Genomic DNA, 72,089 nt, shown 5'->3' with positions numbered 1-72,089 from the left:
GGGTGAAGCATGCTATGATACCACTCAGTAACACCCTCCTCCCACACCTACATAAGTAACGAGCCAACTGAGGTAAACATGTGACGAGAGGCTTCTGTGGTTGGACTCAACCTCCTATGTGACCTTAAGGAAATGGAATCGATGTAAACATAACAAATAGACCTTCGACATCAGCTACAAGACCCCTCATAACCATGCCAACAGCTTAGGCAACTTTCCCCTGGGTCCCACTAAAACTTATGATCACTTGCCCTCTAGATTCTCTCATGCTATGGGAATGCCAGCATCCAAGGTCCTCTGGACGATCTCATAGGCCTGCATGCCAGCATCCCGAGACCAATTTGTCCAGTTCTGCACTAGCATCCCTGGGATTTGAGCAACTTTTTCTGGCCAAGAGCCCAATTCACTGCCAAGCATGGAATGATATCTCAAGAGCAGTAAAATAACATGGAAATAGTGAAGTAGAAACAATTAGTTAAACAAGCCCTTAACCAGACCCCTACTAGCCATGACAGGAAGTTTGTCAAACATATCACAAACATGTAATCTATAGGTGTTAAAAACATAATTAAGCATATGGATCTCATACTTATCTGAGAATCACTAAGAAATGTTTTCCCTCATTTCTTTTGCTGCATTATCATCTATTAGGTCATAGATACATTATCCATTCATTTACAAGTAAAAACATACTGAGATCCATACATATCTACCCTCATAAAAAAAACATATAATCAACATGTAACAAAAAAAATACCATAAATATATCAGCCATAAAATCCACATATAAACCAGTACATTTAGACATGAAAACCAAGGGAATGAATTTCTCATTAATGAAGGAAAAGACCAACTGGATATGGGACTACCACGTTCCACCCAACCATATATTGACTAAGCCAAGTCTCTCTTCAGCCAATCAACCTCGTGCCATATTCCGAGCATGAAGGTGGGACTTATAACCAATCGAAAAGAACCAAACAAGAATGGATGTTACCAAAGTTCTCCACCTACAGCGTGAGGAATTTGAGTGCCTCTTAGTCTCTTAGGATTTACCGTAATCCATAGTCCAACCCAGGGATCACTAGGTCCTACACCAAGACCCACTCTCTAGGCTTTACCGTACATCCCATTCCGGGACTACTAGGCCCAATAGAGAGAAATCCACTTCTTGGCTTTACCATATATCCCGCCATTCATCGGCAAGGATTCCTAGGCCCACTAAGGCACGCAATACCGACTTTACTGCAACCCACAATATGGCTCAGGGGTTACTATGCCAATGGATTTACCGTGATCCATAGTCTAGTTCATGGACCACTAGGCCATGTGTTTGTCATTTCGGGGATCCACCCCACTCAACTTCAAATCCATTCAACAATCCAGCTCAACCGAAGTATGAGAACCCATCTCATTAAGGCTATGAGGAAATGGCAAGGCTAGGCCGAAAACACTATTACACCTAGAAAAACCCATGCCATGAGAGAAAAAAACCACATGCAACACTATGCATGCCAAATGTAGCAAGGAAAATACAGATGCAAATCGATACCTGTAATGAATCCTGCTCTAGCTACTTGATCCTACCTTTCCCTACTTGACCTTTACTTCCTCTTACCTTCTTTTCCTTTCTTGCTCCAATGCCAAAGTGCTCCAAGAAAACTCCATGTCTAAGAGTGAGAGAGAGAGAGAGAGAGAATAATGAGAGAGCTCCAAAATTGAACTAACAAAAGGTTACCAACTGATCCTCATAAGCTTTTTTATGAACGAGACCTCTATTTTCTTCATTTTCCATTGTTTTCCTTCATTTTCCTCTTCACATGCAACCTGTGACCTTTCACCTCCATTTTCTCCTAATTTTCATTATTTTCATAAATAAATGTGCCAAAAATGCCATTTTTTCTTTCCAAAGCCTTAGTCATTGCCTTTGCCAATTCCCTTAGCCATAAACAACCAAATGAACATCCCCTAGGATGTTTTGCCCAAAATTCAGTTTGGAATAAGTGTCTCATCAACCGTGGTTATTATTTTTGCCTATATTAACTTTTGTTACATGGAAGTTTCACTAGGGATGTTACAAGGCCTAAGGGGTCATGAAATTTCCAAAGGGAAAGACATTTCCCTCTAATGTAATTTCTATAAAAAATAGGCAAATTTATTTAAATACAAGTGTCTAGACACTAAAAGGATATGGATTGTTAGGATATTATGTTTTTATGATGAGTTGGTGGTTATGGCCAAGTAGGCCTTTGTTAATTTAACAAGTGTCAAATTGAGTTGTTAGGTTGTTGAGACAAATGCCCCATTTGGTTTTTTTATGTTACGATATTTTCTAGCCATTAGGAGCTATACATGTATGTATAATTAGAGTCGATTTGGCTTAGAGTGGAGTAGAGGTCAAGGATAAGTGCTCAGGTAACAAAGAGAGCTCAGATAGAGAGCCCATGTAAACCCTTTGTAAACATTTTTGTTCTGAGTAATATAATGGAGGTTTTACGCTTATTCTAATATTTTGTGTATTATATGTTTTATTCTTTGAAATGTGTTCAATGCTGAATCAAACCCTAGGATTGGGTGTTAGTGATAACCCCTGCACTTGATCTTGTCTCTGGTGAATCCTTGGGTTTACATGCAACCCTTGCAATAGAACTCAAATTCAATAGTTTGAGGGATGATCCAATCTTAGTGGAAGTGCCCCCTTGCACACAAGAGTCTTGTAGAAAGGACATGAGCACATTAGAGAACATATATCGGGGATTAGGGAAAGATACCATGTGGAGAAATCAGGACCCAACCCTGGTACTGATCAATTTGTGCTTAATTCTTTGTGATGAAAATGTAACCAACAAAATGAGAGTGAAGGCACATAAATATCAGTGCAAAGTTTGAAGCCACAAAGCCATAGAGCCAGATGGCAGTCAAACAAACAATGCACAGAGAAGCCGCAGGGCTGCAGAGGGATGATTATACATAGAGAAATGGTTGGGGAAGCCGAAGAGCTAGAAAAGTACCTCAAAGGAGCCAGATAGCACGATTGAGGGCATAAGCAGGCAGTGCATAGAGCTGAGAGATTTTTTTGGAGTCACTTGGAGGTCGAGTGAACCAGAGAGCTCCATTGACAACAACGAGTTGTTGCTGAAGGTAGTTGAAGGTTACCGAAGAGCCAAAGGACTGAAAAAGGGTCACTGGAAGGTTTCCGAGGTTTGCTTGGAGGTCAAGAAAATTACAGAGGCACGTAGAGGCCGAGAGAGAGCTTAGAGAAGCCAGAGCTGAGAGCCAAGAGCCAGAGGGAGAGCCAGAGCCGTGAGCCAAAGCTAAGGGCTAGAGCCAAAGCCACAAGCCAGAGCCAAGAGCCAGAGCCAGAGCTAGAGCTAGAGCGAAGAGCCAAAGCGAGAGCGCAGAGCCAGAAAGCCGAGAGCTTTAGAGCCAGGGATAAGATGGTGTCTAAACCCATTGTGTTCTTGTAAACCAATGGAGTTGAGCGAGGAGATTGTAAAATGACTATTTCCATAATCGCAGAGAGCCTAATCGAGTTGACTAGAGCTAATGGAGATGTAGCCCAAGAGTTTTGGGTGAACTCCTAATTAAATTGTTATCTTATGTGTTGGTTATTTGCTGCACTGTTTTATTGTTATATGCATGTTATATTAGCATAAACAACAGAATTTTAAAGCACATAAATAGTCAAAAATAAGCACCAGCATACACCTTATTTTCAAGCACATTATTAATTCTGCATTGGTTAATCATAATATCTTGGGAATAATTAAGCTTTGGAAGTGGGAGAGGTTCTTGTAAGTTCACAAGAAGCCTTTAGCACCCCATTTTCAGATCAAATGGTATCGGAGCTTGAGATTGATTAACCCCACCTTCAAAAAATGTTATATCAGAATGCTTGATTGACAAGGCAAAGATTGCTTGTCTGAAAGGTGTTTGGGTAGTCAAGGATTGATTGTCCGATTGATTGTATGCTTGTGTTCAGACTGACTATTGTTTGAGTTTGCAGAGGTGAAGGGAAAGCTATTGATAGCTCAGTCCAGGAAGGACAATAAGGAAGAAGGGATGAAGGAATTCTTCTATCCCAAAGGACCTCAAGGCAATCCTTGAAGCACAAGAGGTTTGTTGCAAAAGGTTGTTGAATAAGCTCTTTTTTAATCTTGTTTGAAGTTCTTTTGTTCATTGGCATAATGACTAATTCTACAAGTGAATCCTCAAATTCTTCTTTCTTCACAAGAGTCTTTGATGAAGACATGAAGGAAGACTTGTCCACCATGATGGATATGGTGAGAGAAATGTATGAGGATGTAAGGAAGAGCAGCATACTTAAAGAGCAGTTAAATTCTGTGGAGGAAGAGAAGCAAATGCTTTCTGACAAATTGCAGGAAATGGAGAGGCAACTTCATATTGAAAATATGAACTTGAAAAGGATGCATGAGTTGGAGTCACAGCTCTTTGTTGCCAAAGAAGCCTTAGTCAAGTATCAACTTGAAGAAGAGGTAAATAGTTCCTGTTTGTCTTCAAACTCTTCTAAGAATGCTTATATTGGTTCTCTTGAAAAGCATACCAGAGGCATAGGTTTCAAGCTAATGTCCAAGATGGGCTATGAAGGAAAAGGCTTGGCTAAACATGCACAAGGTATTGTTGAGCCCATAATGGTTTAGGAAAGGCTTAAGTATTTGGGTCTCGGCTATGGACAAGCTTATGGAGAGAGTTCCAAAGCTGCCATGAAGACCATTGAAATAGCTCCAAGAAGGAGTTGCATTGTAGGTATTCCACCTCAAGAGTGTGAAGATTGTATTCAGGAGGAATGCAATAGCTTGAAACATCATTTGCAGGATGTAGGTGTTCAGAAGCACACACTTGAACCAAAGAGTTGTGGAAACTCTAACAGCCTTGAAGAGATTGATGGTGTTCCAAAGGGAGCCACTTCATTTAATTCACCTCTTCATGAAGGCCATAAAGGTGAAAAAGAAAGGTATAAATCTGGTTCTAATCATCTTCCTTTTGATTTTGCAAAGCATGATAAATTTCCACATAGATATGGGAAAATAATTGCTTGTTCCTTTTGTGGTTTGGATAACCATAATGTTTCTAGATGTTGGAAGAGAATGGCCACATACATGAAACTTTTGAAGGAAAGGAAGCAAAAAGCCAAAGCTCCATTGGACAAGGCAAATCATGCTGTCAATAGGATGCACATGCAATGCACTTACTGCCATAAGCAAGGGCATCTCGCTACAAAATGTTGGACCTTGAATCCAATAATGCTTCCACAAAAATGAAGAAAGTGGAAAGGGAAGACAACAGAAATGGAAAGGAAGATTCCATGAATGATGTGTCTTAGGATGATTCACATGTTGATGCTGATGTGCAGACAAAGGTAGTACCTTTGAAAGAGATTGGTGAGAAATGGTTAGAGTTCTTATCCAATTAAGATTGCATTTCTATTGATGCATCTATTTGCATTTCTTTGTTAATAAGATGCAAGTTGTATTTTTATACCAAGAAGGTGAATGGAAAAGTTGAGTAGGAGGCTCACTTTGTGGCTGCAACATTATATTTCATTTTAGCTTCGAAAGTATAGTGTGCTTAAGTGAAAGTTGAGGGATGAAATGAATGCATAAACTTGATGTGCATAACACAGGGATGTTGATGATTTCCTTGTTCTTGAACATGTATGTGTGATTAACTTGAAGGGTTGATTGCTTTGTTGTAACATGCATGTAATTTTGACTTGAGAGGAGTTAACTTGGTCTCCAAGATAGAGATAATAATGAAGTGTTTCATATTTTGGAAAAAGAGTCCTAATGGTCTTTTTCTACATTCTTGACTTGAAGGGTCATTTTTTTAAAGGCATGTTTTATGGGATTGTTATCTAGTCCATGATTTGTATGCAGATGTAAGACATGGAGGTGTTCACAAGATGTGGTATCTATTTCTTTTGTTGAAGCAAGAGTTTAAGCCATCTAGTTGTTGTCTGTATTTCTGTTGTTGTTAATAGTTGTTGTTAACAACTTTTCAAATAGGTACAAATGAAAGTTTTTGTGAAGCATATGTACTTCGCATTTGTTTGAGCCACCTTGGATCAATGATCATGGTAGATTAGTTCAAACTACCTTCTGTGACCATCTTAGTAGGAGTTCTGTAGGAAGGGAAGGAGGAAGACAGTTCTTCCCAGGAGGACCAACACATCCAGGAAGGAAAGTTGTCAGAGACCTTGGTTTAGAGGCACTATGCAAGGCAAGTGTATGGAGGATGAAAGAAGAGGGTGTTGTTACTCTCATTTACTGTTCAGATCAGTATATCAGTCTTTTGGAAACCAAAATTTCTTTGGTGGGAAGGCGTGATCCAAAATGGATTTTGGATAGACTCCTAAGTCTAAGTGTTCCTCACAGAGGAAAATGGAAGTCCAAGGATGTTTCTAGAAATAGCCCCATTACAGAGATCGTTTCATTCTAAATCTACTGCAACTTGAATGGGCTAAAATGGACTTCGGAGGCAGAAGTTATCATAGAAAGAAGTTGCCCTTTGTTCTTTGGAAAAAGAGGCAAAATCTTCAAAAATGGAAAAAAAAACCTTATAAAGGGAAATCACATCGGAGATGGGTCGAGAGGAGGACTTAACGTGGAGGCGGAAGGAACCTCTGACTGCGACCTCTAACTTATCGCATCAAAGGTAAGCCTTCACCCAATGATGGGACCTTGGGCTAATGCGATATGCGACTGCGATGATCGGCGGATCGGCATCGGCGATGCCACGAGGTAAGGGAAGGACCCCTAGGGCTGTGCGACATGCGATTGTGATATATCACATCGCATCATCGCATCGCAGCGATATAAAGGGGTGGTAACATGCGACATGTGATCGCCAATATCTGTGTCGGCGGATCGACATACCCAAAGGACAGACCCCCGGGCCATTGCGATTGTGATTAGCGATCAGGGCGGGACCTGATATGATTATAGGGCGGATGTGATAATATTTGAAGTCCGATAGAAAGCATTTTGACGTGTTTTTTAGTTTTTTCCCATGTATTCGGGGTTTCGCCCAATCCACCTATGTGATGCAATATGATGCCTAATGGTGAACCCGATACGGTTTTTAGGGACGATTTCAGGAATTTGAAGTCTGGGACTTCGCGCCCAATAGTGTATTTTTCGGAAAATCTCTGTGTATTGGAATTTTTGTCCATTTTCAGGTTTTGCCTGGAAAAAGGCCCCGATTCCTTTGTAATGGCCCCTAATCATTATGCCACGTTGCAAGTGAGCATTTTTGGCAGACAATGATGCATTTGAAGCCACAAAGCCACAAATCCAAATGGTAGTCGAACAGACAACGCGTAGAGAAGCCATAAGGCTACAAAGGGATGATTATACATAGAGAAATGACTGGGAGAAGCTCAGGAGCCAGAAATGTACCTCAAAGGAGCTAGAGAGCATGATTGAGGGCATGAGCAGGTAGCACAGAGAGCTGAGAGAGTTTTTTGGAGTCACTTGGAGGTCGAGTGAACCAAAGAGCTCCATTGACAGCAGCAAGTTGTTGCTGAAGGTAGCTGAAGGTTGCCAAAGAGCTAGAGGACTGAAAAAGGGTTGCTGGAAGGTTGCCAAAGAGCTAGAGGACTGAAAAAGGGTTACTGGAAGGTTGCCGAAGATCGCTTGGAGGTCAAGTGAACTACAGAGGCACGCAGAGGTCAAGAGAGAGCTCAAAGAAGCCAGAGCTGAGAGCCAAGGGCCAGAGCGAGAGGCAGAGCCACGAGCCAGAGCCAAGAGCCAGAGCCAAAGCCACGAGTTAGAGCCAAGAGCCAGAGCTAGAGCCAGAGCCAGAGCTAAGAGCTAGAGCGAGAGTGCAAAGACAGACAGTTGAGAGCTTCAAAGCCAGGGATAAGATGGTGTCTAAACCCATTGTGTTCTGTGTAAACCAATGGAGTTGAGTGAGGATCTTGTAAAAGGACTATTGCCATAATCCCAGAGAGCCTAGTCGAGTTGACTAGAGCTCACAGAGATGTAGCCCAAGAGTTTTGGGTGAAGTCCCAATTAAATTGCTGTCTTATGTGTTTATTATTTGTTGCACTGTTTTACTGTTATATGCGTGTTATAGTAGCATAAACAACATAATTTTAAAGCACATAAACAGTCAAAAATAAACACCAACATACACCTTATTTTCAAGCACATTATTAATTCTGCATTGGTTAATCATAATGTCTTGGGAATAATTAAGCTTTGGAAGTGGGAGAGGTTCTTGTAAGTTCACAAGAATCCTTTAACGCCTCATTTTCAGATCACCTTCAGTTGATCGAACAAGTCATCAATCCTTGGTAAAGGGTACCTTTTCTTGAGGTCACTTTGTTCAACTTCCTGTAGTCAATGCCTAATCTGAGATTTCCATCTTTTTTCTTCACAAAAAATACTAGTGCACCCCAAGATGATACACTTGGCCTAATGTATCCGTTTTCCAACATTTCGATCATTTGTAACTTTAACTTTACCAACTCAAGTGTGATCATCATGTAAGGTTCTTTTGATGTTGGAGCTTCCACTGGAACTAACTCAATAGAAAAATCTACCTTCCTGTGAGGTGGAAACTCTGTAATGTCCTCTGGAAAAACATCCTAAAACTACTATAGAACTTGGTACCTTCTCAACACATCTGCATCATATACCTCCTTACCTTTGTCACTAGAAATGTGAACTACAAATAGCATACACCCTTTCTTGGGACTATGCTTTGCCTGCCTAGCTGTCACCATCCTATCTGATGTGGGTTTCTTCTTACCCTGCAAAAGTCTTGGTTCCCATTGTCATCAACTCACTCAATGGCTTTGTCATAATAATCTACCTTGGTTCTATGAATATTCAACCAATCGATGCCCAACAACATAATGTATGTTCCCAACAGTAATACATTTAGATGTGTTTTGGTAGGCATACCATTCAAATAAAATGTACAAGCTCTTACCCAATGATGAATCACTTCTTTGTACCTATAGCCAACTACACTAACCAATATTTCGCATGCAATTACTTACTCAAACCACACTTATCCACCAATTCAAGAATAACATAGATATAATTAGATTCAGGGTCAATAAAAATAGAAATAACTTGATCAAAAAGCTTACCATCCATCTCAATGGTATATGCTTGGTGCTCTTCCTGTCTGTTGTCCATCGCTGCATAAATACGAGGAACACTCAGCCCCATATCCCCAATAGTTTGTGCCTCTTGTGCACTATATATCTTATGCCTACCACCCTGGTTATATGGACAATCTCTCCTAAGGTGTTCCTCACCACATGTCCAACACTCCAACCAACCAGTGCCCTCTCCTCTATCCTACTGCTGTGACACATGTCCCTATTTAGCTGCATTAAACTTCTTTTGTGGTGCCATATTTTCTTTCCCATATGCATTCTAAGGCCTTTCTCTCTTATGCTGCCATTTACCTTTACCTTTGTCTCTCCCTTTCCATCCTTGTTGAGATTCATTCTTACTCTTTCACTGTTCATATAAATGCTTCAATTTCCCAATGTCTTCCTCAATTGACCTAGGCTCATCATACTCAATTTGATCTCTAAATGCTAATGGAAAACCACTCACAAATCATTGGAATTTAGCCTTCTCATCTGTAAGATATGATACATACCTCAATAGCTCTAGAAACTTGGTCGTGTACTCTTCATATGTCATTGACCCCATCTTTAGCTCATAGAATTATTTGGCCTTACTATCATGGTACCTTTCTGAAAAGTACTTCTTCCTGAAAATCCTCTTTAACTCCCACCAACTCAAGTCATCTGTCCTAATTTTTCTGACCCACTTCACATCTTCCCACCAAATTTCTTCTTTACCTTTCAAGATGAAGATAGCTATTATGGCCTTTATGTTATCTGTGTACTCATGCAACTCAAATAATTTATTCATCCCAAGTATCCAAGCCTCCGCATCTTCCGTCTTCTTCACATATCCATCAAAAGTAGGTGGCTTTTCTTTCTTAAATTCATATGGTAGGTATCCCATATCACTCCTCCTATAAGGATGATAATGATGAAGATCATGATGTCAGCTAGAACCAGAACTAGAATAGTACCTATACTCATAACCCCTCCTATCCAGAGTGTCCAAAAACCTGCCATCTCTTACCGTGTCAACTCTGTCCGATATGTGTCTACCAAGAGACCTATTGCCATTTGCCCCATTAGTTTTGTCCTCCTAATCATGGTTGATCCAAAGTGGCCATTGTCACTGTAGTTCTGACAAACACTGAAGAAGTATAGCATTAACATCTACTTGTTTCTCTCATTCCTAAATGATCTTGTCATTATATGTCTTACAACTCCTTATTTCTTCCTTCAAGATAATCAACGTATCTGCAAAATCAGAAGAGTGCCCATCACGCTCATCTGATTCATAGGGAGAGTCCTTGTACTCTACCATCTTCCTATTCATTTTGACCTTCCTTCCTACAAGGCATAATATGTCAGATAAACCAAATCATAACAAAACAACATACCTTAGTATAATTTGGGGAGGTTACTTCATCTTCAAGATTATCCAAATCAATGTGATACATGTATAACATAATCATCACATCATATAGACATATACAAATAAATGCATCAACACATAAACATCATTCTAGTTAGAGTCCAATCATTAATGCATGACCATATTGACTACACATACCATGACCTCATTCATGACAACAACAACAATTACGCCACTGTACACATGGCCACGTGCAACCATTAACATGCAAAAGCAATGCATAAGCAACAACCACATGAATGGAAACATGTAATTAAGCATAATTGAACAATACTTGTAACCAAACCGACAAGATTGATACATGTCACCAAACATATAAGAATGCAACCTAACATATGAGAGTGTAACCAAGCAACATACAAACAACATGTAAGTGACATATAACAACATGTAACCAGTCATATACTCCTGACGATGCACTCCACAATAACAACATCAAGTTCCTCATGACAACATCACTACAACCATGATCAACACTATGCAATGAAACAAGCACATGGAATGCAAGTTTAAGAGACACACATGCAATTGACATGCATGCATGACCAACAAAGAACTCATCTAGTCTAAGGGGTCAACCATCCGTCGATACCACTCTGTAACACCCTCCTCCCACATATACCCAAGTAACCAGACAACCGAGGTAAACATGCGATTAGAGGCTACGATGGTTGGATTAGACCTCCTATGTGACCTTAAGGAAATGAAACTGATGTAAACACAACAAATAGATCTTCCAAATCAGATATAAGGCTCCTCATAACCATGCCAACACCTTAGAAAACTTTCCCCTGGGTCACACTAAAACTTATAATAACTTTCCCTCTAGATACTCTCATGCTATGGGCATGGTAGAGTCCAAGGTCCTCTAGACACTCTTACAGGCCTGCATGCCAACACCCAGGGACCAATTTGTCCAGTTCTATTCTAGTGTCCCTGAGATTTGAGCCACTTTTTCCGGCCCAGATCCCAGGTCACTGCCAAGAATGGAATGATATCTTAAGAGTAGTAAAATAACAGGGAAACAAGGAACTAGAAACAATTAGTTAAACAATCCCTTAACCAGACCCTTACTAGCCATGACAGGAATTTCGTCAAACATATCACAAACATGTAATCTACAGGTGTAAACAACATAATTAAGCATAGGGATCTCATACTTATCTGAGAATTGCTAAGAACCATTGTTCCCTAATGTCTTTTGTTGCATTATCATCTATTAGGTCATAGGTACATTACCATTCATTTACAAGTAAAATCATACTGAGATCCATACGTAGCTACTGTCATAAAACATACATATAACCAACATGGCAAAAATAGAAATACCATAAATATATCACCCATAAAATCCACATATAAACCAGCACCTTTACACATAATAAAAAAGGGAATGAATTTCTCATTAATGAATGCAAAAACAACTGGATATGGGGCTACCACATTCCACCTGACTATAGATTGGCTGAGCCAAGTATCTCTTCAGCTAATCACCCCCATGCCATATTCCAAGCATGAATGTGGGACTCATAACGAACTAAAAAGAACCAAACAAGCATGGATGCTACCGGAGTTGTCCACCTACACCATGAGGAATTTGAGTGCTTCCTAGTCTCTTAGGATTTACCGTAATCCACAGTCCAATCCAGGGATCACTAGGCCCTACACCAAGACCCACTCTCCAGGATTTACCATACATCCCATCTCGAGACTACTAGGCCCAATGGAGAGAAATCCACCTCTTGGCTTTACTGTATATCCCACCATTCACCAGCAAGAATGCCTAGGCCCACCGAGGCACACAATCCGGACTTTACTGCAACCCACAATATGGTTCAGGGGTTACTATGCCAGTGACTTTACCGTGATCCACAGTCTGGTTCAGGGACCACTAGGCCATGTGTTTGTCATTTTGGAGATCCACCCCACTCAACTTCAAATCCATTCTACAATCCAGCTCAATTGAAGCAAGATAACCCATCTCATCAAGGCTATGAGGAAATGGCAAGGTTAGGTTGAAAACATTATTATCCTTGGAAAATCACATGCCATGACAAAAAAAACCACAAGCAACACCATGCATGCCAAATCTAGCAAGGAAATACACTTGTAAATCAATACATGTAATGAATCCTGTTGTAGCTTATTGATCTTGCCTTCCTCTTGCCTTCTTTTCCTTTCTTTCTCCAATGCCAAATTTCTCCAAGAAAACTCCTTGTCCAAGAGAGAGAGAGAGAGAGAGAGAGAGAGAGAGAGAGAGAGAGAGAGAGAGTGAATAATGAGAGAGCTCCAAAACTGAACTAACAAAAGCTTACCAACTGATCCTCAAAAGCCTTTTTATGAATGGGACCTATATTTTCTTTATTTTCCATCATTTTCCTTCATTCTCATCCTCACATGCAACCTATGACCTTTTACCTCCATTTTCTCCTAATTTTCATTATTTTCATAAATAAATGTGGCAAAAATGCCATTTTTCCTTTCCAAAGCCTCAATCATTACCTTTACCAATTTCCTTAGCCATAAACAACCAAATAAACATGCCCTAGGACGTCTTTCCCAACATTCAGTTTGGAATAAGTGTCCCATCAACCGTGGTTATTATTTTTTCCATTATTAACTTTTATTACATGGAATTTTCAACCGGGCTGTTACAAGGCCTAAGGGGTCATGAAATTTCCAAAGGGAAAGAAATTTCACTCTAATGTAATTTGTATAAAAAATAGACAAATTGATGTAAATACAAGTGTCTAGACACTAGAAGGATATGGACTGTTCGGATATTATGTTTTTTTGATGAGCTGGTGGTTATGGCCAAGTAGGCCTTTGCTAATTTAACAAGTGTCAAGTTGAGGTGTTAGGTTGTTTGGACAAATGCCCAATTTGGTTTTCTTATGTTAGGATATGTTTTAGCCAGTAGGAGCTATACATGTGTGTAAAATTAGAGTTGATTTGGCTTAGAGTGGAGTAGAGGTCAAGGAGAAGAGCTCGGGTAACAAAGAGAGCTAAGATAGAGAGCCCATGTAAACCCTTTGTAAACATTTTTGTTCTAAGTAATATAATGGAGGTTTTATGAATATTCTATTCTTTTTTGTATTATATGTTTTATTCTTTGAAATATTTTCAATGTCGATGCAAACCCTAGGATTGGGTGTTAGTGATAGCCCTTGCATTTTATCTTGTCTCTAGTGAAGCCTAGGGTTTACATGCGACCCTTGCAATAAAACTCAATTGAAATAGTTTGAGGGATGATCCAATCTTAGTGGAAGTGGCCCCCTGAAGAAAAAAGTCTTGTAGAAAAGACATGAGCACATTAGAGAACATATATTGGGGATTGGGGAAAGACACCATGTGGAGAAATCAAGACCCAACCTTGGTATTGATCAATTTGTGCTTAATTCTTGGTAATGAAAACGTAACCAACAAAATGAGAGTGAAGGCACGCAAAGATCAGTGCAAAGTTCAATAGGATGGTACATCATGCAAGAGAGGAGCATAAGAGTCGTCGATTCAATTGATGGTCCATGGCGAGTGCGAGACCCACTTCTTGGCTAATGTCACAAGGGTACCCTCCTCACAAGCTGTTGATTTCCTCCTACAAGTTTCCATTTTTTGATCCATAAAGAAAACCTCTGAGTGGAATCACAAGTGTGGAGCCCCCGCCCCCCTGCCGACCAATCCCGTCTCTCCTCTTACATCATAGGGGGAGGCCCCCCACAATACATTGTGTCTGTTGATATGTTGACAAAATTAACACTATTAATAGGAGGGCTCATTCCAAATGGATGCCCAGGTTATTACCCATGGTCGCTTGGGTGGTCAAGTAAGGTTCAAGCGCCTTGGGGTCAAGCCCTTAGTCAAATTTTAGAGTAAGTGTGGCTGGGAGTGCCATATGAAAATTAGAAGGTTGGCCCATAAACACTGTTTTGTGCATTTGGTGTGAGAGATGGATATTGGCCTTAAGGGGTTTAAGAACATAACGTAGAGGAGCAACAGTTGAGGAAAGGCTTTTGGGGGAATTGAGAATAGTGTGGCTAGCTGCATTAAGTTTCTTCTTATACCAAAGGCAAAGTTCCATTTATTTATCACTATTTTCAAGTCCTCAATGATATTTTTGCCCTCCATTTATCCTTTCTCAATGCTATAGATCCAGTTGAGATATTTGTATGCAATTAATTTCTTTAAGCCATGATGAGCATACATGAAATTAATATAAATTAATTTTTTTGGACTTAATTATAATAACATATTTTTTTCATTGTTAACAATCATAACAATAAGAAAATATCCTTAGGACCTTTAATCGACTCTTGGGAGAATATGGACTCCTCATCATAAAAACATGATTGTTAGTGTAAAGAAGAAGAATGAATACTATGCTATCTAGATATGTGCTAATACATCCTACTTCTTTGGGAAAAACTCTAACTTGTCGAAGTATATTCCAAAAAGGGTGGGGACAAAAGACAACTTTTCTTAATTCCTTTGATACTAATAATTTATTTTTCAACCATGACTTAGTGTTCCTAAATTTTTCAATAACATTCACACAAGAGTGGTAAACTTAAGAATAACTAGAAATTTTTTTAATCATTACTTTCAAAAATAAGATGTATAATGGTTTAAGTTATAGGTTTAGAAAAACCTTACTAAAGAGCTAAATGAAGAGCTTGTAAATATAAGAGATAATAACCTACCTTCCAATTTAAATTCTTTAAAAACACATCAAATTTTTTTTTGTTAAAAATTAAATAATTTGATAATGAAAATTTTCTTTCTATGAAAATTTTGTATATAAAAAATTAAGCTTACAAATATATAATCAAAATGAAATTCATCGAGATGTATAAATTTCAAAATTTAATATTTAAATATAAATAAAAACATTGAATATCACATAATCTATAACTATATCACATAAGTCATCCATTTAAATCTTAACCGCTTCACTATATCTACAAATTATATTATATTATATTAACAGGTACACAATTTTATTGGTGAAAAACCATATTCTCAACCAAATCTTAAGAGTCTCACTTATATGTAATGACGAAAATAAGATCTACATATTCTCATAAAGAATGTGGTTTGAGATATTACTCAGAAATATAGCTTCAATAGTTCTTTTTAACATTAGTATTTTTAAAATTTCTCTTATATAGTGACTAAAATAGATCTACATATACTCAAAAAGGAATGGGTTTGGAGTATTACTTAGAAATATAGTTTAAATAGTTCTTTTAAGATTACTATTTCTAAAATAGCTTAATTAAATTTTTAAAAAGTATCGTTTCTTAGCGGTATATATAGTATTTGAAATTATTATATATATATATTTTATTTAAATTATTTAAAAGAAATATATTTATTAAATGTTTTTAATTTTAATTGTATGTGGATGAGAATTTATTGATTTTTGGTGGATGAAGATATGTTGACTTTTTCCTATTTTTATATTTGGTTTAGATTGATTCTTAAGGGAATATGCTTAGTTTAGACTGATTCTCAAGGGAATATATTCAGCATATACTTTGTCTGAATGCTTATCAACAGTTGTACTGTGTTACATAGTTTGTTAGGTTGCACTGACTTTTAATAAATTTAAAAATTTAGATTTGTACCAAGTAGTTCCAACCCACCAATTTCTTAGGGAGCTGAGATTATTCCAATTCTAATAAGTTCCTCGATGATAAATTCCACATTATTATTTATAACATTCATTTATATAAGCAAATTTGATTTAGCAAAATGGTCCATTAATTTTAACAAATTAAAAAAATTAGATTCGTGTGTCACATGGCTCCTTGCCCCAGTTTCCTAGGGATTTGAGATTATTCCAATTCTAATAAATTCCTCCATGATAATTTTCAGAAAATTATTTATACCATTAATTTATATAACAAAATTTTATATAGCAAAATGGTCCATTTTACAATAAGATGTGTCATTTTTTTTTCAAGTTAAAGTTGACCCATAACCTTTTTATACATGGTTAATTAGATAAATGTGTGCACTAGTAAAACATTCTTCCTTTTGTAATAGATAACCCTTCAGCTATATCAAACACATTAATATTTTTAATATAGTTGTATTAGTTAAAACTTATTTTTATATACTTAATTAAAAATCATTCCATCAAAAAACTATATCAAGAAATTTAGATTATACTTTTTAATATATTTTTTATAAAATATATCCGTTCAACTGTCACACGACAAAAATAACAACACAAGAGTCGGTAAACCAAAATCACTTCCTGTTTTTTTTAATGAGTTGTCATCCTTATCCTCATCATTTTTATTTTCCAAATTTTCTCTGCGTTGTCTAAAATATGAGTAGCTTCCTGCCATAACTGATCCTTCGCGCTCATTCTCTTTTGTCTGATCTCCAATCTCTCAACTCAAATAAGAGTATTAAATTTATTGTATTATCGAGACATCGAACGTTTGTTTGTTCGTGCGATTTGTGAGGCCATACCTTCGCTTTTAAGAGGTTCTGCTTTCAGTTTAATGCAGGAAATTGCAATATTCTCCAAAGAAAAGACCGATAACACTGTGCTGAATCGGCATATATGTGCTGGTTTATTACAACTAGTTCACCGCTATTTTACATGGGCTTTAGCTGAGCACGCCGGAAAACCAGAACGCTGAGTAGTTTCGATCCCGCTGGGGAGAAAAGCCGTAGTCTAACGAAGTCAGCCACAGTTTCAACACCATCAAAAAATGATTCAAGGCTCAAGTATTAGAATTTTTTGAAAAAATTCTAGCCAAATTCTGGCTAGAATTTTGTTGTCCTAGACAACATCGGGCAAAAATATTGCGATGGTTATGTTAAAAATATATTAGGTGGCCCAGGCAAGATGTTTTGGGAGAAACATGGTGTAAATCTGGACTTGGTGCTTGTTCCTACAGGGTTTCTTTTCTTGGTGGCCTACCATGTGTATCTCCTCTACAGAATCATGAAGTACCCCAATTCTACCGTTATAGGGTTCGAAAATGGTAACAGAATAGTCTGGGTACAGCAGATGATGAAGGTAATAATTACACTATTAAGTTTTTTTTTCTGAATTTTATCCCATTTTCTTTATTTTTCTAGGTTTTTGAATTCCTTATTTTTCTAGGGTTTTTAATTCCGCAATTGATTGTAGGATATGCCGAATAATACCGGACTGGCTCTTTCCGTGATATCAAGCAATTTATCATCTGCGACATTTCTGGCCAGTCTCTCCATAACTCTGTGCTCTTTCATCGGCACCATAGAGGGAATCGGCACAAGTGTCAGTAGCGGCCCCTCAAAAGGGCTGGTTGATGAAATAGTCTTTGGCCACAAGAGTGCCATAACGTCGTCTATCAAAAAAGGGAGCCTGCTGGTTTGTTTCATGGTTGCCTTCATATCGCATGTGCAAAGCATGCGGCATTACATTCATGTGAGCTTTCTCATCAGCACGCCAAATTCATGTGTTCCTGCAGATTACATAGAGAAGACTGTGATCAGAGCAAGTAATTTATGGTCTTTGGGGTTAAGGGCTTATTACTTTGTGTTTCCGCTTCTGCTGTGGATCGCTGGCCCCATAGCCATGTTTGTTTGCTCTCTGGGGATGATATCTTTTCTGTACTTTCTTGACTCTACAGAAAATCCTATTCCTCCTTTTGGGATCAAGTCTTCGTCTAAGCCTGTAGAAGGCCATAGATTGGATTATGGTCTCACGACCACATTCAACTTGAGAGAGAGAGTAATGGCAGGTTAGACAATCCAGAATAAAATTCTGGCCAGTTTTGATTTGTGACAATATAAATAAATTAAAGTTTTATATTTATATCGATTTAATTTTTATGAAACATTTTAAATATTATTAACAGTATACCTATACATAAATGCAGAAAAGTTGAGATTCAAATGGGGAAGCGCCAACTATTTTCAAACACATTTTATGCATAATCTAACATTTCTAGTTGATCCACTTAACATATATTCAACTACAATATTTGGAAATAATGTTGCTCTTACTTTCAAGCACACTTTAAGCATAATCTAATATTATTCTTTGGTCCACTTAACATATATTCAACTACTATATTATTGGAAGTATTGTTTCCATAATTTTCAAGCAGTGGTGACTTGCAATTGTGCCAGTTCTTAAGTTATTAGGTGTAATAGTTATTTTTTGAGTAGTTTAATTAACTATTGTATCATATATTTTTATATATTTTGGTTTTTCCATACCAATAAAATGTAATGTGATTTGTGTTTTTTCTCTATTAATAAAATGAAATGTAATTTGTGTATGACATTTCTCTTTATCATGGCATCAGATCTTCTTTGGGCTTGATTCTCTTGACGGAAAGCTAGAAAAATTTAAAATCTGTGAGAATTATTAATTCAATTAGCGGTAACTTAGATGTGTGTTTCTTTTTGTATTGTTCGTGTGGTTGTTCCCTTGTGTAGAGTTATAGATCGGTTCCGTGTAGATCTGTTTACAATTTGTAACTTCTTCAAGCGAAGAAAAAAACCCTTGTTAATATTGGAGTTGGAGGCTCAAAGACGAATCCTATGGACTCGCGTGTGGACCTACAGTAGTTGCGAGAAAGTGCTGATGCCTGTTGTTCAAATATCGTGTAGGGTACTGGCTACGCTCTTCAATTCTGCCCAGGACAAAATGGTCGCATGGATCTAAGAGCACGAAAAATTCTTTTAACGTGGATCAAATTGGTGGGAAAAAGAGCACGAAAATATTTTTTAACGTGGATCAAATTTGACAAGGAAAAAAGATCCAACGTGATTTGATACATTTGGTCTTAAACAAATTTGTAATGAAAACAATAAAAATTGAAGGCATCTTGCTACAAATTGGTGGGATTGGGTCTGTGTGGCGAGATTCCTCAAGACAATCCACTCAATTTTTTTTCCTGCTGCTACGTTTGCTCAAAACGACTATCTTTGTGGATCGCCTCTTCCTGTTTGTAGGAAAGGATGATTTAGTTCAGCCAAGAGATCCTGTCGCTGATCTACAGAATCTTTAGTAAAATCAACTTCTTTTAGGGTAGGTCACGAACTTGGTTATGGATTTTCTTTTCTAGTCACGTAGTGTCAATGTTGGGTGGGACAAGCCGCAATCTTTAAAATTGAGTTTTACATGCAAATGAATAAACATGCCCAACAAATACCTCAAACCAATATGATCACTCATCAGTACAAACCTCTTGCCAAGAGAATAATGCCTCCACATTTTTAATTAATGTATGATGGCTGCTAACTCAAGATCATGTGTCAGGTAGTCCTACTCATGCTTGTTTAATTTCCGTGACTCATAGCATGCCACCTATCCATCCTACATAAGGACTCCACCAAGTCCTTTCTTGTAAGCATTTGTGCATACTACAAACTCTTTGTCCGGGTTTGCATTCTATAGTATTGGTGCATGTGTCAACAACTTCTTAAGCTGCTCAAAACTAGCCTCGCACTCCTCTATCCATTCAAACTTCTTATCTTTCCTCTGCAATGTTGTGATAAGATAATCAATCTGCAAAAAGTTCCTAGTGAACCTCCTATAATAGCCTTCCAACCCCATGAAATATCTCACCTCATCCACACTCTTAGGAGCTACCCACTCCATGATGGCCCTTATCTTCTCTGGATCTAGTGCAAAGCCCCCCTTAGAGACAACATGCCCCAAGTAATGTATCTTAGTCTAAAAGAAACTACACTTGCTGTAGCATGTGCAAGGGGGTGGGGCATGTAAGGCAGGGCTTGGTTGCATGCGACCCATGCTTCAATCGAGGAAGGCTTGCTTTGCCGCGCTCTTACGGCTAGCTCAAGTGCTTGCTTTAGGGCTTTGATAATGAGATATATCTATTTGTATACGATATATAGGGTACGATCGATGCCCTAAGGCCCTATTTTTTGCGCCATTCCTAACCAGAGTCAGTTACCTACCGCTCCAATATAAGCTGCTAATTCACAAATCTACTAAAGGGTGAAAAGAGAATGGATCCTTTAGAGTTGCCCCTACATTGCGTGTCAAGTAGCCGTAAAACGCACGCAAATGGCCTTTCAGACAGGCATAGAGACAGAGATGTGCTTCAGAAGCTTCTCTTTCCTCTTCAATTTACTTATTGGGTGGGGGGGCTTTTGGTCGAGCACCATAGTCATTCAGCATTCACCGAGGGGATACATTGGGGGATAGAACCCTAAGTACTGTTATGAGGGTGAGGCGCTAAGCTTAGAATACAACAGATGCTCCCTCAACAACGTCAACACTTCTGCTAAATGATCAACATGCTCTTCCCCATTTTTAGATTATACCAATAATCGTCAATGAACACAATTAAAAACTTATCCAAATACAAACGCAACGCACTATTCATCAAGCACATAAATGTAGCTAGAGCATTAGTTAGGAAAAATGGAACTACAACAAACTCATAATGCCCATACCTAGTCTTGAAAGTTGTCTTGTAAATGTCCTCCTGTTACATGATGGTATCTAGATCTTAGATCAATCTTTAAGAACAATGTTGCTCCCATTAGCTGATTGAACAAGTCATCAATCCTTGGTAAAGGGTACCTTTTCTTGATGGTCAATTTCTTCAAATTCCTATAGTCAATGCATAATCTGAGAGTTCCATCTTTCTTCTTCACTAAAAATACCAGTGTGCCCTAAGGCGATACACTTGGCCTAATATATCCCTTTTCCAACATTTCCTACAGTTGTAACTTTAACTCTATCAACTCAAGTGTGCTCATATTGTAATGTGCTTTTGATGTTGGAGCTGCCCCTAGCACTAACTTAGTAGAAAATTCTATCTCCCTATGCGGTGGGAACTTTGTAATGTCTTAAGGAAATGCATCCTGAAACTGTTGTGGAACTAGGTACCTACTTAACAAATTTGCATCATATACCTCCTTATCTTTGCCACTAGAAATGCGAACTCCAAATAACATACACCCTTTCTTAGGACTACGCTTTGTCTACTTAGCTGTCACCATCCTAAATGGTGTGGCTTTCTTCTTACCCTGCAAAACTCTTGGTTCTCCATTGTCATCAACACACTCAATGGCTTTGTCATAAAAATCTACCTTGGTTCTATGAAGTTTCAACCAACACATGCACAACAAAATACTGTATGATCCCAACGGTAATACATTTAGATGTGCTGCAAGTAGGCATACATTCAAATCAAATGCACAAGCTTTTACCAAATGATGAACTCGCCTCTTTGTACCTGTTGCCAACTGCACTAACCAATATTTCACATGCAATTACTTACTCAAACCACACTTATCCAACAAGTTAGGACTAACATAGCTATAATTAGATTCAGGGTCAATCAAAATATAAATAACTTGATCACAAAGCTTACCATCCATCTCAATGATAGATGCCTGGTGCTCTGCCTGTCTATTATCCATGACTACATAAATACGAGGAATGGTCTGGCCCACATCCCCAATAGTTTGTGCCTCCCATTCATTGTATATATTAGGCCTACCACCCTGGTCCTACAAACAATATCTCCTAAGGTGTTCCTCACCACATGTCCAACACTCCAACTGACCAGTGCCCTCACCTCTATGATGCTACTATGACCCATGTCCCTATCTAGCTGCATTAAACTTCTTTTGCGGTGCCATATTTTCTTTCCCATCTGCATTTTGAGGCCTTTCTCTCTTAGGCTTTCATTTACCTTTACCTTTGTCTTTCCCTTTCCATCCTTGCTGAGATTCATTCTCGCTCATTGATTGTTCATAACAATTCTTCAATTCCCAATTACTTCCTCAAGTGACCTAGGCTCATCATACTCAATCCGATCTCTAAATGCTAATGGAAAACCACTAACAAATTGTTGAACTTTAGCCTTCTCATCTGTAAGATATGATACATACCTCAATAGCTCCAGAAACTTGGTCGTGTACTCTTCATCTATCATTGACCCCATCTTTAGCTCATAGAATTCTTTGGCCTTGCTGTTGTAGTACCTTTCTAACAAGTACTTCTTCCTAAAAAGCCTCTTGAACTCCCACCAACTCAAGTCATCCATCTTGATGTCTCTGACCTGCTTCACATCTTCCCACCAAATGTCTGCTTTACCTTTCAAGTTGAAGATAACTATTATGGCCTTCATATTATCTGTGTACTCATGCAACTCAAATAATTTGTTCATCCCAAGTATCCAAGCCTCTGCATCTTCTGGCTTCTTCACATATCCATCAAAAGTAGGTGGCTTTACTTTCTTTAATTTATCTGGAAAGTATCCCCTATCACTCCTCCTATAAGGATGAAAACGATGACGATGATGATGTCTGTGAGAACCAAAACTAAAATAGTACCTGTACTCATTACTCCTCCTATCCAGAGTGTCCAACAACCTACCATCTCTCACCGTGTCAACTCTATCTAACCTGTGTATACCAAGAGACCTACTGCCATATGCCCCATTAGTTCTTTCCTCATATCCATGTCTAATCTGAAGTGGCCCGTGTCGCTGCAATTCTAACAAACTCTGAAGAAGTATAGAATTAACCTCCACTTGTTTCTCTTGTTCCTGTATGATCCTGTCATCATATTCCTTACAACTCCTTATTTCTTCCTTCAAGCTTCTCAATGTATCTTCCAAATAAGAAGATTTCCTAACACGCTACTCATCTGATTCATAGGGAGAGTCCTTGTAGTCTACAATCATACTATTCATTTTGACCTTCCTTCTTGCAAGGCATAATATGTCAGATAAAAAATATCATAAAAAAATAGCGTACCTTAGTATAATTTGGGGAGGTTACCTCATCTTCAAGATCATCCAAATCATCATGATACATGTATAACATAATGATAACATCATATAGATATATACAAATAAATGCATCAACGCATAAACATCATTCTATTTAGAGTCCAATCATTAATGAGTGACCATATCGACTACACATACCATGACCTCATGCACGACAACAACAAAATTACGCCACTATACACATGGCCACATGTAACCATCAACAAGCATAAGCAATGCGTAAGCAACCACACACACAAATGGATGCATGTAATCAAGCATAAGCGAACAATACTTGTAACGAAACCTACAAGACTGATACATGTAACAAAACATACAAGAATGCAACCTAACATACATGAGTGTAACCAAGCAACATACAACAACATGTAAGCAACATATAACAACATGTAACTAGTCATATACTCCTAACGATGCACTCCACAATAACAAAATCAAGTTCTTCATGACAACATCACTACAACCATGATCAACATTATGAAATGCAACAAGCACATGGAATGAAAGTGTAAGAGACATGCAACTAACATGCATGCATGGATAATAAACAAACCATCTAGTCTGAGGGGTGAAGCATACTATGATACCTCTCTGTAACACCCTCCTACCACACCTACCTAAGTAACGATCCAATCGGGGTAAACATGTGACGAGAGGCTTCTATGGTTGGATTCAACCTCCTATGTGACCTTAAGGAAATGGAATCGATGTAAACACAACAAATAGACCTTCCACATTAGTTATGGGACCCTTGAGAACCATGCCAACAGCTCAGCAACCTTCCCTTGGGTCCCACAAAAACTTATGATCACTTTCCCTCTAGATGCTCTCATGCTATGGGATTGCTAGCATCCAAGGTCCTCTGGACGCTCTCATAGGCCTGCATGCCAGCATCCTGAGACCAATTTGTCCAATTCTGCACTAGCATCCCTGGGATTTGAGCAAATTTTTTCGGCTAAGTGCCCAGGTCACTGCCAAGCATGGAATGATATCTTAAGAGAAGTAAAATAACATGGAAATAATGAAATAGAAACAATTAGTTAAACAAGCCCTTAACCAAACCCCTACTAGCCATGATAGGAAGTTCGTCAAACATATCGTAAACATGTAATCTACAAGTGTAAACAACATAATTAAGCATATGGATCTCATACTTATATGAGAATTGCTAAGAAACATTTTCCCTCATGTCTTTTGCTGCATTATCATCTATTAGGTCATAGATACATTATACATTCATTTACAAGTAAAAACATACTAAGATCCATACATAGCTACTCTCATAAAAAAAACATATAATCAACATGGTAACAACAAAAATACCATAAATATACCAACCATAAAATCCACATATAAACCAATACATTTACACATGAAAACCAAGGGAATGAATTTCTTATTAATGAAGGAAAAAACTAATCGAATATGGGACTACCACGTTCCACCCAACCATAGATTGGCTAATCCAAGTCTCCCTTCAGCCAATCATCCCCGTGCCATATTCTGAGCATGAAGGTGGGACTCATAACCAACCGAAAAGAACCAAACACGAATGGATGCTACCGGAGTTCTCCACCTACACTGTGAGGAATTTGAGTGCCTCTTAGTCTCTTAGGATTTACCGTAATCCATAGTCCAATCCAGGGATCACTAGGTCCTACACCGAGACCCACTGTCTAGGCTCTACCATACATCCTATCCCGGGACAACGAAGCCCAATGGAGATAAATCCACCTTTTGGCTTTACCATATATCCCACCATTCACCAGAAAGGATTCCTAGGCCCACTGAGGCACATAATCCCAACTTTACTGCAACCCACAATATGGCTCAGGGGTTACTAGGCCAGTGGCTTTACCGTGATCCATAGTCTAGTTTAGGGACCACTAGGCCATGTGTTTGTCATTTTGGAGATCCACCTCACTCAACTTCAAATCCATTCGGCAATCCAGCTCAACTGAAGTATGAGAACCCATCTCATTAAGCTATGAGGAAATGGCAAGGCTAGGCTGAAAACACTATTACACCTAACAAAACCCATGCCATGAGAGAAAAAAGCCACTTGCAACACCATGCATGCCAAATCTAGCAAGGAAAATACATATGCAAATCGATCCCTGCAATGAATCCTACTCTAGCTACTTGATCCTGCCTTTCCCTACTTGATCTTTGCTTTCTCTTACCTTGTTTTCCTTTCTTGCTCCAATGCCAAAGTGCTCCAAGAAAACTCCATGTCTAAGAGTGAGAGAGAGATGGCTAGGCTGAAAACACTATTACACCTAGAAAAACCCATGCCATGAGAGAAAAAAGCCACATGCAACACCATGCATGCCAAATCTAGCAAGGAAAATATAGATGCAAATCAATGCCTACAATGAATCCTGCTCTAGCTACTTGATCCTACCTTTCCCTACTTGATCTTTGCTTCCTCTTACCTTGTTTTCCTTTCTTGCTCCGATGCCAAAGTGCCCCAAGAAAACTCCATGTCTAAGAGTGAGAGAGAGAGAGAGAATAATGAGAGAGCTCCAAAATTGAACTAACAAAAGGTTACCAACTTATCCTCATAAGCTTTTTTATTAATGAGACCTCTATTTTCTTCATTTTCCATTATTTTCCTTCATTTTTCTCTTCACATGCAACCTGTGACCTTTCACCTCCATTCTCTCCTAATTTTCATTATTTTCATAAATAAATGTGCCAAAAATGCCATTTTTCTTTTCCAAAGCCTTAGTCATTGCCTTTTCCAATTTCCTTAGCCATAAACAACCAAATGAACATCCCCTAGGATGTCTCGCCCAACATTCAGTTTGGAATAAGTGACCCATCAACCGTGGTTATTATTTTTTCCTCTATTAAGTTTTATTACATGGAATTTTCACTAGGGATGTTACAAGGCCTAAGGGGTCATGAAATTTCCAAAGGGAAAGATATTTCCCTCTAATGTAATTTGTATAAAAAATAGGCAAATTTATGTAAATACAAGTGTCTAGACACTAGAAATAAATGGACTATTAGGATATTATGTTTTTATGATGAGTGGGTGGTTATGGCCAAGTAGGCCTTTGTTAATTTAATAAGTGTCAGGTTGAGGTGTTAGGTTCTTCAAACAAATACCCCATTTGGTTTTTTTATGTTAGGATATTTTCTAGCCAGTAGGAGCTATACATGTATGTACAATTAGAGTCGATTTGGCTTATAGTGGAGTAGAGGTTAAGGAGCAGTTCTCAGGTAACAAAGAGAGCTTAGATAGAGAGCCCATGTAAACCCTTTGTAAGCATTTTTGTTCTGAGTAATATAATGGAGGTTTTATTCATATTCTAATGTTTTGTGTATTATATGTTTTATTCTTTGAAATATTTTCAATGTTGAATCAAACCCTAGGATTGGGTGTTAGTAATAACCCCTGCATTCGATCTTGTCTCTGGTGAATCTTAGGGTTTACATGCAACCCTTGCAATAGAAATCAAATTCAATAATTTGAGGGATGATCCAATCTTAGTGGAAGTGCCCCCTTTCACATAAGAGTCTTGTAGAAAGGACATGAGCACATTAGAGAACATATATTAGGGATTGGGGAAAGATGCCATGTGGAGAAATCAAGACCCAACCCTTGTTCTAATCAATTTGTGCTTAATTCTTGGTGATGAAAATGTAACCAAAAAAATGAGAGTGAAGGCACACAAATATCAGTGCAAAGTTCAAGAGGATGGTACATCATGCAGGAGAGGAGCACAAGAGTCGTCGATTCAACTAATGGTCCATAGCGACTGTGGGACCCCCTTCTCGGTTAATGTCCCAAGGGTACCCCCCTCACAAGCCATTGATTTCCTGATATAGGTTTCCATCGTTTGATCCATCGGGCAAAACTCTGAGTGGAATCACAAGTGCGGAGCCTCCGCCCCCCTCCCAACCGATCCCCCCTCTTTGCTTACATCATAGGGGGAGGCCCCTCATAATTCATTGTGTCCGTTGATATGTCGGAAAAATCAAGACTATTAATAGGAGGGCTCATTCCAAATGGAAGCCCAAGTTATTACCATGGTCGCTTGGGTGGTCGAGTAAGGTTCAAGCACATTGGGGTCAAGCCCTTAGTCAAATTTTAGAGTAACTATGGTTGGGAATGCCATATGAAAATTAGAAGGTTGGTCCATAAACACTGTTTTTCAGATTTGGTGTGAGCGTTGGATATTGTCCTTAAGGGGTTTAAGAACATAACATAGAGGAGCTAAATTTGAAGAAAGGGTTTTGGGGGAATAGAGAATAGCTTGGCTAGCTACATTAAGTTTCTTCTTATCCCAAAGGAAAAGTTCCATTTATTTATCACTATTTTCAAGTCCTTAATAATATTTCTGCATTCCATTTATCCTTTTTCAATGCTATAGATCAAGTTGAGATATTTGTATGCAGTTACTTTCTTTAAGCCATGATGAGCATACATGAAATTAATATAAATGATTTTTTTTTTTTACTTAATTATAATAACATAATTTTTTCATTGTTAACAATCATAACAATAAGAAAAAATCCTTAGGACCTTTAATCGATTCTTGGGAGAATATGGACTCCTCATCATAAAAAACATGATTGTTAGTGTAAAGAAGAAGAATGAATACTATGCTACCTAGAGATGTGCTAATAGTAAATACTCCTACTTCTTTGGGAAAAACTCTAACTTGTCGAAGTATATTCCAAAAAGAGTGGGGACAAAGGACAACTTTTCCTAATTCCTTTGATACTAATAATTTATTTTTTAACCATCACTTAGTGTTCCTAAAATTTTCAATAACATTCGCAAAAAAGTGGTAAACTTAAGAATAACGAGGAAATTTTTTAATCATTGCTTTAAAAAATAAGACGTATAATGGTTTAAATTCTAGGGCTAGAAAACTAAATTGAATAACTTGTGAATGTAAGAGATGTTTTTTGATTTAAATTCTTTAAAAACAAATCAAATTTATTTTTGTTAAAGGTTATGAAAATATTCTTCTATAATAGAAAATTAAACTTAAAAGTATATGATCGAAATGAAATTCAATTTAAAATATAAAATTTTCAAAATCTATTATTTAGATGTAAATAAAAATATGAAATATCACATAATCTATAATCTATATCACCTAAGTCATCCATTTAAATCTTAACCACTTCCCTATATCTAGAAATTATATTATATTTGAAAGAATAACTTTGGCGTAAATCACATTTAGACAGACATTTGTCCACGCCTTTCGAACAACAAGTGTGGTTCATCGTGAGGACAAGTTGAAGAAACAGATCCAGCTTAGCATGTTAAATAGTCGGAGGAGAGACTCCAATGGCTAAATCGACCAACGGCTAATTTTGACCTTAGGACCCAGGTCAAATTATTATTCATTAATTTATTATTATTATTATTTTTAATATTAATACATAAAATATTTTTAATGGTTAGTTTTAAAAACTAATTAATTAATTTATATATATATATATATATATATATATGAAAGTTATAATATTTGGTTATTAAGATAAAAGTTAGGATTAAAAAATAAATAAAATATTTTTAGTGGTTAGTTTAAGAAGATAGTTTAATAATTATTGTTAATAATATGATCATCATCATCATCATCATCATCATCATCATCATCATCATTGTTATATATATATATATATATATATATATATATATATGTTGTTAAGGAGGAGAATAATTTCAATGGTTAGCTTAAAAAGTAATTTATTTATTTATTTATTAATAATCATATATATATTAAAATCATAAAGTTAAGGTTAAAAATATAAATAATTTAAATGGTTAGTTAGAAAAGGTAATTTATTTAATTTAATTAAATTATTTATTATAATATATTAATAATATAGTCTTAATATAGGTATTTTTTTAATTAAATTATTTATTAAATATAGTTAATATTATATTAATAATATAGTCTTGATATTAATATATTAATAATATTAGTAGTCAAATTATTATTTATTAATTTAATATTATTATTATTATTTATGGAAATAAGTTAAATTAGGTAAAAATATATAGATAAATAAAATACTTTTAATGGTTAGGTTTAAAAACTTTAATTTAAGTTATTTATTTAAATTATATATATATATATATATATATATAAATATAAGAGTTATAATATTAGGTTATTAAGATAAAAGTTAGGATTAAAAATAATAAATAAAATACTTTTAGTGGTTAGTTTAAAAAGATAATTTACTTATTTATTTAAATTGTTTAATAGTCATTGTTAATATATATATATATATATATATATATACTAAAATTATAATAATAGGTTGTTAGGGACGAGAATAAAAGTAATTTATTAATTTATTTATTAATAAACTCTTATATATATATATATATATATATATATATATTAATTAAAACCATAAAGTTAGGGTTAAAAATATATAAATAAATAAAATAATTTAAATGGTTAGTTAGAAAAGGTAATTTATTTAATTTAATTTAATTATTTATTATTATATATTAATAATATAGTTTTAATATAGGTAATTTATTTATTTATTAAATATAATAGATATTAATAATATAGTGTTGATATTAGTATATTAATAATATTAGTAATATATTATATATATTAATAGAAATTAGTCTTAAAAAAAATACATAAATAAATAAATAAATTATATATATGTATATGTATATGTATATGTATATGTATATGTATATCTATATCTATATCTATATCTATATCTATATCTATATAAAAAATAAGAGTTCAAAAACAAGGAGGAGGCAGACAAACCGACTAAGAAGAGAGTGCTGGAATGCAGCACCTACTGATTTTCCAGCTACCATCTGAGATTGCTCGGCCTCTTTTCAATCTCTATAGCTTCCCTAAATTTACAATGATGGAACTGAGCAACTTTGGCAACAACCTTGGCCTCCTCAATACACACCTGATGCTTGGTCTTTTCCACATGCTCAGCCAATGCTGAAGACTTGGATCTCCCATGTCTTAGGTTGGCCGCATGTTCATAGATCCTTTGATGGATGGAGCATCCTGTTTCCCCAATATAGGGGGTCCCACATGAACAAGGGATCAAGTAGACACCCTTCATGTCCTTAGGATGTCCTTAGGGTTAAGGGGATCCTTCATCGATCGAAGGAATTGCAAATAGTGCTGAGGGGCCTAAAAATTAAGAGAATATCAAAAACCATATTCTCAACCTAATCTTAAGAGTTTCACTTATATGTAAAGACGAAAATAAGATCTACATATACTCATAAAGAACGAGGTTTGGAATATTACTTAGAAATATAGCTTAAATAATTCTTTTTAACATTAGTATTTTTAATTTTTTTCCTATATAGTGACTGAAATAAGATCTACGTATACTAAAAAAGAAATGGGGTTTAGAGTATTAGTTAGAAAGATAGTTTAAATAGTTCTTTTAATATTACTATTTTTAAAATTGCTTAATTAATTTTTCAAACATTACCATTTCCTAATAGTAGAACACGTCATTTATGTATACATAATATTTTAAGTTATTATATATATTATTTTTATTTAAATTATTTTAAAATATATATATATATATATATATATATATATTGAAATTTTTTATTTGAATTTAAGGTAGATAAAGATTTGTTGACTTTTTTTATTTTTAATTGACAGTTTAGATCGATTCTCAAGAAAATATGCTCATTTTACACTAATTCTCAAGGGAACATGCTCAGTATATGCTTAATCTAAATGCTTATCAACAGTTGTAGTGTGTTACAAAGTTTGTTACATTGCATTGGCTTTTAATAAATTTATAATTTTAGATTTGTGCCAAGTGGTTCCAATCCACCAATTTATTAGAGAGTTGAGATTATTCCAATTCTAATAAGTTCTTCCATGATAAATCCATCATTATAATTTATAACATTCATTTATATAAAAAAAATTATTTAGTAAAATGGCCCATTAATTTTAATAAATTTAAAAAATTAGATTCATGCCACATGGCTCTCGCCCACCAATTTCCTAGGAATTTGAGATTTTCCAATTCTAATAAATTCCTCCATGATAAGTTCCTCATTATTATTTATAACATTCATTTATATAACCAAAATTTTATTTAGCAAAATAGTCCATTTTACAATAAGATGTGTAATTTTTCTTTTTCAAATTAAAGTTGACCCATATCTATTTTATACATAGTTAATTAGCTAAATGTATGCACTAGTAATGTATTTTTAGTATTACAATAATTTTTTTTTATTATATTTATGAAACCTTAAACTATATTAAAAACATTAATATTTTTAATATAATTATATTAATTAATTTTTTTTATATACTTAATTAAAAAACATTTCATTAAAAAAACTATATCAAGAGAATTTAGACCTATACTTTTAATATATTTCTATATTCGTTCAATTGTCACACGACAAAGATAACAACACGAGAGTGGGTAAACCAAAATCACTTTTATTTGTTGTAATGAGTTGTCATCCTTACCCTCGTTATTTTTATTTTCCAATTTTTGTCTGCGTTGTCTAAAATATTAGTAGCTTCCTGCCATAACTGATCCTTCCTGCTCATCTCTTTTGTCTGATCTCTCAAATCAGAGTATTAAATTTATTGTATTATCGACACATCGAACGTTTGTTTGTTCGTGCGATTTGTGAGGCCATACCTTCGCTTTTAAGAGGTTCTGCTTTCAGTTTAATGCAGGAAATTGCAATATTCCCCAAAGAAAAGACAGATAACGGTATGCTGAATCGGCATATATATGGTGGTTGGTTACATCTAGTTCACCGTAATTTTACATGGGCTTTAGCTGAGCACCCCGGAAAACCAGAACGCTGAGTAGCTTCGATCCTGCTGGGGAGAAAAACCGTAGTCTAACGAAGTCAGCCACAGTTTCAACACCATCAAAAAATGATTCAAGGCTAAGTATTAGATTTTTTTGAAAAAATTCTAGCGAAATTCAGGCTAGAATTTTGGTGTCCTAGGCAACATCGGGCAAAAATATTGCGTTGGTTATGTTAAAAATATATTAGGTGGCTCAGGCAAGATGTTTTGGGAGAAACATGGTGTAAATCTGGACTTGGTGCTTGTTCCTACAGGGCTTCTTTCCTTGGTGGCCTACCATGTGTATCTCCTCTACAGAATCATGGAGTACCCCAATTCTACCGTTATAGGGTTCGAAAATGGTAACAGAATAGTCTGGGTACAGCAGATGATGAAGGTAATAATTACACTATTAAGTGTTTTTTCTGAATTTTATCCTATTTTCTTTATGTTTCTAGGTTTTAGAATTCCTTATTTTTCTAGGGTTTTGAATTCAGCAATTGACTGTAGGATATGCCGAATAATACCGGACTGGCTCTTTCCGTGTGTTGGAATGGTAATTCCAACTGCAGGCGGACAGGGACAGCGATGGCAGCCGACTCAGTCAGCACGCTGCATCCAAAAACCACCGAACGAAACCATAAAACCGTCCAGATCATATCGGCATATCGGCAAGTCGGCATATCGACGGGTTGGAGCATCGGAGGCAGGCAGTGGCAGCGATATGAATATCGCCGACGAGCGATCGCTGATATCGCATCGGCAAAGTCGAAGTGAAGGGATTATAAAGGAGCTTTTGTGTTTCCGACGAGCGATCGCCGATATCGCTATCGGCACATCGCTATCGGCAATGTCATAGGGTCGGGGTCTTTGACATGAGTAAAGTTGTGATGCGATGAAGGGCGGACCCGATGGCTTCCCAAAACCAAATTGTATAAGGTTTGTCTTTTCCGTTGACCGTCGTGGAGGAAACGCTGAGGCTTTTAATGCTGTTCGTATTGTTTGGTGGAGGCCTGTTTTAAATGGTTATGGGCATACGTCCCATTTATATTTTTTTATATATGCATTTACGTAAGTTTAGGTGTAGGCCATTTAATATGGTTATGGGCCACGTTAGTTTTTTTATTATGTTTTCATATATGGCTATGTGTGTAGTAGTTTTTAGTGTAGAGTGGCTGCGGGAGCATATAGTGTTGTGCGTGTTTCTTTTGGGTGAGGTGTATTGTGCCTGCGCACAATTTTTATGTAATTGTATTATGTTGTGGCTGCGCTCGGTGGAGCAAATTTTTGTTAACGCACAACAGTGCGAGATATGAATGAGGTGTGTATTCACAGCAGTGAAAAATGATGATGGTGTGGTAAAAGAAAAAGAAGAACCAGAGGATGTATGCACAGCAGTGCGAGAAAATATAGGAAGAACAGAGTTGTAATGTTTTTGTGATGTATTGCAAAACAGAGAAATAACAAAAACCATGTGTGGTTTTGTACAGAAGTGTATAAGGAAAATGGTGGAGCGCATTTGTATGCATATGTAAATTTTATTTTACAGCAGTAAAGTGTTTTTCACTGCAGTGAATGTAAAAGGGGATTTACAGCAGTAAACCCAGCTCAGTAATTTCTCAGGGTGAAAACAGAGTTTTTGTTTAATATTGTTTTTTGGTGAATTCCTCTCAGCAAAGAGGATGAATGTTTGTATGAGGCTTCATATTTTAAGCAATAGAAATGTTTTTATGCTGTGTAATGGACTGTTGTGAGTCATTTGGTTTTATTAGCTTCGCTGTGCAAAGGTCCTGGAAGAAATGAAACAGAGCATTGGCTCTGTGGTATTTGCTTGAATGGTTTTTGGTATTTTCCCATTGAAAAATACCCGACAGTGGTATCAGAGCTAGTCCAGGCTCTTTGAAGACTCAAAAAAGCTGAAGGAAGGTGTCGTTGCAGCAGTCAAACCTCTCCAGCAGTGTGAAGCCACAGCCAAAACAGTGAAGGTATTTTTCAAAGCTTTCCTTTCTGTTACTGTGAAAGAAACAGTCAGTGTTTTAAAAACACAGTCAAGTATTTTGGAATATAGTTAAGAATGGCAAGGTCAAAGAAGAAAGCCTCCAAGCCTGCTAAAAATGTGTCTCTCTCCTCTACTAAACTAGAAGGCAATCCATTAGAATACATTTTATTTGAAACCCCAAAGTTTCATGGAAACTTTGATGTATGGGAAATAATGATGAGGGCTTTCCTAATGTCTGAGGGGATTGAAGTCTGGGAGTCTGTGATTGATGATAGCAAGATGGATAAAGAATCCATGGAGTATGATGCACAAGCAACAAAACTAATCTTGGATGGACTCCCTGATTCTGTGAAGAGGAATCTAGGAAAATATACATCAGCAAAGGATATATGGGACAGACTGCATGACCTTCATGCAAAGGGAGCACTGACCATGACAATGAGTCAAGAAGAACCCATCATAGAAGCTGAAAATGAAAAGCTTGACCTCATCAAGCTTCAAGTAAAAGAAAGGGATGAAGAGCTTACCAAGCTGAAGAAGGAGCTTGACCAATGCAAGAAGAAACATCATGAAGAAGTCATATCTATGACAAATCAGCTGAATGAAGCAAAGAAGCAGGCAGATGCCTTGACAAGTCAACTTGAACAAAGACACAAGAGAGTGAATAAGCTTGTGGAAGAGATTGGACAGTACAAGGTAGAGGTCTCATCCCTTAAGTCCGAACTACAAGAAGCCAGGAAGCAGGCACAAGGAGCTGAAAAGAAAATGAAGAGCAGTCAAGCAAAAGATGAAGAAATCTCCAAAATGAAGACAGATATTATCTTCTTCAAAGTAGTAGCAGCTGAAGCTACTCGTAGCAAGGAAGAAACTGAGGGACAACTAGCAAAGAAAAATAATGAATGTGAAAAGTTAGAAGAAGAGATTGTCCTCCTCAGGAAGAAGGTTGAAGGGATGAACAAGATCATGAAGAGCTCTCAAGCTTTGGATGACATGCTCAGCTATCACAGATCTCCATTTGATAAATCAGGACTTGGGTATGTAGGTGAACCCTCAAACAAGGATGAGGATGCTTTAAGCAAAGGAGATGTGAAGAAGCCAGAAAGAGATGGTGATGCTCCTAGTTCCAACAAAGGCAAGGAGAAAAATGAAGGCTGCAATAGAAGAAATCCTGCTCCAAGAAGAAAACCAGCTCCAAGAAGCAATGTAGCTGATGTCAAAGAGGCAAGATGCAATGGTCATCAACAAAGAATCTCAAGGCAGCAAGGCTTCAGAAGTACATCAAGAAAACCTCCATCTCACAGGTACCAAAGTTCATTTTATGGTTATTGTTATGCTTGCTCAAACTTTGGTCATATGGCAAAAGATTGTAGAGCATTTCATGGAGATAGATGTTGTGGTCCCCGACAATCTCCAAGAAACAATTTTAGAAGAAATCATGAAATGTCATTCATGAAAAATGTTGAATGTTTCAAGTGTCATAACATTGGGCATATGGCACGTGACTGTAACTTGACATGGGCTCTTACACAAGCTAGACCCATGCAAAAAAAGAAAGTTACACAAGTATGGAGAAGAAAAGAAATACAGTGTGAAAGCCCCTTAAGCAATGCAGCTGATCTAAGTTTGTTTTGAGAAGAGTCTGCCAAAAGAAGACAAGCATACATTAGAGGGGAGCTTGTAATTTTTTTTTGTCGCTGAACTGTATTAACAGTCATTTGTTGATGGAGGATGTATTGCAGCGCAACAGTTGCAAATGAAATCTTTGTTAATCCCTCTGAAAGGTAATATGCAGCAGTGATGAAATCAACAATGCTTTTGCTTTGTGTTCATGCAATATGCACAGAAATGCATAAAGAAGAAAATATGCCAGCGCTGAAATGTAAAGAGCAGAAGCGAGATAAGAAGTGTGCAAAGCATGGAGACCCTCACAGCAGTGGGAAGATAGAGCATAAGACAGCAGTTTGGAATTTTTTCTTTTGGAGTACATGGATTAGAATGAACAACAGTTTTGAATTTTTGCATGGCAATGGAAGGTAGTTTCCTTCTATGTAATGTGAGAGAACATACTCATAGCAGAATGAGTGTAATGCACAACAGATGAAATGTTTTGTATTGGGAATGAAAATGCAAAGCAGTGAGAAGAAAATGAGAAGGCAAAACGCAGCAGAGCGTAAATGCCCAGTGGCTGAGAATGCAATGAAATTATTTCACACAACAGTAAAAAAAAAAAAATGTGTAATGTTTTTTTTATGCAATGCAGCATGCAAAGAAATGCATAAAGAAAAACAAGGACATCAGATTTTTAATGCACACTGGATGTATAAGAATGTGTGTGGCAGCAGAAAGCCAAAGGAATTGCACAGAAGTGCATTGTGTAAAAAAAATGAATTGAAGCAAGGGTGCATAAGAAAAGGTAGCAGCCTGTGTTATTTTTTGTGGAGAATGAAGTGCCAAAAGTATGGGCACACAGCAGTATGATGAAACAAAAGGCAGCGACAGTGAAAATTGCAGAGGCAATGCAGCAGCAAGAAGTTATGGACAGCAGCATGATGGCAAGAAGGAGAAGCACACAACAATACAAATAAAAAAAAATGCAGCAGCAAGAAGTTTTGAACAGCAGCACATGCAAAAGAAATTTTCCTTACAGCAGTAAAGGTAAATGTAATGAATTTGTTGTTCATTGAGTTGAAATGCAATATATGCAACAGCAGTGAATGCTTACACACAGCAGTGTAAATTTGTAAGGTGGGACAGAGTAATTGTTCCAGAAAAGACAGAGTATTTTGTCTTTGAAAAGTGCAGAAGCAGTGCAAGTGTAGACACAGCAGTGTGGGATAGACAAAGTAAAGAAGATGGCACAACAGTGCAGCAGAGAATATGCATCAACATAAGAGAACATTGTAATGAGTTTGCACACACAGCAGTGCAATGATTGTTTGTTTTGGAACTGCATTTGAAGCAGTCATTTGGTCAATCCCTCTATCAAGAGGATGATGCTTTTCAGCATAGTCATTGGTGAATCCCTCCGTGAGAGGAAGATGCTCTTTAGCATAGTTTGGTAAATCCCTCTGTCATGAGGAAGGTGCTCTTCAGCACATTGTAATGGTGAATCCCTCTGTCATGAGCAAGGTGCTCTTCAGCAAATTGTAATGGTGAATCCCTCTGTCATGAGGAAGGTGCTCTTAAGCACAGTTTCAGGTGAATCCCTCTATTAAGAGGAAGACAACTTTGCTTGTTTGTGAACTGCATCAGAAGCAGTTGGTGAATCCCTCTATGTGAGGAAGATGTCTTTGTAACAGAAGTTGGTGAATCCCTCGATGAGAGGAAGTGCTTGGGTAAGATTGAATGCCCAGCAGTTGAAATTAAAGGGGAGTGTTGGAATGGTAATTCCAACTGCAAGCGGACAGGGACAGCGATGGCAGCCGACTCAGTCAGCACGCTGCATCCAAAAACCACCGAACGAAACCATAAAACCGTCCAGATCATATCGGCATATCGGCAAGTCGACATATCGGCGGGTTGGAGCATCGGAGGCAGGCAGTGGCAGCGATATGAATATCGCCGACGAGCGATCGCCGATATCGCATCGGCAAAGTCAAAGTGAAGGAATTATAAAGGAGCTTTTGTGTTTCCGACGAGCGATCGCCGATATCGCTATCGGCACATCGCTATCGGCAATGTCATAGGGTCGGGGTCTTTGACATGAGTAAAGTTGTGATGCGATGAAGGGCGGACCCGATGGCTTTCCAAAACCAAATTGTATAAGGTTTGTCTTTTCCGTTGACCGCCGTGGAGGAAACGCTGAGGCTTTTAATGCTGTTCGTATTGTTTGGTGGAGGCCTGTTTTAAATGGTTATGGGCATACGTCCCATTTATATTTTTTTATATATGCATTTACGTAAGTTTAGGTGTAGGCCATTTAATATGGTTATGGGCCACGTTAGTTTTTTTATTATGTTTTCATATATGGCTATGTGTGTAGCAGTTTTTAGTGTAGAGTGGCTGCGGGAGCATATAGTGTTGTGCGTGTTTCTTTTGGGTGAGGTGTATTGTGCCTGCGCACAATTTTTATGTAATTGTATTATGTTGTGGCTGCGCTCGGTGGAGCAAATTTTTGTTAACGCACAACAATGCGAGATATGAATGAGGTGTGTATTCACAGCAGTGAAAAATGATGATGGTGCGGTAAAAGAAAAAGAAGAACTAGAGGATGTATGCACAGCAGTGCGAGAAAATATAGGAAGAACAGAGTTGTAATGTTTTTGTGATGTATTGCAAAACAGAGAAATAGCAAAAACCATGTGTGGTTTTGTACAGAAGTGTATAAGGAAAATGGTGGAGCGCATTTGTATGCATATGTAAATTTTATTTTACAGCAGTAAAGTGTTTTTCACTGCAGTGAATGTAAAAGGGGATTTACAGCAGTAAACCCAGCTCAGTAATTTCTCAGGGTGAAAACAGAGTTTTTGTTTAATATTGTTTTTTGGTGAATTCCTCTCAGCAAAGAGGATGAATGTTTGTATGAGGCTTCATATTTTAAGCAATAGAAATGTTTTTATGCTGTGTAATGGACTGTTGTGAGTCATTTGGTTTTATTAGCTTCGCTGTGCAAAGGTCATGGAAGAAATGAAACAGAGCATTGGCTCTGTGGTATTTGCTTGAATGGTTTTTGGTATTTTCCCATTGAAAAATACCCAACAAATATCAAGCAATTTATCATCTGCGACATTTCTGGCCAGCCTCTCCATAACTCTGTGCTCTTTCATCGGCACCATAGAGGGAATCGGCACAAGTTTCAGTAGCGGCCCCTCAAAAGGACCGGTTGATGAAATAATCTTTGGCCACAAGAGTGCCATAACGTCGTCTATCAAAAAAGGGAGCCTGCTGGTTTGTTTCATGGTTGCCTTCATATCGCATGTGCAAAGCATGCAGCATTACATTCATGTGAGCTTTCTCATCAGCACGCTCAAGTGTTCCAGCAGATTACATGGAGAAGACTGTGATCAGAGCAAGTAATTTACGGTCTTTGGGGTTAAGGGCTTATTACTTTGTGTTTCCGCTTCTGCTGTGGATCGCTGGACCCATAGCCATGTTCGTTTGCTCTCTGGGGATGATATCTTTTCTGTACTTTCTTGACTCTACGGAAAATCCTATCCCTCCTTTTGGGATCAAGTCTTCGTCTAAGCCTGTAGAAGGCCATAGATTGGATTATGGTCTCACGACCACATTCAACGTGAGAGAGAGTAATGGCAGGTTAGACAATCCAGAATAAAATTCTGGCCAGTTTTGATGTGTGACAATATAAATAAATTAAAGTTTTATATTTATATCAATTTAATTTTTATGAAATATTTTTAATATTATTAATAGTATACCTAAACATAAATGCAGAAAAGTTAAGATTCCAATGGAGAAGCACTCACTATTTTCAAACACATTTTATGAATGATCCAATATTACATATTTTCAACTACTATATATCCATTTAACATATTTTCAAATAATAAAGAAGTAATGTTTCCATGATTTTTAAGCACATTTTATGTATAATTTAATATTATTTTTTTGTCCATTTTACATATGTTCAACTATTATATATTATTGGAAGTAATGTTTCCATGACTTTCAAATAATAGTGACTTGCAATTATATCAATTCTTCAGTTATTAATTGTACCAGTGATTTTTAATAGTGTAATTCACTATTGTATCATGTATTCTTATATATTTTATTTTTTGAAATCAATAAAATGAAGTGTGATTTGTGTGTAACATTGTTCTCTATCAATAAAATAAAATGTGATTTGTGTGTGAAATTGCTCTCTATGGCAATCAGATCTTGTTCTCCCTTACCTGAAAGCCAAAAAGATGTAAGAGCTGTGAGAATTATTGATTCGATTAGCGATAAGTTAGATGTGTGGTTATTTTTGTATGGTTCGTGTGGTTATTCCTGTCTGTAGAGTTACAGATCGGTTCCTTATAGATCTGTTTACTGTTTGCAACTTCTTCAAGCGAGAAAAAACCTTGTTAAAAAAACCCTTGTTAATGTTGGAGTTGGAGGCTCATAAGACGAATCCTATGGACTCACGTGTGGACCTACAGTAGTTGCGAGCAAGTACTGATGCCTGTTGTTCGAATATCGTGTAGGGTACCTCGCTACGCTCTTCAATTCTGCCCAGGACACAATGGTCGCATGGATTAGAGAGCACGAAAATATTTCTCTAACAAATTGGTCCAGGGAAAACGATCCAACGTTTGATACATTTGGTCTTAGAAAAATTTAATAAAAACAGTAAAAGTTGAAGGCATCTTTCCATAAATTGGTGGGATTGCGGTCTGTGTGGCGAGATCCCTTAAGAGAATCCACTAATTTTTCTTTCCTGCTGCTACATTTGCTCAAAACGACTCTTTGTGGATCGCCTATCCGTGTTGGCAGGAAATGATGATTTAGTTCAGAAAAGAGATCCTGTTGCGGATCTACAGAATCTTTAATAAAATCTACTCGTTTAAGGGAAGGTCACGAACTTGGTTATGGATTTCTTGCTTATGGATTTTCTTTTCCAGTCACGTAGTGGCAATGTTGGGTGCGACAGGCTGCAATCTTTAAGATTGAGTTATGGCTCCAATTGGAATCGTTGTAAGAGAAACTCTGGATTAAATTCAGGCAAAAACAAATGCACAAGCACAGAGGTTTCGGTGGTTCTCTCCGATGTTCTAGTCTTGGGTCCCTTCCAACATCAAGTTTTTTTTCAAGTGCAGAATGCAAAGTTGAGAGATGTGGATCTCCCAACTGATTCGAGTTTTCTATGTTGTGTCCAAGTTGGTGGTGTAAGTTGTTGTTGTAAGAAATTTTAATGGTGTAGTTTTATTGTGCTATTATATTGTGCAAGAATTAAATATGCAAAACCATAAAGAAGAGGCTAATTATATAACAAAATAATATGATTTGTGGTGCTCCAGGAGTATTAGTCATCAGCATTAGTTTCAGGTAGTTTTTAATAAGGTTAAGTTAGTATGACTATTTTATGCAAGGTGAAGTTGTAGAATTGTTTGTCGAAGACATTCTGTGTCTAGAATGTTATCTTAGATAATTGATGAATATAGTGGAAGTCCACATATTTAACACATAGTGTCAATTCCATAGAATGGTTCAGTATCAAGACTTACCTGTTGTACCCCGGAAGGTTAAGAAGTGTCAATTCTGCAAAGTACATGGATGGTCGGAAGCGATTATGTCTTAAATGAATCAAGTGGGAAGCTCGAAAGTGTGGTGAAGAAAAGCGCTGAAACTATTATGTCTTAAATGAATCAAGTGGGAAGCTCGAAAGTGTGGTGAAGAAAAGAGCGGAAACCATAAGATTTCAGAGTGGATACTAGTAAGATTTCAGAGTAGATACGAGTGCTAGCGATGACCATATCACACAAATTTGACAGAAATTTATTTAAAGTTATAATGTCTATTTTCTATATTTTTCATGTTTAATATTGGAAGTAATGCTTCCATAACTTCCAAACCATCATGAATTGTAATTATGTGAGTTTCTAAATTATTAATTTTGCATCTAAATTCACTATTCTCAAATCTAAAAGTGTAATATATTCCTATATATTTTATCTTTATAAAATCAATAAAATGAAATGTAATATATATGCGCTCTCTATCTCAATTTCTATCTACCATACATGTAAGTGTTAATATAAAATACATGTACCGTTTCATAGATAGTCATTTACAATATTCCAAGAAAACGATTAACATATTCAATACGTTACATGTAAGTGTTAATATAAAATACATGTACCGTTTCATAGATAGTCATTTACAATATTCCAAGAAAAAGATTAACATATTCAATACGTTGAGTGCATAGGAACTAAATTCTTTGTGCCTATTAAGAGTTGGTTAAGAGTGGTTTATATGATGAATGTGTAGAAAATAATAGTCACCAATTCATCCGCTTGTCAATATTTGTGGTCTAAGACCTTAGCCACCTCCATCCATAATGAACAAACCCTTATAAGAGGATCAACTTACGGAATGTATTGACAAACTTTACCATCACAATCAATTAAAAATATCTTTAACTAAAAGGGAACTGATGGCACTCAAGTCCAATTCTACTAATATTGGATACACTAACAATAGGAGATCTTAGTACCTCCTTTAATCTAGGATTAATATATTTCTATTTATAGAAAAATTTATATTTCTATTTATAGAAAAATTAAAATATGTCAAGTATTAATATACCAACTTGTAATAAATATTTTTGTATTTATTCATAATAAGAACATGATCTTATCAATTATATCAATTAATATAGTAATCAAATGCATCACCACTAAGTTTAGAATTCATGTATAAACACGATAAAAAGATGACCATCAACTTAAAAATTAAATACTAATATGTAAGTGATATGAGCCTAATGGGTATATGGAGTTAAATAGAGAGAATTTTTCTGTCACCTCTACGTTAAAAAAATTGTAACTTTAATATCTTTTCTTCACTTCTATATGATGGATCTAGATATAGATCACTTGTAATCCTAACACTTCTATATTTATATTTGCTTCTATTGACTAGTTAATGAATTTGTAATTATTACAAATTCATCGTATAAAAAACTTTTGGTATGCACAAAGAGTTTAGGTCCTATCCATCTTATCTCATCAAATGTATTGAATATGTTAATCTTTTCTTGAAATATTGTCGAATAACTATCCATGAAAAGGTTCATGTATTTTATAGGTATATTAAGACTTGCATGTATAGTAGTTGAATGTATGTTAAGTGCTCTAATGTAAGTAGGGCTAGTAGTTTGGTCTATGCATAAAAGGTACTTGGAAATATTTAGTGGTTTTCTATGGTTTTTATGAGGTAGGATTTACTTTTTCTGTTGTGTTATAGATCATCATATTAAATGATTATTTTGTTTGATATGATTGTGAATGTTTTAGCATTATGTTAAATTTTGTTGGTGGGTGGTGAGATAATATACTTTTAGCTAAAGACTTTTTGTGATTTTCTTTTTTTTCCATTTATTTGATTTAAGTTAATGAATTGTGATCTAGTAGTCAATGTAGCCTCTACTTCAGTATAACACCATGCATGTATTTCTTTAAACTCATGAATTCCAAGCATTATGAATTCATTAGAATAGATATTTCCTAGGAGAAGACATGTTAATGATGCATGGCATTCATTCATCTGCAGGATGGGATGTGTGTTCATTTTGTTATCTTTATACTTATCTATTGATTAGGGGTGGATGTAGGAATGCCATCAACATGGCATTCACAATAGTTATCTATGCAATGATAATTCCTAACAACAAATTCTTTTGAAACATTTATCTTTACTGTGAAGGAATAAAAGGGTTTTGTTAGATGGAATTTCCTTCTATGGCTATTGTTTTTAACTCTACAGATATATATATTGAGATAAGATAGATCTAAATATAGATCACTTGCAATCCTAAGAGTTAGATCTATTCCATAATTCCCTTACATGAATGAAATGGAAGATAAGAGGTAAAAATCCATACCTCTTGTAGTGAAGATTGTGATGATCCTATTTGATGATGGATTATGGAGATCATATTTCTTCCTTTAAAGTCCTTGCTCCTCACTCCTACACCTACAACTTGCACACAAACAACAACACGAAGTTATCTTCTAAGAATACAAGGTTACATAAATAAATTATAATCTAAATCTTCCAATCCATTCTATATCCAACACAAACCAACAATAGTATGTGGGGAAGGAATCATATAATTTATAAATTAATCAAAACTGCAACATAAAAGACTTATACATTAGGATGCATGCACCCCCTTCCAATTCCTTGGCCCCAAATCAATCTTGGATATTAAGAAGGCTTTATAAACTATAAAAAGAGTCTCCTTTAATTTCAAAAACATTCATTGAGCTCTTGCTCTCACTATCCCTCCGGTTTGACATCTTCTTAGAGGAATTATAAGAGCATATAAATAGGCTTGATGGCATGTGAATTAGGTGGATACAATTCATGGATAAACTTGATGGCATGTGACCCAAGAAAATACAAGTCATTCACAAGTTTCATGCTCAATTATGAGATTCTGCCAACTCATTATGAGCATTCTTGTTAATTATGTGTTTTCCTCAATTATGAAATAATTCTTATTTCATAATTACTTCATTGTGACATAATCATAAAAAATTTCTCAATTACATAATCTCATCCTTGTATCATCTAATAAATTCCTTGTAAGTCCTATGGTTGTAAAGAAAACTATAACAGGTGCCCCCTAGTGTATGATGCGAGAATAGAAATTGATGGTTTAAATACATTACAATACGATGAATCGTGAGAGGTGGCACAAGGAAGGATCTAAGGACCTATTGATGGTGTTGGACCCACCAACATTCAGGGGATCTCCACAGTATGAAGTCCCAACTAGACCTCACACCATTTGGTGTAGGAGTCCCATCTAGTACGATCGTTTGGTTTCCATTATCTTAGAGATTTGCCTTAGCTCTTATTGTTAAGCACATGAGAGTGTTATGCTTGTAACTTCAAGAAAGTGAGGTGAGTATGCCTGGTGAGTGCGTAATGTAACTTTGTGTCCAAGTTCTCTTACTATAAGGGAAACAGTAAAAGTGAGCCTCTAGATGAGAGGTAGTAGTACCACCCAGGGAGAGACACACGCAAAAACAACAAGGGTCCATCCAACATCTAGCAGAATAGTCCACAACATATGCGACAGTCATTAAAACCAAAGTACAAGGGAAAACACATACACTGTCCAATAGAGTAGTCCACACGGGGGTGACGGTCGTTATAACCAAGAAAACATAAGAATGGTCTATCTAATGTTCAACAGAGTAGTACACAAGGACGAGACAACAATGATAAACAATACAACACATATTCAACAATGTAAGTACTAAAATAATCAAAGTAGTTCAACTATCTTAGTACAGGTTAAGCAAACATGCATTGCAAAAGTTTAAAGAATAGTCTTAGAAACGGATACAAAACATGCATGAAAATGTGTTGGCCTGAGATATGCTTCTGAAATAAGAAAAAGTTCTAAGACACATCTATACGCCATACATCACTAGCCCCAATAGTGGGACATTAGAGACACTCCTCGCTCCTCAAAGAACATGCTACATACTCTCAAGGCTATGAGGGAGGAGGCAAGGTGAAAATTTCTTTCCTCATACAACGAGGGGGTATATATAGCCAAGGGGGATCACTGACCCTTATGAATCTTTGTCTTCCCTCATGACTGTTTGACTTGCTATGAATTTTCAAGTGACATGACTCTTCAACTTCATATGTGTGTCTGTTGGACTTTCACATTACATTACATTTGAATACAACAAGTATGACCCACAATAGTGATGTGGAGGAGACAACTGATGGTTAACTATGGTGTCCGTGTCAAGTTTTTATGCTACTAAGTGATGAGTGTGCTCTTGGTGTATCATGTCTTCACCTTCGCATCGAAAAGTGCGCAAGGTCTTCGATGGTCTTAGTCTTTACTTGATGGTTCAGAAACATGTATCCCTTTCACTTGCTGCTCCATGTGCTTGGTACCTTCGTTCAACTGCAAGCAAGTCTTATAACATGCGCTCCTTCTTCATCCCATTCACTGTGGCGCCATGTCTCATCATTGTACTTCTTCCCGCAATCACTCATGATGAGACGACATCAAATCCAGAAATATCATAATCTAGCATGATGCATTTTTTTCTGTTTTGGGTGTAGGTGACTAGGAGAGAGGAAAAGGCATTGGAATTTCACAGAGCATAGCTCAGGCTGGGATGAGAGCTCCGAAGCACTGCCAGTAAAAACAACGCAGATGTCACTGGGAGGCAGATTTGCACAATTTGGGACAACATTGACAACTATAAGGTAGAACCCAACTAGGCGGAATTGTGCAGTTCTTGGGAGGAAGACAAGGAACCGTGTCTCGAGGAACTGCTGGGAAATTCTACGCAATTTTCAAGATGAGGACTCAGCGGATTAACTGTGGCTCTAGCTAGGAATCTGCGTAGTTTCTCCACGGAAGATAGAGCAGGGAACATGAGGCACTGACAGACATTTCTGCGTAGTTTTCCAGGGCAAGGCTGGATCAGGATGCAGGGAGCTACTGGCCATAACTACACATTTCTGAGAGACAGTGTTGGATATGCAGTTTTTGCATAGTTTTCTGGATGAGTGCGAAGTGGGGCAGTAGGGAGAGTGCCTGTCAAAACTACGCAATTTTCAGAGGGAGAGCAGGGCAAGCCAGTAGGGGGGCTTTCTAGTCAGATCTGCATAATTCCTTGGAACAATGAAGTGACAAGCAACAAAGGTCTAAATCACATGATTGTGCACTTTCTGTAGAAAGTGGAGGGTAGGCAGGTGGGCAACTTCTGTGCAGTTTTTGGGAGCAGTGAAGCCCCGGTTCATAGTGAAATTCAAGTTTTCCGGTAGACCAGAGTGAGGCTTGATGAGTGATCTTGTGGGAAGCATAGATTGGGTCGGACTTGGGGACAAGTTCGACGCAGTTCTGGGAGATAGTCGGTTTGCTCACTTCCAGAATTGCGGAGTGCGGGTGTTACATGTCAATTTGTCGCCATGACACTTGAACTGTTTACGGGTATTTTTACCATGCATGAACATTTTTTATTGAACTTTCTTAGAAGTCACAAAATGAAAAATGTCTTGAAGAAGATGAGAAATTTGGGAATAATAGCTATCATACCTTGTTAAGTTTCACCTATTGATTTTCCTAGCTTTTCCCACACATTCGTTGGAATTAACTCTGAGAACAACGTAGAGCTATGCTCTGTCTACCACTATAAACCTGCACAAGTGAATTCAAGAAAGTAAAAATAAAAAGTACATTCTAGAAACATAGTTGGTTGAATATTTCCCAACTAAAAGCTTCCAGGTGATGACTATTCAAACTATAACCCTCAGATGATGCATCTTAATCCCTTTCCTCATGGAAACCTAATCCCTCAATTAAGGGATATCACACTCCTCCTTTGGATCTGAAACTTCTTCCTCTTGGCCTATAAAATGACTAGAGGGTAGAGGGTTAGAGGAGGTAAGAACTCCAAGAAAATAAACTTATGCTGCTAGTTTGATATTGGAGAGCTTGTCATCTAAGGATGGTATTGAAGGAATTTGGGAGGAACCTCACAACATCAAGGTGGAGGTTGTAGGGCTCCTCTTTTGATCTAGGTTTATTCATCTTCCAAAATTAACCAAGACCTTTTACTTCGATGATGTTGTTAGAATTCAATTTTAAAGAGCATGAAATAACATATGTGCATGCTTAAACAAGAGGAAACATGATAACGATCAAAAAGTCAAAACACAAGACATTTGATAACTGAGTTCGTCCAGTGTGGACTACGTCTCTAGGCCCGGTGTTACGATGGTGTTGGCAACTTCCTATAATGCTGGAAAAAGATGATGATGTACAAAAAATATATTTTCCATCATACATGGACATATGATCTCAACATGAGTGGCTAGTCTCTCTATGAGACGTTATGATATAGGACCGCTCACTCACAATAGGCCTCCTATCAGCATGACAAATTAACATGATCTCACACAATGTGGTAATGAGTATCCCTTCAACATAGTTACACAGGAATCTCAACACCAATACATAGCATGAAAAGATAAATACATATCACACAATGTGGAAAAATAGATATCACAACATAACATCAAACAGGGATCTCAAAACATAATACATCATCTCAGCAATTATGAAGGAAAACATGACATGACTGATTCATGTACCTTCACCTCTGAAGTTGGCCGAAAAATGGAAGGCTCAACTGCAAAAACTAACTGCACCACTGAATTTCTGTTGGTGAGAGGTGTAAAATCAACTATCCATTTGTCGAATTCTAACACCATCAAAATCTGGGCCTGTAGGAATCTTTTAGATTCCCCGTGATTCTCCAAAGATTTTGTTCTTTGGGCTGACTGGAGATCTGCAACTCAGATCAAAAATCTGATCTCACCATCATGATCCTTGCGAGATTCTGAGACTTTTGAGTATAAATTTGGTTGCATTATGACTCTGGTGAATTTCAACCTCCAAGGAATCTGGAAGATTCCCTCAAGATTCTTCAAAGATTCTTCTCTGCTAGGAATCTACAAATCTGCTGCTCAGATGGTGATTCTGATTTCACCATTGGGTTCTGCGAAATTCTGGCTAAAATGACTATAAACTTCATATCATTTTAACAAAATGAAAATTTACCTCCCCGAAGAATCTTCAGGCATCAAGGAATATTCTCTAAGAATATATCTCGAAATGCATGCCAAGAAAGGTTCCACCTCGGTCATTGCATCAAGGTTTTTCTTTCGTCACATTTCTGGCCTCCATGCTTTGTCAACAACTCTCCATTGGTCCGTCGGTTCCTCTCAAAAACACCCGTCGGTTCTCAAATTCGCTCGACCTCCCATCGCACTCCGGAAAGACGGTTTAAGTATATAATGGTGGGTGGAGTTGTCAAAGTTCCACCCTATGGTGTATTGGTTCTATTGGTGGATGGTGTGGAGGCGGGTTGGGTTCAAACCTTGCCCGCTCCAAAATAGATCATATAGCATATATTTTTTAACGGTCAGGATATGGTCTAAGTCATTGGTGACTTTAGTGGGAGTGGTTCCATTTGTTGTTTGATATTTTTTGGATGTGAGGTTATCGTATTGCCGCATGGGGCTACCTGGTGGGGGCCGATACATGTGGGTTGGGCAGGTTCAATCCCCGCCGACTCCACTACATTAGTGCGATATGTGGCATGGCCTTTGTGCTTTGGAGTTTCAACAGGGCTGGGCCGGGTCTGCTGGGGGTGGCCCACTCACCCTAATAAATACATTTCTTTTATGTCATATATATATGACCATTGGAACAGGTCTACAGGGGTGGTGGGGCTAGCAACCTGTCACCCCTATTAATATTGTTTTGTTTTGATATTAACTATATATATCTATATATATATATATATATATATATATATATATATATATATATATATATATATATATATATATATATTTTTTTTTTTTTTGATGTTTGTCAAATTTAAGGGTCATTGGACAAACTAACCAACCCACAAATTCACCCACTCTCAGGAGCTAGGTTCCATGTCCCGGATTAAGTTAATTTGTAGGATCGTTAAACCTGGCACACATGGCAACTTTGACCAAAACGTTGACTAGATCTATCTCCCTCATACAATCTTGGATTTGAGTGTCGTTTTCACCTTTGGAATCAGGGCGACGAGCACTTCGATCTGGTGCTAGTTCGAGAGAAATTTGACCACTTTTAATTTTGATGATTTCGAAGCCCTCTTGGACGTTTGCATGTGTTTGGAGCCACTTGGATTAATCCTTCCCACTGAGGAGTTTTTTGGTCATCCAAAAGCATTGAAATAATCTGCAACTTCGTACATCGTCTGCACCCCAAGTGTCCTGGTAGGTCACCCTTCCTTATCCCTCACCTTTGTTCTTCGGAGCTATAAGTGATGAGCCGATACCTGCATCCTCTGCAAACCCATAGTACAATTCTGAAAATTACATGCTTAATTTACATGACCAACTAATGGCCCAAGCATCCCATATTTTCCACGAGTTTATAACACATACTCCATGGTCAAGTTTACATCAAAATGGAAATAATACCCCAGCTATGAAAATAAGGCCAAAATATCATTGTTGCTTCAAAAAGTGATGGAAAACACATCATCACTACAACACATTCTTTACAAAAATAAGGCTAAACACTATTGTTGCTTTAACAAGTGATGGAAACACATCATCACTTTCATAGTTTAAAATGAAACACAAAATAATGCCGGACATTATTGTTGCTGCAACAAGTGATGGAAAACACATAATCACTTTTATAGTTTAAAATGAAACAAATGATGGGCAAGAATAATACCATGACATTCTACCGCACCTAGAAGAACCATTTATCACTTATCAAAGTGAATGGGTCACCTCCTTGTGGCACATTCGCTGGTCGAACAACTGTTTCACCTGGTTCATGCACGAATGCTTTGTCCTTGCAATGCTATTCTGGATGGAGACTCCAACATGTGGCCCTTTGATGACCACCTCTATTGCAATGACTATAATAAGCCTTCTTCCTCCAGATCTGCTTTACCTTATTCTTTGCCTGCTATTGAGAGGGTCTTTCATGCTTCATATTTTTCCACGCTGATATTCTTTTCTAGCACTCAGCAAACATATGGTTATGCAATCCACAAAAATTGCAAGTTCTTTTATGCCATGATTTTCGTTCATTATTAACAATATGGTTGTAATCAAAATGAACATTAGAATACCGAGACTGGTTATACCTTTGTTGTTGGTCTCTGGTATGATCATGGGAACAAGAGATTGCCTCATCTTTTTATCAGGAATGCATACTTCCATGGGTTGTTGGTGATGTATTCCCATAATCCTCTTTCCTCAACTGTTTCAACAATGTCTTGGAAGCATGTAACACCCTTGAGCATTCTCCTTCGGTGTATCCCAAGACTCCAAATCGAGGTATTTGCACGACCTCTAATGGCTGAGTATGCCTTGGCTATTAACACCAAGTCCTTCTTCTTCCTTGTACCTAATCATGGTAAGTAGCATCATGTTTGTCCTTGTAATTGGTATCTCCACATTGCCAACATAAATTATACTATGTGAAGATGAAACTAAAGGGAAATCAACTTCTTTTACCTCCATTGTCAAGTTGGAAATAATTGATGAGGGCTTATCATCATCTATTGTTGGTGGTTTACTAGCTGTCTTGGCGCATTCCCCAACTTCCTTCCTAACATACCCAAGTCCTATTCAACGGGGTATTTCTTATACTTTGATGGGATTGACAATTCCTTGGTCATTCATTCCCAAGACTTTTCCCTAATACCCCATTCTCTTTAACAGTTTGAAGCTGATTCCCGTGGTATGATTTTCAAAAACAAGGAAATCATCATCAGGAAACATATATGAAGTTGGAGAATTACTTTTTAACTTATAGGGGTCATGCTGCAGCTTTTCAAAGGCCTCGTCCTTGGGTTGTAGCTGGCATAGCAGCCTCCATTTCTCCTCTTTCTCTTCCTGTAGAAGCCTCCTTAATTCAACAAGCTCAACTTGAAGACTTCGATCTTTTCACTTCAATTATTCCAAGGTTGCCTCTGCGGCTTGCAACTGAAGCTGTAATCGATGCTTGTCCTCTTTCTCTTCTCGTAGAAGTATCTTTAATTTAGTGTTATCTACTTGAAGACTCTGGTTGATCTTCTCATTCAAATGATGAGAAGATGATGAAGGCAATGAGTGTACACTAGAAGATGTGAATGAAGCATTTATTTCTGCTACTTCTTTCTCCTATCTCTCATAAAGTTCATACATCATGTCCACCATTTTTGACATCCTGAGTAAGGCCTCATACATTTATTTGTCATCTTCCATTGCTACATGTTCAGTTGTTCATGATCACAATTCACATCAGCAAGAAGACCACTCTGATACCAAACTTGATCCAGGTTCCTTCAGCTTGCGAAATTAACCAAGATCTTTTACTTCTGTGATGTTATTACAATTTCATTTTAAAGAGCATAAAAGAACATATGTGCATGCTTAAACAAGAGGAAACATGACAACAATCAGCAAGTCAAAACATGAGACATTTGGTAACGGAGTTCGTCCAGTGTGGACTACGTCTCCTGGCCCAGTGTCAAGATGGTGTTGGACGCTTCCTATAATGCTTGAAAAATATGATGATGTACATGGACTATGTTTTCTGTCATACAAGGACATATTCTCTCAACATGAGTGGCTAGTCTCTCCACGAGACGTTCCTCTACAGGACCTCTCACTCACAATAGGCCTCCTATCAACATGACAACTTAACATGATCTCATACAATGTGGCAATGAGTATCCCTTCAACATAGTTACACAGGGATCTCAACAACAATACATAGCATGAAGAGCTAAATACATCTCACATAATGTGGCAAAAGAGATCGCACAACATAACATCAAACAGGGATCTCAGAACATAATACATCATCTAAAAATTATGAAGGAAAACATGACATGACTGATTCATGTACCTTCACCTTTGAAGTTGGCTGAAAATGGAAAGCTCAGCTACAAAAAATGACTTCCCCACTAAATTTCTGTCTCCGAGAGGTGTAAAATTGACTATTCATTTGTCAAATTTTGACACTGTCAAAATATGGGCCTATAGGAATATTTTAGATTCCCGTGATTCTCCAAAGATTCTGTTCTCTGGGCTAACTGGAGATATTTAACTCAGGTCACAAATATGATCTCACCATCATGATCCTTGCGAGATTCTGAGACTTTTGAGTATAAAGTTGGCTGCATTCTAACTCTGGCAAATTTTAGCCTCCAAGGAATCTGGAAGATTCCCTCAAGATTCTTCAAAGATTTAGCTCTGCTGGAAATCTGAAAATCTTCTGCTCAGATGGTGATTCTTATTTCACCATCACGTTCCCTGTGAAATTCTAGTTAAAATGACTGTAAACTTCATATCATTCTAACAAAATGAAAATTTACCTCTCTGGAGAATCTGTGTCGAAATACATGCCAAGAAAGGTTCCACCTTGGTAACTGCATCAAGATTCTGGTCTAGTCACAGTTACAACCTCCATTCTTCATCCACAGCTCTACATTGTCAATTCCTCTCCAAAACACCTGCCGGTTCTCAAATCCGCTCGACCTCCCATCGCACTGTGGAAAGACGATTTAAGTATATAATGGTGGGCAGAGTTGTCAAAGTTTGGCCCTATGGTTTGTTGGTTCCATTGGCAGATGGCATGGAAGTGGGTCAGGTTCAAACCCCACCCGCTCCAAAATAGAACGCATAACTTATATTTTTTAACGGCTGGGATTTGGTCTAAGCCATTTGCGGCTTCAACGACGACGATTTCGTTAGTTTTTTGATATGGTTTGGATGTGTGGTTGTCATATTGCGACATGGGGCTACCCGGTGGGGGCTGGCCCATGTGGGCCGAGTGGGTTCAATCCCCACTGGCTCCACTACATTATTGTGATATGTGGCATGGCCTTCGGGCTTTGGAGTCCCACCGAGGTTGCGCTGGGTCCATCGAGGGTGGCCCACCCACCCCAATCAATACATTTTGTTTTATGCCATATGTTAGTGTCAGTCAATTTTTGCTTCCACTAGGGATCAAATTTTCTCTTTCATAATGTCCATTAGAGTTTAAGGTCAAGTTTTTGTCATTCCACTAGGTCTTCCATGCAAAAACTTTGGTCACTAGTTAGTGTGTCTAGGATTATTTCCACTCCTTCAAAGATTTCCATGTCCGGTGATTGCCATCACTCATTTGGATCTGCTATCATTGAACATATCATCATCATCACTTCAGTCAGGTCGCCATAGTTTTCAATCCGCTCAGTACCTCCATTAGGTCATTAGGGCTTCACAATCACCAAATTCTCATTCCATGCATAAAAATCGGCAAAGGAGGAGTGGTAATAAGAAAGTTTCTTAGTAACTTTGATATCAAGTGTAGTTTTATGTTTTCATATGTAATAATTACTTTAAGGTTCTAAGTTTAAAGGCTGCAGTTCAATGTATTAAAAGAGGTTCAATGTTTCAAAAAGGCCCAATGTCTCCAAAAGGCCATAAAGTGACCAAGTTTCAAAAAATCAGAGATCATAAAGTATCAAGAGTCCTAATTTGAGTGTTAGGGATAAGAGGAGTTACTCTCTAACTCATTTTCACTTTCAAATGTCCAAGAATATCTCACCTATTATCTTGCAGCAGGAGAACGTGGTTGAAACTAAGGGTTTTTGTTGAATTCCTAGTTAAATGCGACCCTTCTGAGCTTATTGTGACCCTTCTGTGCACAAATACAACCCTTTTGAGCTAAATACAATCCTTATGTGCGCAAACGCGACCCTTGTATTCGCAAATGTGATCCTTCTAAGCAGAAGTGCAACCCATCTGTCTAGACTACCCAGAGGTGTGACCCATCTATCCGGACTATCCAAAAGTGCGACCCATCTGTCAAGAAGTGAGACTCTTTAGCAATTGCAACCTTTCTAAGCCAAATCAACCCATAGGGGTTCTCTTCTTGTTTTTAAGGAGATTTTCTAATTCTTCAGACCTCCAAAGATCATTCAAAGACTCTTAAAGATTCTACAAATAGTAAGTGGGCATCTACACCATCCTTTCAAAAAATTTCTCAATGTTAATTGATTGTTTCTTAGGATTTATCTCCAACAAATTCTTGGTGAATAAACCTAGTTTCTACTGATCACCACTGTCATCTATCACCCATAAAACCCTAAATTTAAAGTCTCCTACCATTCCACCACTCATTTGCCATTGAATTCATCAGACCCTAGCCTCCCATTATATTTCACCTTGAGAAAAACTTCCACTTCAGTTTTACCAACATCATTTGACTAGTGTTTTACCATTCAAAAAATCTAATGGAGGGTGAAAAAGAGAGTGAAATTTATGGCTAAAACACCCAATAATGTTTAGCCTATATTCCATAACAACCAAGGAACAAATTTTGAAAGTTTTGGAGAAATTTGGAATTTTTTGAAGTTTTGTAGGAAAAGACACACAGAAGCGTTGCACTGAAGTGTGACCCTTTTTCCCTAGACATCTAAATGAGGTTTTTTCTACATGGATGGATGCATTATGATGAGAACATGCCAAATATAATCCTATTTTTGCATGCAGGATTCCCATTTTGATCAGAAATTCAAAAAACATCACCTTTTTCACCTCTCTGCCACTAAAAATGGACTCACACGATGCTTCTAAGTCAAGTTGGGAGAATGAGTTTTTCGAGGCCTTCCCATGGGTCATTGTCAAAATTTCAAGATGATATGGAAACTAGACAAAAAAAAATAGTTTACCATTCTTTTCAATTTTCATTTTGACTTGGGGAATATACCTAAAAATGGCTTCAAACAGGTGCAACCCTTCTGCAAATTTCCCTGTTTTGGTGCATGTTGGTGCGACCTTTTTGCTAATTGGCACAACCCATCTGGTTCTGGTGTGACCCATCTAGTCTGATAACCTCTTATGTATTGAATGATGGAAAGTTTGAGATTTTATGATCTATTAATGTTACTTTAAGTTTCTTAGTTGGTTTTTGCCTCACTTTATGAGGAAAATTGTAATTAATGAGGAGATATGTTCTCCTAAACTTTAGCCTAAATTGTGGAAAGTGTCTCAAATATCCTAGTTTTTAGTGAGGACTCATCAAAGCCAGTTATGATGAGCCTTGAATATAATTTTCGACCTAATGAGACGTCATATGTTGTATTTTCCTATATAAGATGGAAGGGAATCATTTTCGAGGGGTTGGACATTTGAGGAGAAAACCATTGTAGACTGTATTTGACATTTTTGGAAATCAAAAGACAAAGTTTGCAGCTACTATAGTGGGATTCCTATGGTATGTGTTTTATCCATGTTTTTCCTTCTGTGATCACAATTTGAATGTATTGTATCTTTCATTTCATTTCCATATTTCATGTGCTTGTTTCCTAAGATAATAAACATAATTCATTCATGTAATGCTCTGTTTTGGAGAAGCTTTCACATTATTGTTCATTCATGAGACCCATGCTCATTTAGAAACCCTACCTATCTCTGTTATCGGGAAATCTAGTGTCTCTTCAGAGCTGCTAGTCCACTAAGACGAGTAGCTATCTTAGAAACAAACAGATTAAAGTCACTTGTTTTTCCTTTACGAGAAAGAGATGAGAAAGAAGCAGAGAGTACCAACCTCAGTATTCTGCTTGGCTCCTTGCTTGTTTCCTTTCCCCTTTGACAGAATCTTGCCACTGCTTCTTTACTTGTCCCGCTTCAAAGAACACCTGTAGATTCACAGCAACATAATACCATCAAAGCATAGACATCTTTCACTGTAAACAATATAGGATCAGATATATATTAAGCATACAAATGCATATATCAACACAAGATTTAGAGATACACAAGAATATGGAGGAAATATCAAATAGCTTTATTAGTAAAAGCAATAGAAGAGAGGATTACAACCACTTGGTCTGACCCAGCGCCATCCTCCCAGCTTGAAATCCCTCTTCACCTCACACAAAGCAAGATCACACAACAATGTCTTCAAAGAGAAACCAACAACACTTCTTTGCAAATTACCAAATTCCAACCTCTGGATCTCTTGGATGAGGGATCCATATATAGATGTTTACAAGAGAGTGAGTCAGCTTCTGGGATTTTGATTAGTGTGATTTCACTGATAGTTCTTGGTTCCACATGGAGATTTTAGATCTCTTACTCATCCATGGGCGAACTCAGAGGGGCAAGTGTCAAATGAGCAGTTTCGAGAAGATTCTCTAGGTTTCCACCTAGCAAACTGCTTGTGCCATTGGTCTGCTCTCGCTCATCACACCCTATAGAAGGGATTTCTAGTATGCATCGCACTTTTTGCATGTGGCAGGTGAGATGCATCGCACCTTTAGCACTGGGCAGTCTGTATGGTCCTGTTTTGACCAGTTCTGAGTAGTTTTTCATGGAGAACTTCTGGGAGATGATGTAATCAGCTGACCTTGCTCCTTTAGGGTATGAAACAACACTTTTAGGGACTTAGGAGCCCTTGGTTTATGGACATGTATGATTGGGGTTTCAACACCCAAATATGTCTATAACAGTTGCCCCCTAAAGCGTGAGGTCGTAAATCCTTTTGATGTCGGGTGAAATGCTTTATAACGAGGATCCGAGCTTTTTCGAACTAGAAGGTGACCTGTAATAAGATACAATACAATACATTATCTTCATAATATTTTTCATGTTCTAGCTGAGGCAGGCATTCCCATGCTCAGCTTTGATGGATTCATTTTCATGTACATAGGACAGACAACCGTCTATGTGTAGACTGATGATTCTGGTAGAGCCATCATCCCTTAGTTTGGATGATTATCTGTGCAGCAATGATGTACATTTGATGTCTTTATTCTCCTGAATATATCGTTCGATCTCTGCCCGAAGGTACAAGTCGATCCATGTGAAAAATATGTTCTGATGTCGAACATGGAAGGACATCACCTGATTACCAGCCAATGATGTAAGCTGTTAACAGGCGCGAGAGGAATCACCGATAATGATGATGACCCTCAAGGTACCGCAGTACAATTCACGTGGTGTGAATACATGAGTTGATGTCGAACACCACGTGAAATCTCTCAGTTGAAGGCCATTAATGTAAACCTGTCGCCGGAAGTGAGAAACTTGCCATTGAGGCATGCAAGCTTCAAAGTACTGGAAGGGTTGTCCCTAGGTCAGCTTCTTGGATAATGAGATGATGTCGGCAAGAAGTGACTCGTCGTAGGAGGGCATTAATGGATCCCACATCTATGACATGGAACGGAGCAAATGATTTTGTAGAGGTGAAAACGATATGATGATACAAGTTTCACGGTGGCGGTCACAAAAGAATGAAGCGTGAAGGTATTGCAGTGGATGAGACACAAGCTGGGTAGGTGAATTCTCTGAGTGATTTCTCTTGAACATATCGGCGACACTGAAATGGATTGGTAGCGTTAACCCCAAAAGTGGATGGTATGATGGACCAATGGTAATATGACTGGTGAACAGAATAACCCAACCCAACTCAATCATGGTGATGGAGTGAAAGTGTCATGTTCAAGAGCGATCTGCTACTAATAAAGTTTCTTCAAGAAAACCCGTCGCTATGTTTTAACGAGCCTAGCAATAGTGAAACTTGCTCTTGTTTGAATGGACAAGTTTGTCACTACTGTTTTAATGAGTTTAACGACAAGGATAACTCGGTCCTTTTCAATTTTAGAGAGTCTGAAAAGAGACAGAAAGAAAACTCCAATATTCCTTTTTCGTAATATAATCCCTTAAGTCCGAAAAAGTATAAAACAATGTGAAAGGGATGACTTTTCAATAGTTTTAACAAGATGAACAAGACAAACGCTCGATCTTTTTGTGTAATAATCCCTCAGGTCCAAAAAGATTAAAATCTAGAGGATGGCTAGCACTTCCAATCACTTTAATGAGTTGGAAAGGCCAATTGCTCGACAATCTTTTCATATTTTATGAGTCAGATGAAAAGAGATTAAAGGAGACTCGTTTTTTGAGGAACGAGTGATGTTTTCAGATAGCAGCTGGTTCCAGGTAATGTTTGGAACTTTTCGATCATGGCAATGTAAAGAAGGTGGCTAATAGGATCACTCATCGCAGTTGTTCCTCAAAAGGGGTAAACAATCAAATGGAGGCATATGATCGGCTAAAAAAGAGTGGAGGTGATAGTAAAAATACGACCAAGGCTCAAAAGCTGATAATAATTCGATCTCAATGGTTGTTTACCAGTGGTGGCTTCATTTTTTAATGAGCTTAAACTCTGGTGGAACATATGCTCATTGCTAGGTTTATTTTTTAACGAGCTTGAACTTCGCGTAAAACTGCTCGTGATAATGGTCATCAATATTTGATTCACCGTTGACACTAGTTTCTTTTGATGGTCATACTACCTGTTCAATTGCTCCATCAAACTAATTAGAAATGAGGACATATTCTTGAAAAATGAGTTAAAAAACCAATTCCCTACTTAAATTACGTGAAAGGTAACTTAAAAATAGTTTTTTACCCTTCATTTTACCATTTCATTTGGAGTTGTGACTGTTGGAGCTCTGGAGGTGTTTTCCCCTTTGATTTTCACCAGCTGATTCTGAGAGATTCTGTGGACGATTTTCAGCGCTGTCTGGACCACGTTGGAGCTAAACCTAAGCTCTTCAATTGCATTCTTTCCTTTTTGAATTCTAAGCATGTTTTCCTGCTTTTCTTGGCCCCTGGGGTTTGAACATTTCGTTCTTCCCCCATCGCACTTAGTGTATATCGAAAGGTGCGATGCATCTTAAGCTAGCCATTGGCCAGAATGTATGCATCGCACTCAGTACACAGCTAGGGTGTGATGGGCGCAAGGAGGAAAACTTTTGCACTAATTTTTCATGGAAATTTTGCCTATTTTTTGCCAAATCAGGACCCTGATTCTTCTCTTGTTTGTTTTTCAGAGATTCATCGGAGCAAAATGGTCATTACATGGCATGAACGCAAGCATGAAGAAGAGGACATGGTTGCCCTACATGATCCGGGTACGGTAACTGCATTGTGGAACTGTGGCTTGCTCAAGTTCTTCCACATTTCTAGAATGAGGCAACAAATCAACTTGTTGCAATATTTCCTCAATGCCTAGGATCCTACCAACCAAGTGTTCCAAATAAGAGGCAAATCCATCCCCATGACTATTGAGGACATCTACTTTTTGACCGATTTATCGAGGCATGGTGCCCCTCTCTCACTGTTAGGTTCTGCCCGTGGGGGTGAATCCATGAGGGATTATATTCACCAATACTTTAGGGAAGGATCTTAGCCGAGCAAGGACGGCAAGATCAACATCTGAGATGTCACCGACTGGTCTTTGAGGACTATTTTATTCACCTTTGCTAGATTGGCTGGCAACGCGGCCCTTCACCTGGCCAACAAGTCCTATATGTAGTATGCCTTGGAATGCCTCGAACCCAAGGTATTCAATTGGTGTGATGCAGTACTTCCAGTGATCAAAGAACAACTTACCAAGGTGAAAAACGGAAGATCCAAGAACTTTGGCTATGGTTCTATTCTGATTGCTTTCGCCTTGGAGAAGATCCCACTGATGCAACCACAGTACATTTCACTTGGCCTACCACCACCAACTGAGCCACGGATGAAGAGATGGGTTGATCTTATGGCCAGACATGTTGGTAAACCGCAGGTTTCATTCTCTGATGCTTTCTTTGAGTGGTTCAACCGTCAGCAGATGGTTTATGCCGAGTATCCATATGCTGGGATGGATTTTCGGGGTGACCCAGATTTGGTGCTGCCGGCTGGCAAGCAGTGGGGTGTCATAGGTAAAAATCTCTGACCATATCTATGTTTATTGTTTTTACAATGTTCTTGTGTTTATCAAATGTTTATCAAGACTAATCAAAACTTATGTGCTTATGCAGATATTGGGCCAGTGCGACCAACAACGCGCCCGAGAGGAGCAGCTGCCGTTCCAGTAGGAGAGGTTGTAGGGAGGGCCATTCTTCGTGACCTGGATGTATCCAAGACCCTTGCAGTGTTGCAGGATCAGATCGAGGTCTCACTCTTGGAATTCCGGATGTGAGGACCGATGATCTGCCTCTGAGATTACAGCGCCATACCACTGGTGTGCCGAGCTGATGGACCAGGCTCTTACACATGATTGCATAAGCAGTGACTAGTTATCATGAGCACCATTAGATTAGGGTGCCCCCTTGAATTTTGAGTTTTTGGGTCATATGACCGATTTTGTCTTGGACACAGAACACTATGTACAAACTATAAACAACCATATATATATTTTTGATTTTCGGAGTTTTATTTTGGTTAAGTTATATGATCCTAATGTAGTTATTGATAAAATGTTTTCCTTTTACAAATGTTGCAAATTTCTATCTAACACATAATTTGCTAATGAATCGGTTAATGTGTTTAAGTTTCTGGAAATATGTTGATATTGAATAGAATCGAACTGCCTTTCCAAAATCTTGACCCTTAGGAACATACGATAGCTGGATTTTGAACGGAATAGATGCTTGTAAGTTGTAGAATGACGAGCTGTGAGTCTAGCCTAACGACAAGTCGCCGTATGTCATGTGCGATGGAATCAGAGAGGAGTTCTATCAACACGCTATATTCAGCGATGTTGTTCGTTGATTGACCAATACACACCCCTCTGAAACTCACTAACTCGCCGCTTGGATCAAAGATGGCCCAAGCTGCAGAAGATAGATTCCGTGTACTACGACTCGCTCTGTTGGCATATCCAACAAATGATTCCAATGGGTTCGACATCTGCAAAAAAATGAAAAAGCAGATTACCTAACCAAAACGATCACTCTTAACGAAAATAAAAAATGTAACAAAAGCATATAAAGAGGTTACCATGCCGAGTCAAGCATAGTAACGTTTAAGGTACAAACCGTTTCGGGGTTTTGACAGTGGAATCCTGTCATAATCTACTAGCTCGTAGGCTCCTTTTGCTAATACTCGCTTAATAATATAGCGAGCCATTCGCAAAGACTGGAACTTACCTGCTCCCAATTTATCGGATTCCTGATCATAGAGCAAGACCAGGTCACCTTCTGAGAAAACACGGGGTTTGACATTCTTGTCAAATTGCGCTTTGACTTGTTTCTTATACACTTCATTAGCCAAGGCGACGTCACGACAAGTTTGATCCAGTTGGATTAATTCTAAGAAACGAGCTTCTTCCTCTGAAGTTCCGGGGAGGAGGTCAACTGCGAGCTTAAGAGACAAAATCTCACACTGAACTAGTAATATCGCTTCCAAGCCATACACCAGCTGAAAGGGTGTAAACCCGGTCGCATTTCTCACCGATGTCCAGTATGCCCACAAGGCTGAGTACAGCATTAGGTGCCAACTCCGTTTGTGGACTCCAATCATCCTCTGCACATGCATTTCAGGGCTTTGTTAATCGCCTCAACTTGCCCGTTAGCTTGCGGATAATACGGAGTAGAGCTGTCGTGGGACAGTCCTAATTTGGCAGCCAATTCAACCATCATGTGATTGTGAAAATGAAATCCATGATCTGTGACTATTGCTTGTGGAATGCCGAATCTGGAGACTACATGATTGAAAAAGTAAAGAGCAGTTGTTTCGCCACTGTTGTTTAATGTAGGCATCGCCTCGACCCATTTCATGAAATAGTCAACTGCGACTATGATATACCCATTCCCCCTGGCCGAGGTGGGGTTACATGTCATGAAATCTATGCCCCATTTGGCGAATGGCCCAACAGCAACTACTGGCTGCAGAGGTGCGGGTGGTATTCTGGTTTTGCGGTCGAAGATTTGACAAGCATGGCAACTTCTGACTGCAGTTATGCAATCTTTGAACATTGTTGGCCAGAAGTATCCTGCTTGTAAAATATTTTGTGCCGTAGCATAACCAGATTGGTGCCCCCCACATGTGCCTGAATGACAATCATTCAGGACTTTTTCGGCCTCCTCATGGGTGAGGCACCTTCGCAGAACTGTATCGACACCACGACGGTAAAGCGTATCACCGACAATCATGTAGTCTTTTGCTTGGTATCGAGTATGTTGCTGTTGTGAGCGAGAGGTATTAGACCTATATGTTTTGGTTTGGATATAAATGATTATATCTCAATACCATGGATCGCTCGAAGATATCAAAAACAAAGATTCATCCACGATTGTTGTTTTGGATGTTGAATCATTGGACGATGATGGGAAATCACATAGTAACTCTACGAAAACTAGAGCTTTCTTTGATTTGGATTTTACGAATTCCAGATCAAACTCTTGCAAAATTGCTATCCATTTTGAATATTTTCCCCCAAGCAACTTTCGCAACAAGATATAAGTCATGGGGTTGCAATCTGACAAAACGGTAGTTTTTCGAAAGAGAACATAGTGTCGAAATCTCTGTATTGCTTGAATAGCAGCGAGAGCTAGCTTTTCAACATATGAGTACTTGCTTTCTGTATCATTTAAGTTTTGACTTAAATAATAAACAGGATGTTCAATTCCATTGTCTTCTTGAACTAAAACCATTGCAATGGTCGTATCTGCTGCAACCGGATACAGGTTAAAGTCTCTTTGATAATCATGAGCGTACATTAATGATGCTTTTTATTAGGGATTCCTTTAGAGCATCAAAGGAAGCTTGTGCGACCTGATCCTAGTTTAAGGGTACTTCTTTTTCAAAAGACGTGTATAACCTTTAGCAAGTTCGACATAATTTTGAATGAAGCTCCTCAGAAAGTTTTCTTTCCCTTGGAGTTTCTGAATCTGAAGCAAATTTGAAGGTGGAGGCAAAGCGATGATTGCCTGAACCTTGCACGGGTTGAGACAAATTCCATCCTTTGAAACTACAAAGCCAAGTAAATGACCAGAACCGATGCAAAACACACACTTGTGCGGATTGAGTCTTATTTTGTAGTGTCGGAAACGTAGAAATATTTCTCTCAAATGCTGCGGATGATCGGTCCGCTTTTGCGAGTGAGTCAGAAGATCATCGAGGTATGGTTGAACAATGTTCTTGATGTCATGGAAGGCATAATTCATTTCCCTATGAAAAGTTTCCCCTGCGTTCTTTAAACCAAAAGGTAGCTTACGGTACGCGAATGTGCCCCATGGACAGATAAATGCAGTCTTTGACTGGTCCTGTGGGTGGATATTTATTTGATTATACCCAAAAAATCCATCCATAAACGAAACGATTTCGCATACGGTGCATTCACTAATTATCTGGTCAATGAAGGGTGTAAGGTAGTTGTCCTTTGGACAAGCTTGGTTTACATCCCTGTAATTGACGCACACTCTAATTGTTCCTTGCTTTTTCATCACAGGAACAATGTTCGATACCCAATCAGTTAGTGGAACTAGGCAAATGCAACCAACATGAAGAATTTTTTCAACTTCTGCCTTGATGGTAGCGGCTTTCTTTGGGTGCACCTGCCAAAGTCGTTGTCTTACTGGTTTGACATCTGGATACATCTTAATTTCGTGTTCAAGTATGCTCGAGTCGATGCCTGGCATTTCTTCATGTGACCATGCAAAGACATCTCTAAACTCGTGAAAGAGAGCGTCATATACTTCGAGTTCTGAAGAAGAACAAGATTTGCCGACATGAATATTTTCTACAACATCTAGTTTGGTCGAGATATTTATGGCGATAGTTTCTTCAATATTGGATAGATTTCACTCAGAATCCACCGTATTTACAATATTTGATAGAAAATCAAAGATTGATGGATGATTAAGGTTGTCGGAGTAATCTTCGTTGTAATCCGGAAAATGGGAACGATGGTGGTAATCTTCCCATGGTGCCCCCTGTATGTTCATTGACTGGACAATTCCTTCGTGTGTAGAATGTACATGTGACCAAGGATTTGAAGAGGTACCATACTCCTTAGACCTATCTACCCAAATGCTTGATGAGCGTTCATTGGGGTTTGCCTCCCTTGCCTAGAACATTGATTGCTACAATATTTCTATTGGGCTCGGAGGCAACAACAGGTGACGATCCATGCTAATATCGTGTTTGGACATCTTTTGAACGGAAGATATATTTCAGGTTCCCACCGTTGCCACTTCCGCCATTATGTTCGGAGGTGGTAGGGAAAAAGTACCCATCAATGTAGGGTCTTTTAGTAGGCCTACTCCAATATTTTGAAGCGACTGAGAGCTTCCGTGGATCAGTGGAATGCTTCCCGTAACTTGTGAACTATTGGGGAGGAATGTCTGTTGTTCGATGATTGTAATTCCCCCTTGGAGGGGAAATGCAATCTTTCTGAAGTATGTTGACACAACGGCAGCCATAGCATAAATCCAGGGCCTTCCCAGTAGGATGTTGTAATCGAGGTTTCAATTGATAACTTCAACATCAATTTCTACTGTTTTTCCCCCCAATTCGAATTGCAAGTTACTTAAAATCCCGTATGGAGTGTATGTTTGTCCATCAAATGCTTTTAACGTCATCGACGATCGTGATAAGGGTGGTGAACCTAAAGTTTCCCAACAACTCATTGACATAATACATGTAGATGCCCCCTCATCAATAATTGTTCGATGAACAGTTTTGTTGAGGGATTTCACTTGAATGAGGAAAGTGAGCTGAGCTGGTAACTGCGGGTCATATCCTTTATGATTAAAGGCCACAAGATTGGAATCTGCTGGGTCAATCCCACCTATTGCTGATAATAAAGCTTGCTTTTGGGAGGGGCAATTTTGCAGTACCTCAAGTGTCAACATAGCGGACGACGATTGGGCCAGGTCCTCTACTATATTATAATTCTGTGCCACTCTGGCATGAGGATTAAATGTCGATTTGTGTACAACTCCCTTTGGTGGCTTTATCGTTAGCTCAGGAATGATGGGTGGCACAACTTCGGTCAAAGTTGTTGTCGAACTACTAGGTTGATCAGTAGCCTTGTTGTTCAACAGTTGTGGATTCCTGTAATCTTTATTCCTTATCAATATTAGAGCATCATTTTTGCTATTTCGAAATGGACAACATAAGGACTTGGGACGGGGAAGCATTGTCACTAGAAACCAGATTGGTTCCTGGGTTTGGAAACGGATCAGTCAATACTGCTGAGGTTTTTGAATTCTTGAATAATTTCTTAACTTCAGCTTTATATGGACAATCTCTCGTCCAATGATCCTCATCACATATGAGGCATGGCTGAGTAGGTTTCTTTTGCCCAGAAGGGTTTGCAGAATATTTTTCAGGAGATCAGCGATAGATGCTGGAGGGGTAACACCTTCCGAATAAACTCTAGATGGAGCTGGTTCAGGAATCGAAGTGTTTACTATTACACTTGGATCAGTTCCAATGTCCTCTTGTAACTGTAAAACTTCTTCTGTAGATGCAGGGATACCAGAAATGGTCGGAGTAACCGAATTCTCAGAGGATGTTGAAACACAAGCTTCAAACAAACCAGGAGACTTTGAACTAGTTAAAGGAGTTCACTTGGCCCAGAATGGTTTCGTTTCCAGAGTCAAAGACGGTTGACTCGTTAGTCTCCGTGAACGATGGGGTTTTGATTGACTTTCTTCCACGATTGCGGATTATTCGATCAACTCAAAATAAGGGGGAAAAATGTTATTCCAAATTAAATGAATTTTAGATGCTTTGACACAACTTGCTTTTTCAATTTTTAAGAGTCGAGAAAAAGCTAAAGATGACTCTAGTCACCTTCGATTTTTAATGAGCCTGAAGTGACAAGTGCTCAAATGGACCTTTTCCTTTAAGGAGTCTGAAAAGGAACAAAAGAGACTACTCTAGAAATCTAGACACAGGGATTACCAAACCAACCGCAAAACTGCAAAATACTTTTTACGGTACGACAGTCAATCTTCTTGAATGTCGTGTTCAGTGCATTGCGATTGATAGGGCGACAGACACAGTTTCCTAAGGATAAGGATATAGCCTATTGTGGTCTCCCAATATATACTCGACGGTACGTGGGAGCACAAGTCCGTACTGGCACTTGTCGTGTCAAAGAGGAGGAATCACCCAACCTATGATGAAAGTGACAGTTACCAGGCTTTACGAAGCTGGAATATGTCTCTAGCCTAGACTTCTAGATGTTGTGCGTTAGGTTCCAAAGCGTTTTTATGTTCATTGAATTTATTTTATAGTTGATCTTTCGTAAGAAGTTTTCCTTTAAGGTTCACTGCGTGATGTAGATACACAATTCCTAAAATGCAACCTAAGATGATAAACAGTCGTTTAATCTTCTTTTTGCAATGAAAATCCTAGCTACTAAGGAAAGAGAAATGAAATCCTTTCCACATAGAGCAGTGAGCACAGACTAGATGCATTGTCCTAAATCAAAATCAACAAGCTGTCTAAATGCAAATGCACATGCACGTATTTGTTTTCTGCTTTCTTAATGTGTGAATGACAAAAAGAATGCTAAGCACAAATCTAAATTATATCTTCTTTCAAAGCGACAGTACTAAAGATTTTATTTTCAAAAAACAAAAGGGAGACAAGATGACTCTTTGCAATTTTGAATTGAAAACTGCTTTCAACACTTGAAGTACTATCAATTCAGATCAAATACAAGAGTAACAGTGTAATCAACTATCAAAAAGAGAATTATTTTTTTCTTTGACTTAAAATGACACTTGCGACACTTTCGAATCAAAATACGACAGTTAGATTAAGCTACTATTTTGTAAATTAGAACTATGAATGGCGAAAAATACATAAAAAAATTCACAAATCTTTGTACAATGGAGGCTGAATGATGCAAAGGAAGGGGGTTTCTACAATTGTCTACTGATCATAGACAGCAAAATCCTGAATAAAACTGAAGACAGTGAAGAACAAACCAAAATCTGGAGGCAGAAACAATCTTACCTGATCATCGCACCTGTAACGTAGGGAAACTGGGATGAATCTCACCTACTACACACGGGAGGTGCGATGCATCCAGTCTGCCTAAAGGAGAGGGTGCGATGGTCCAGGAACGAGACTTTATCTTGTTTTTTGGTCATAGTTTGCAGTTTAGTTCAGGGATTTAGGCCGAGAAAATGATAGTCAGTAACTACAAAGTATAGGGCTGATCTAATGAGGTTACTCAAGCTACCTCTAGGGAACTTAGGATGTTTGCAAGTCAATTGTTCAATTCATAAACAAACCTGAAGATTGACTGAAGCAGCATTGATCTACTTTGCACTTGCATAGAAAATGCAGTTCGAAGGCTAGCTAGCTTGACTTCAGGCTCCGTTTGTGGTTTATGAATCAAAAAAATAGAGACAAGCAATCAAACTAATTTCATCCCCAGCGGAGTAGACATCTTGTTATCAGGAAATCTAGTGTCTATTCAGAGCTACTAGTCCCACTAAGACGGGTAGCTATCTTAGAAACAAACAGATTAAAGTTATTTTTTTTTCCTTTACGAGAAAGAGATGAGAAAGAAGCATAGAGTACCAACCTCAGTCTTCCGCTTGGCTCCTTGCTTGTTTCCTTTCCCCTTTGACAATCACTGCTTCTTTACTTGTCCCGCTTCAAAGAACACCTGTAGATTCATAGCAGCATAATACCATCAAAGCATAGAGATCATTCACTGTAAAAAATATAGGATTAGATATATATTGACCATACAAATGCATATATCAACACAATATTTAAAGATACACAAGAATATGGAGGAAAACTCAAATAGATTTATTAGTAAAAGTAGTAGAAGAGATGATTACAACCACTTAGTCTGACCCAGTGCCATCCTCCCAGCTTGAAAGCCCTCTTCACCTCACACAAATCAAGATCACCCAACAATGTCTTCAAAGAGAAACCAATAGCACTTCTTTGCAAATTACCAAATTCCAACCTCTGGATCTCTTAGATGAGGGATCCATATATAGATGTTTGCAGGAGAGTGAGTCAAATTTTTGGATTTTGATTAGTGTCATTTCATTGATAGTTCTTGGTTCCACATGGAGATTTTAGATCTCTTACTCATCCCTAGGCGAACTCAGAGAGGCAAGTGTCAAATGAGCAGTTTCTAGAAGCTTCTCTGGGTTTCCAGCTAGCAAAATGCTTGTGCCATTTGTCTGCTCTTGCTCATCGCACCCTATAGAAGGGCTTTCTAGTATGCATCACACTTTTTGCATGTGGCAGGTGAGATGCATCGCACCTTTAGCACTGGGTAGTCTGTATGGTCTTGCTTTGACCAGTTCTGAGTAGTTTTTCATGGAGAAATTATGGGAGATGATGTAATCAGCTGACCTTACTCCTTTAGGGTATGAAACAACACTTTTAGGGACTTAGAAGACCTTGGTTTATGGACATGTATGATTGGGGTTGCAGTGCCCAAATATGTCTATAACAATCTCCCATATACACAATGACAACCCTAAAGTGCTAAAGTGTGTGCCTGCCTTGCCCCATTACATATCTGCAAATCTAATTCTCAAAGCCTAGACCTAGCTCCCTTTGACCCAGCTACCTGGATTTTCTCCCTTATCTAGCAACAAAACCCTAAATTTTACAAACCCTACATGAGCTTAGCTATCTAGCCTAAAATCCTTTATCATCCAGTCATCTCTTGGCTATGATTCCATAGAGAGAGCCCTCTCTGATTTTGTAGGGCTAGCTACCAAACTGAAAGCTTGGTTTATGGTTACCTCCATCGATTTCCTCACCATCCTGGGACATTGTGGGGAATAACACCATAATATATGACCACTGGAACAGGTCTATGGGGGTGGCAGGGCTTGCAACCCATCACCCCTATTAATATTTTTTTGTTTTGACATTAACAATATATATATTTTTATTTTTGTGAAATTTAAGGGTCATTGGGAAAACTAACCAACCCACAAATTTAACCTCTCTCAAGAGCCAGATTCCATGTCCCAGACTCGATCAATTTGTAGGACCATTAAACATGGCCCACATGGCAACTTTATACAAAAATTTGACTGGGTCTATATCCCTCATACGATCTCGAATTTGAGTTTTGTTCACATTGTTAGAATCAGGGTGATGAGTGCTTCGATATAGTGCTGGTTCATGAGAAATATGACCACTTTGAATTTTAACCATTTCTAAGCCCTCTTGGACTTTTGCATGTGTTTGGAGCCACCTCGATCATCTTTATCTTTGATTAATAAAAATGAAAAATTTCTCCCATTGATTTGTCTTATTGAAATGATGAATGGTTTATAATTATTTACAATGTTTATTAAGGAAAATTCAATTCCTAATCTCCTTGATCATTAGGTTAAGTTTTGTTTGGATTATTATATCACATATGATTTAGATCCTTTCATGGTTTATGGTTGCAGGTCTTGTCAAGAATTGAGGAGCTGCATCAAGTCACAACAAGGGATCTTCATCGATAATTTCATGAAATAGGTAAGAGGCTCATCCATTAGCTTTAATTCTTATAATTCAAACAAGTCCAACTTAGGGAAACAGTCAGTTCAATTGTCTTGTTTGTCTCTAGTTTCCGTCAAGAATCTAGTGAGATCACTCTTTTCCACAAGAGGGATTTGTTCGGTGTAACAACAGGCTTCCCTGAAGGATAGCCTCAAGCTTTGCGTAGTTCTGGGCAATAGAGCAGGGTCACTAAGAGCTGAGATTGCGTAATGCAACTCAGTTGGGGCTTGGTTGAAGGAGGGTTGTCTAGTCGAAAGATTTTCCTGAAAAAAGGCTAAGTGTGAGAGCAAGTGAACTCGTGCATACATGACATTGTGATAACACAATTAGCATAACTCGATGACAAGACACCTCAAACCAACAAGACAAACATGTGCTCAGCGAGACTAACTTCAAGGCTAAGAGCAACAAATGTGACCCTTGAGATAGATCATGGAATGATCGTGACGACACTTACACAACAGTTCTTGCAACTTTGTGTGTGAGTATGACTAATGTTCATAGAGCAAAAATATCTCATGCACACAGAGAAAAACCTTCAAAATTTCCAAAACAAGATCACAAGCATGACATAGAAATCAACATGCCAAAATATGATTGGTGGTCGATCAAGTATAAGGGGTGTAAAGACTTGATAAGAGCTCATAGAATGAGCCCAAGTGTTTGCAACCATTAGGGGAAACACCAAGGAAGGCTCTAAAATTTGGATTTAGGCCAAAATTTTGGAGGGTGTTGCAGCCGCTACAACACTTGGCAAGACACTGGTTGAATACCAGCTTCTCTGTTTCGGTTCATTTTCAAAATAGGGCCTTGGCCTTTTAGGGAGTATTGATTCATTTTATAGGTTACTTTAGATTCCCCACTTACGCCATGGAAAAACATGGTTCACCTTCTACCAAATCAGTCAAACACAACAAAATTTTCGGCTAGATCACAGTGTTTCAAAATTTGGAAGGGTAGTTTGGCTCACGAGCTTAATATTTTTAGAGTATAAGTTTTCATCTTCGGTGTTGCTCCACTACCAGTAGCCCTAGACAGTACTTCGACAAAGTCATGCAGGAAGACAAGCATTGCTCCATTTCTAGCAAGCTTGGTCAGTACCCTAGTGGGTTTTCTTGCTTCACCTCTATGCACAAGAAGCCTTTCTCTTGTTTTGCCTTTGTATTTTTTTTGAAAGAGAATAATTCATAGGCACTTATTTATTTTTGGGACGGAAGAGGGATCCTGACTTATTGAGAGTGGGGCGGTGGCGGGAACTATAAACTCAAAACGGGAACTCTGGCAAAAAAAACCTCGAAAAAACATCAAAAACAGTGCTAAAAACGAAAAGTGTGTATACTGGAACAATGATTTTATTTTTTAGGGGTTAATTTTGAACATGTTTTAAAAATGGCAGTGACTACGAAATTTACTACGAAATTTTCGTGCAAAATATAGCTTCAAAACGAAAAAGTGATGATACTGGAATGATGATTTTTTTTTTAGGGTCAATTTTCAAACTTTTAAAAAAATGCGAGTAAAACCAAATTTTTATGTGCCAAAAAAACTTGTTTATGAGGAAAAAAACACATTAATGTTTTTGGTAGAATATCATTTTTCTTTCCTAATATAAATTCAACATGTTTTCAACCATAACATCAACATCAACAGTGCTATGTTTTTTTTTTTGGTTTCAATCCCACCATCTACTTCATGAGTAACATATTTCAATCTCTTCATATCAAACACCATCCAATTAATTAATGGTCGGATCAATAATCCAAATCTATTGCATGTGACAAGCTCCTACATTCTCTTATATAGAATCTACTTTATATATCAATGTTATGTCATGAGCTTTCAATTTGGCTATTCATTTCACGTTTACTGGTCTCTAAGTGAATTTACCAATTATTAACAATTACGAATTATTAACAAGTGATATAGAGGTAATTACATACTATAATTGGCTCAATTAAACTAGTCAACAGTTAATACTAATATGTACAATAGTTTTAAATCAATTTAACAATTAAAAATTCTTACAATGATAAAACATTTTTTTATGTCTGCAAAAATTCAATTCAACAAATATACTATTTGTAGAAAATAAATCTATTACTAGGGCTACAATGTTGCTATATAAATTTACTACAACTACTTTTTATGAAATAATTGCAAGGGCTATTGAAAGAAACAAGGTATAACCACTGGGAAGAAAATAAGATACATCTAATAAAATGCAGTATGAATATGTTTTATAAAATACAATATAGTGGATAAAATAGAGCATAGCTATTTTACAAAAAAAATTAAATAATTTACAAATATAAAAAAATGAAATATTTCCTAAGTTAAAAAATAACAATTTGAATTCATTGAAATATATATGGATAGAAAGAAA

At 37.7% G+C, this 72,089-nt stretch overlaps 1 protein-coding gene and 1 pseudogene across 1 annotated transcript; both read left to right on the top strand.

The window, feature by feature from the left end:
• Positions 1-17,081: 17,081 nt before the first annotated feature.
• LOC149243339 (uncharacterized) lies at positions 17,082-18,329 on the top strand. Its single transcript, XM_089367798.1, has 2 exons — positions 17,082-17,583; positions 17,698-18,329. Exons 1-2 carry the CDS (start codon positions 17,410-17,412, stop codon positions 18,295-18,297), a joined length of 774 nt encoding a protein of 257 aa, XP_089223924.1. The 5' UTR covers positions 17,082-17,409; the 3' UTR covers positions 18,298-18,329.
• Positions 18,330-32,383: 14,054 nt separating this feature from the next.
• LOC149243338 (uncharacterized) lies at positions 32,384-60,404 on the top strand (annotated as a pseudogene).
• The last annotated feature ends 11,685 nt before the right edge of the window (positions 60,405-72,089 follow it).

The sequence above is a fragment of the Pinus tabuliformis genome, chromosome 8, assembly GCF_031772625.1.
Source record: "Pinus tabuliformis cultivar Carrire ecotype Pingquan chromosome 8, CPIR1, whole genome shotgun sequence".
NCBI lineage: Eukaryota > Viridiplantae > Streptophyta > Pinopsida > Pinales > Pinaceae > Pinus > Pinus tabuliformis.
This window is presented reverse-complemented; position numbering and strand designations above follow the sequence as displayed.

Coding starts and splice junctions, on each gene's coding strand:
- LOC149243339 (XM_089367798.1), top strand. CDS start 17,410: ATGTTTTGGGAGAAACATGGTGTAAATCTGGACTTGGTGCTTGTTCCT. Junction 17,584..17,697: donor GGGTACAGCAGATGATGAAG/GTAATAATTACA, acceptor AATTGATTGTAG/GATATGCCGAATAATACCGG.